Raw genomic sequence first — 72,089 nt, 5'->3', positions numbered from 1 at the left:
GTGAATCATTATCTGACAAGAAAGGTAACATTATTGTGTTGATAAATACACATTCATGACATTTATAAATTGATATTTATTTTAACTCTTCTTAAAATGAACACAAATATCAATAGAAAACCTTAAGTGCATGCTGGTAAAATGACTGAGAAAAATTCCTTAGAGTGTATTTATTTATCAACAGTATTTTCATACTTTTGCGAATTCTGCCACTATTGATCTCTTACTTTATTATGATACCCACACAGTTTGAAGCACCATAGTCTTTGATATATGTTGTTCTGTGTAATTGTTTTTTGCAAACAATATTCATCAGTTTGCATGCAAGAATAGGTGTTCTCATTAGAAGTGATGAGAAGTCAAAGTCACATTCACCAAGAAACCCTCACATATTATATAACACATTCAAGTTATGTATGATACCTAGTCTATGAACAAACATCTCTAAATGTTGATCAGATATCACAAAGTAAAGTTTTTTTACAGTATGTTTTATTTCTTTATCTAGTTTTTCAAATACTTACTGATGAATCTCACTAACAAAGCATTATTAAGTTACAAATGTATATTAATTAATATTGAAAAAGAGCAGAGCAAAGGTGTAAAAAGGATTTACATTTCACAAGTACATAAAATATTACAGTATGTCTGATATTAACACACAATTACTATTTTCAATTAATTATAAAATATATATTTTAATCTGAATTGCATTTTGGATTAGTAGAATCATACCCAGGGAATAAAGCATGTTAGGAAAATACTCTGTCAGTAATATGCTTTCAATACTAAATGCATATTTCCATTTAAAAATAAAAATAGTCTCTATGGAAAGAATTTCCTATTTTCTAAAAACTATCCTCTGAATAAATAGTTTGGCAAGAATATAAAACGTTAATTTTAATTCATTTGCCTGGGTGATAGGAGGGAAATATACAATGATTTGGTAATATAACCTAAATGTATTTTCCAGAGAATACTTTTTTATTAACAGATTTAGTGTGTGTCTGTGTGTTTGTGTGTGTGTCATGTGTGTGCCTGTGTGTATCTTTGAAATAATGCTGTTAAAGGCAGATTAAGAGGTTAGTTATTATGTTTATCTATTAGACATTACTGTCTCTGTCTCTGCTTTTTGAAGAGATTAGTGATTGATCATAGGAACAAGTTCATATTAAATACACCTACTTTCATTTATATTTCCATTTCTTCTTGTAACTTTTGCTAGAAAAATTGTCCATTCATATTAAGAATGATTGTTTATAGATAAATCATATAGTATTTTCTTTATTATTTCATGTTTCCTTAAGTATATAATTTGTTCATTTATTTTTCTGATGTTTCTCTGTGACTAATATAGTTGCACAGTTTGTATACTTTGGTGTTAATTGTGTATTTTGATTCCTTACATTTTATTCTTTTCAATTGGTAAGAATTTTGTTTTATGGTAACCATCAAGTACATACAAATGCTTATAGTTTTACCATGGTTTTTGAGCCTAAGAAAATCTTACATTGAATGTATAAGTAATTTTTTTGAATTTATCAATTTTTGTCACTTAATGTTTTATTTATTTCAGTGAATCTTCCTCTGTACATTCTTGAAAATTTTTAAACTGTTTATAGGATGGTATGCCTACAAGAGAAAATGACAGAGTGTACAAAGAAAACTTTTAAGACACTGATAAAATACTTTAAAAAGGACATCAATACAGAAAATGTTTCCATGATCAGCTTGGAAGAATAAATACTACAAAATGGTCCAAATACCAAAATTTATCTACAGATTTAAATAAATTCCAATCAAAATACTAGGACCTCTTCAGAAACACAGAAACTAACAAACAAAAACAAAACAATCTCAGCATAAATAGAGACAAATAAGATTAAGGACGCCCTAAACAATCCTGAGCAGAAAACTATTGTGGATGTAGAAAGGAGCTGTGGGCTGTGTTCTTGTTGCCTGGCTCCCGGCCGCCTGGCTAGCTTATTCCCCGAAATAAGAACACACAAATTGTATTCATTTAAACACTGGTTGGCCCATTAGCTCTAGTCTCTTACTGGCTAACTCTCATATCTTGCTTTAACCCATATCTAATAATTTGTGTAGCACCACGAGGTGTTGTCCTACCAGGAAGATTCTAATGTACGTCCATCTTGGGCTGGAGCTTCATCGCGTCTGACCCAGAGAGGGGAGGCATGGCAATTGCCTCACTTCCTCTCAGCATTCTGTTCTGTCTACTCCACCCACCTAAGGGCTGGCCTATCAAGTGTGCCAAGGCAGTTTCTTTATTAACCAATGAAAGTAACTCCTCCATCAGTGGAAGGCATCACCATACCTGATTTCAAATTATACTAAAGAAACAGACAATAAGACACATAGATCAGTTAAATATAAGATCCCATTATAATCTGAGCCATGTCCAGCTATCTGATCTTTGCCAAATGTTAAAATCAATTAGTGTGAGGAGCAGATATTGTTGATAGAATAATAACCATGTCAAGGAGAAAGATCATAGGATTAAAAATAACTAAAGGTTTAGGCTGAATGGGCATATTTGGTAGCAGAAAAGGAATGTATGGATAGGGTAAAACAAAGCATATGTAAACTGAAACAAATGAAATCAATGTGAGAGATTTTCTTAATAACTTAATTGAGGCAGAAAGACAAGTCCACCATAGTTAATATAATCCCATAGGCAAGAAACCCTGAAGTTTATATATCAAAAAATTAGTCCTCTTAACTAAACTCTTATTACTTCAAGTTTTCATAACATCTAAAATAACTCCATAGGACCAAAATCATTCAGGGAAGTTTCATTACACTTTATTTTTTATATATATTTTATTTTATTTATTTATTTAATTATTAAAGATTTCTGCCTCTTCCCCACCACCACCTCCCATTTCCCCCCCTCCCCCAATCAAGTCTTCCTCCCTCCTCAGCCCCAAGAGCAATCAGGTTTCCCTGCCCTGTGGGAGGTCCAAGGACCACCCACATCCATCCAGGTCTATTAAGGTGAGCATCCAAACGACCTAGGCTCCCACAAAGCCATTATGTGCAATAGGATCAAAAACCCATTGCCGTTGTTCTTCAGTTCTCAGTAGTCCTCATTGTCCGCTATGTTCAGCGAGTCCGGCTTTGTCCCATGCTTTTTCAGACCCCGGCCAGCTGGCCTTGGTGAGTTCCTGATAGAACATCCCCATTGCCTCAGTGTGTGGGTGCACCCCTCGCGGTCCTGAGTTCCTTGCTCGTGCTCTCTCTCCTTCTGCTCCTCCTTTGGATGGTGAGACTTCATTTAAATACCAGGTGTTTAGTCCACAGTTTGCAAAAACTAGCAAGTTATAGTTATCATCTATCAATATCTCTTATTGAAATTATTATTGATAGATCATAGACATCCTTGTCAAAGGTAACATGAAAAATTGAAATGGTTACTATGTAATATGTAAATATCTTTACTATATTAATCATATATAAGTATTAAAATATCATATTTTATATCATGAATATAAAATTAATCATTATACTTGACATAAAAATGAGATGTTAATCTAAGTTAATCAGTAGAGTAGAGTAGTCAGAATTTCTCTATTCCACCAGCTGCTTCCCCAATAATCACAAAGGGACATACTATTAATTATAAATGCTCAGCTGATAGTTTAGGCTTGTTACTAACCAAGTCTAATACTTAAATTAACTTATATTTCTTAGCTACACTCTACTACATGGCAGTACCTTTTCCAGCATGGCATTTTTATTGTGCCTCTCTTGGCATCTCCCTGTGACTCCACTCTCAAACCTGAGTTCTCTAACCCTAGCTCTCCCACCTAACCTCTTCCTGCCTAGTATTGGCCAGTTAACTCTTTATTAAACCAATTTGAAACAACATATCTTCAAAGTGTACTAAAAGATTATTCCACAAAAAGTAGAACATTTGCCTTATTAATATGACCATGCATACTATGAAATACTATGACAATGGTAAATCAAAGTGGTAGAATGAGAATAGTGATATGAGTACCATATATATTAAATGCTTGAAATATGATTATTACTATGACTAGCTTTTGTCATCTGATTTTCATGATATCCATGGAAGACAATTTTTATTGTATTTACTAGAAGTATTTCAAAACAAACAATGACTTAAGTGAATTTATTGAGAGTTATCTGAAAGAACATCCTCTTTTTAATCAAAACTAAAAATTTTCTCAGTGAATCTAAGCAATTATTTGGAAGTCATAATAGTATTTCTTCAAAAAATAGACAGAACACTGTCAAATTACTATAACAATAATGGTTTGATGATAAGATAATGTTTATTTCTTATACTTCAAATGTCTTAGGTAGCATAAAAATAATGGGGTATTTTATAAAATTTTTATAAATGTTAACATACTTTTACTTCATTAATCCCATGGGAATTCTCCTTAATTGTTCCTTCTCCAATCTGAGTGTTTCTTTTTCTTATTTTATATAGTTCCCACTTCTTCTTTCATATTGTACCTTTTTTTCACATTGCTTGATTTGATTTAAGAATTTATTTTTATACATTTACAAATTCTGATGCTTTGAGTATTTTATCAAGATATAGTTTATTGCTCTGAATAAATAAAATTTTAACCACTATGCACCAAAAGATTGGAATGATATTTTGATTCCATTTAAAAGTTCTAGATTGACCTCTGCCAGAGCAGGCCATTGCAAGCAACCTTTGCAGGAGCAGGTACAAGGGAGTGGCCAGTGAGGGAGCAGGCCCGAGCCAGAGACCTCTGTGGTACAAGACACAAGTCAGGAACCTTGGAAGAAAGAGGCCCAAGCTAGCAAGCTCTGCTAGTGGAGGTCCTTGCAAACTAACTCCACAAGAGCACTTAAAAGGGAGCAACTGCCAAGAGAGCAGGCATGAGCCAGAGACCTCTGAGGGAAGGGGTCAAAGAAAGGCACTACTGTGGGAGCAGGCTCAAGTCACGGAAATCTGCAGGAAAAGCCCTGAAGCCACAGACATCCAGAGCAAGCCTGGGCCAGCAACCTCCACCCAAGCAGGCCCAAGGCAGCAACCTCCACAAAGGTAGCTACAAGAGAGTGACTGCTGAGGGAGCAGGCATGAGTCAGAGACTTCTGAGGGACTGGGCTTATGTCAGGGAACATGGAGGGAACAGGCCCAATCCAGAGAACTCTGCTGAAGCAGGCCCTTACAAGTAGGAGCAGGTAGAAAGGAGCAAGCCCAAGTCAGAATCCTCTGCAGGACTGGAACTGTGCCAGGGGCCTCCACAAAAACAGGCCTGAGCAAGTGACTTCCTTCTGTGGAAACAGGCCCAAACAACTTTCAAGACTGCAGAGTGACCCCTGGGGAGTGGTGAGTGACATCCAGGAACACCAAGTGACATCTGGTGTAACTGGAAGCCTGGCCTTGAAAGCACCATGAGGAGCAACCGTCTGAGCCTTGGGTCCATTGGTACCTGGAAGATTGACTACTAGAGAAAAAGCCCCAACTATACCAATCAGAGGAAAATATGGGTAGACAAAGTAAGAATACATTCAAAACCACAAAGAGCAACATGGCATCAGCAAAAACTAGTAGCTCTACAACAGCAAAACTTTAATACCCCAATTCCAATAAAAATGAAACAGAAAAAAAAAACAAGCTAAAAATAATTTTATGAGAATGTTTGAGGCCCTTAAAGAAGAAATAAAAAATTACCCCCAAAATGGAATAAAAGACAATTAAAAAATTGGAAGAATCAACAAACCACTTAAAGAAAACAACAACAACAAAAGCAATCAAACAGATGAAAGAAACAATTTGAGACTTGAAAACTGAAATAGAGGCAATAAAGAAAACACAAACCAAAGGAATTCCGGAAATGGAAATTATGAGAAAATGATCAGGAACCACAAATGCAAGCATAAATAGCAGAATGCAATAGATGAAAGAGAGAATCTCAAGGGCTGAAGATACAATAGATAAAATAGACTCATCATTCAAATAAAACATTAAAACTAAAAAAAAGGTTAAAACATAATATCCAGGAAATATGGAGCATCATGAAATGATCAAACCTAAGAATAATAGGGATAGAAGGAGAAAACGAAATCAAAAGCACAGGAAATACATTCAACAAAATCATAGGAGTAAACTTTCCCAACTTAAAGAAAGATATGCCTATGAAGATACAAGCTTACAGAACACCAAATAGACTGGATCAAAATAAAAAGTCCCCTTGCCACATAATAATCAAAACACTAAATATACTGAATAAAGAAAGAACATTAAGAGCTGCAAAGGAAAAAGGCCATGTATCATACAAAGGCAGACCTATCACAATAATACCTGACTTCTCAATGGAATCAATGAAAGCCAGAAGGTCCTGGTCAAGTGTTATACAGATATTAAGAGACCCCGGATGCCAGCCTGGAATAGTATACTCTGTAGTAGGAGGCTGCTAGTTCATTTCCTGGCTGCCCAGACTCTCAAAATAATCATACAGAAACCATATTATTTGCAATACTGTTTAGCCAATAGCTTAAGCATATTTCTGGCTAACCTCTATATACTAAATTAACCCACCTCAATTAATCTGTGTATCTCCAGGAGGCTGTAGCCCACTGGCAAAGTTTCAACATGTCTGTCTCTGGTGGTGGCTCCATGGCTTCTCTATGATTCAGACTTCTTTCTTCCAGCATTCAGTTTAGTTTTCCCTATCTAGCTCTACTCTTCCTTATCACAGGCCTAAGACAGTTTCTTTATTAAACCATGGTATTCACTGCATACAGAGGGGAATTTCATATCATCTCCTCTTTTCCATTTAAATAAAAAGGAAGGTTTTAACTTTAACATAGTAAAATTACAAATAACAAAACAGGTATCAAGTAAGGCTTATAGTTACAATATTTACATCTATTTTATATTTTATCATAGCTAAGAAAAACTATAAATATATATTCTTCAATGCCACCAAATACTCCAGAAGGATATATTACATAAGATAACAGGAAGTGCATTGTAAACAACTTCCAAAACTCTAGACTTGACAGAGACATCTCATTCCATGGACAGTCATCCAAAATTTTTCTGTACTGTTGAGGCATCCATCTTCAGGCTACAGGTCCGTAGTGTACAGCAGACTTTTCCACAAAGCACGAAATTTCAAAGACAGTTCCGCTGATGTTGACAGTTTGTCATTTGCTTTCTTCTGTTTCATGCAGAATGTCTGGAAGACTCTTTCATGAAGTAAAAACCCTGAAGGATAACCTTACCTTTAGGCAAGTTCAGAAATTATTTCTCTGTGGGCCCAGCATGTTCAGTTCATACAGCATAGCATCAAACAGTTCAACCAAGAACAGTTTCTTACCCAAATGACTAACCAATGCCATAAGGAGCCTCTTCGAAGCCCATCTTCCTCTTGAAGTAACTTGGTGGTTCCAGGAGCAGATGTGGCTCACTGTCATGAAAACTCCTAAGTTCTTAAAACATTTTAAATGTCATATTCTGTAGTCTTTGAAAGGTTTAAAGAATGCCTTTCCATCTCAGTTCTTTTGTTGGGGTAGTGTCTCATACCTTCACTCCTGAAGGGTCTGTGTACTTGATCTTCCTTCCAGGATTAGGTTGTTATATTTCACCATTGACCTTATTGCAGGTCCTGGTAGCACCAATATATGCCTGAAAGGATCCCATGCACTACAGACAGAGCTTTCTTTTCTCCATTGAGAAGAAAGAATCCATTTTCCTCTTGGTAATTGCCCTCCAAACACTGTTATTCCTTTCTTAGCCGTTTGACCTGAGGGTATAAGACACCAAAGTGGCTAGGTTAATCTGAGTTTATAATTCAGTGGAATCTTTGCTGTGTTTCTTGACAGTATATCTTTCCCCATCAGTAACCAAAATGTCTAGGCCAGGAAAACTTGAGTTTCTTGGGAACAAGAAGCAAATCTTTCCTAATGGCTAGCTCAGGTGATACTGAGTGGGCCTATTCCCTTTTCCATACCTTGATTCCTGGACTGATTGATTCTGGTCATGGGAAAAACTATGCCATAAATGGGATGCTTTTTCAAAGCATACACTGCATTCTGGAGATCTTTGTCCTTGTCCCTCTCCACACCAGGCTATTGCCACCTAATTGAAGCTGTTACTGTGTCATCAATAGGTCACTCCATCTTTTTATCTGGTCACCTGCTTCAGAATGGTGGAGAACATGGTAAAGTTCACGGATTCCCCAATCGTGAGATCACACTCATCAGTCTCTGAGTGAAATCCTTGGTCAGAAGTAATATTAAATAAATATATAAATATTAAATAAATATATAAATAAAAAAGTAATATTAAAAAAAGTATATTAAAAACATGGACAAGTACCCAGAAAAAAGAAATTTCCTGGATCAGTAGTTGCATAGCATGAACCAAGTGATGAGTTAATATGCTTAATTAGGGACACAAAATCTGGTACAGTAGCTGCAATAATAGTCATTACTTGATTGAGTTTTTAATAGTCTGTTGTCATTCTACACAATCCTCCTGTGTTTGGCACTGGCCAAATAAGAGAATCATGGGGAGATGTGTTGGAAACTGCCATTCCTGTATCATTCAAGGCTTTTATTATAGGACTAATTCCGGCAATCACTTCAGAGATGTGATACTATTTTCATTCACTATTTTCCTTTTCAGAGGCAACTATAAAGGCTTCCATTTAACCTGTCTAGCCATAGTAGCCCTCACTGCATAGGTCAGGATATCTTTCCCAATTTTACATTCTGTGGTTAAGAAAACAACAACAGGATGAGTTCAGGGAACCAACTGGACATACTATAAGCTGAACTTGAGCCCAAACTCCTTTAATCAGCTTATCTCCATAAGCCCCTAGTTTTCTGGGAAAAGTGAAATCGATACCAATTCAGAACCATTAATCAAAAGGCTCTGGAAAATTTGGTTGTTTCTTTTCCCCCAGAGTATAGTCACCTTGGTAAAAGTCCATCAGTTCCTCAGTTGTAGGACAGGGAAACTGTAACAGTGAAACTTAGGTGATTTATTAATGCCCTTCTCCAGAAGAACTTGACCATTCCATCACTGAAGGGCTCATGGGTCTGCAAACAAGTTTACCTCTGAAAATTGATTCACAGGCCAAGATTCCCTTTTGTTGTTATCCAAAATATAGCCTCTCATTTATTTGGAAATTTTTCCACTTATGAAATAAAACAGAAATAGCATAGACTTATCTATTTTGTGCCTGGAAATACCATGTTTGATTAACCAATTTCAAAAATCCATGAAAGGCATACAACTATAAAATTGACTTTGCCTGTGCTGACCATTATGGGTCAGGCCATTATAGACATTATTTATTTATGCTGCCCATACATTTATGATGACCTTTCTTTAGCAATTCAGTGCTGTCACCTAGGCTCAGCTACTTCAGAGAATGATTAGATCCATTGCATTTAATCCATCCAACTGAACAGGAGCATTTCCAACCCTAATGTCTGTCACAAGGAGAAAGGTGACAAGAAAGTTTTCAAATGTGCTTGTGTCCCTCTTATCTTTCTACATTTTATAAAGTTAGTGACAGTCTTGTCTTCTGGGTCTTTCCATTGAGGAAGCTAAGGCTCTACACTGCATACCCACTTCAGCATTCCAATTTTCATGAGCCTTAAAATCTCTTCATCAACATTAAGCCCAGAAAAATCAGGGATGTCCAACTTATTTTCAGGAGTCCAACTTTTGACAAATGCTTCAGCCGACCATTCAAATAAACTCCTTGGCATTTATTTTGTAAACTGTGAGTTCCTGGTACATGCAGAGTTCAAAAGAGGATATCAGATCCCATAGATGTTTGGAAGTGAACCCATGTCTTCTGCAAATGTAATAAGTATTGTTAATAACTGAGCCATTTCTCCCTCCTCTAAAATAGTGGTTCTTAGCATTTTTAATGCTGCAGTCCATTAATATAGTTCCCCGTGTTTGGTGAACCCCAGCCATAAATTGTTTTGTTCTTACTACATAACTATAGGCTCACTACTGTTATGAATTATAATGTAAGTATTTGATAGGCAGGGTATCTGAAATGCAACCCCAAAAGTGGTTGAAACTCACAGACTGAGATCCACTACTTTACAGTAACATTTAATTAGATACACCATCACAGACACACACACACACACACACACACACACACACTATGGCGATTTAAATAAATTTATTCCCTTCTTGTGAGGTCCCAATGACAAAGAGAAGTATAATTCCACCAAAGTTATCCCCAGTGAACCAATGAGCTTATTCTGCTTAGCTACAAAATATAGGTAATGGATTGCTTATAGAAATGGGGATAATTTCAAAGCACCAAACTTTACATCTTTACCTTGAATGGGAATTGGCTTCCTGCTATTTTCATAAAGAGTATTAGACCTTTTTTATCTTGCATAGAAACGGTTTCCTTTTAGTTGCATAAATAGTGTTCTATTAGCCCTTCTGTATTCTTCCCCAACCTGTATACTTTAGTACCTTGGGAGACAATCCTTTCAAACCACAGAAAGTAGAATTCCATACAAATAACTTTGTGATACAGAAAAGAATAGTACTACATTCCATGTGAAAGTCAATGACACTCCCAGTCCCATCCTTTTCACAGGGAATTTCAAAATAAGGCCTGTTTATGATGGTTATTTGCCAGCAGGCTTTGCTGATTTGATGACAATGGCTGCTTTTTTTTTCTTGACAACAAGGTTAAACAACAGGTGTGAATTACTTTTGTTTATAGTAGCAGATGTATTCTACATAATCATGCACTGCAGAAATTATTGTTACAATAATAAAGTAATGTACATGTTAACAACTTCAGCATTGTGCTTCAATTTCAGCTCTACTTTATTTATAATTCTGTGTTCCAAATCATTTTTAGTTTTGGTTCTAGAAATCATTGTATACCATACAGATATCACAACTGCCAAATATTGCCAAATTTTGAATGTAAAAGTTTTGCCTGCATTTTAAATATGAGCTGTAAATGAAGATAATGATATATATTTATATTTGGACAGAGAGTAAAACTATTGATGCAAAATTCAATAATAATACATACCAGATAATTAATTTTTATTCAAGAGTAATAAATATGCTTCAATTTCAGGATAAATCTCTCACATAAAGTGCTTGTAATTACATATTATTTGAAAACAGTAAACTGCTTTCTTTTAAAAGGCAAATTGCCTAAATTGTTAAATTAAACTGGCGTTTTTAATTACATTATTTTTCTATTGATTTTTTGTTAATCTATTTCATATTTTATCATATTATTTATAGTTCACTAACCAACTTACACAGCTTTATTGCATTATTTGGTAAAAATTGTAACAGACTAGAGAACTAGAGCAATAAAGTTAATGTGATTTAGGCAATAAACAAGTCTGTGGAATTTAATTAAATTAAGGAAATTTATGCTATAAAGGCGTTAAAACAGGTCTCTACAGTATGGGTCCAAATTTATACATATTTTATACATATTTAGAAACAAAACTCTGAAAGTAAAAATAATCTAAATTATATATTCTATTTTATTAGCCCCTTCACAAAAAGAAGACAATATTGATAAATGTAGAGACTCCACATTTTCCGTGAGTAATATTCAGTCATAAATAGCTGCTAGAACAAATGTTAAGAAGCTTTAAATCAGGTTTCGAATTCTGAAACTATTTATTTAGTTTTTTTTATTAATTGTGTAAATGTGTATGTGTGTATGTCTGTGCCATGAAATGAATGTGGAGGGTCAGAAATCAATTTTGGGGACTGTTCACCCACTGTTTTCCATTGTTAAAGTAGCATATTTCCTGGTTCATACTTTGCATAATCCTTGCTATCAGACCTGCAAATATTGATTCAATCTTTCTGCCTCCTCCATTCTCATTAGAAATCTTTTAGAAAGGGTTTAATAATAGCATTAGTTTTTTTCGATGTGAGCTCTGCAAATCATCAACCTTGCAGGACAAGTACATTCACCTGCTTATCCTTCTGCACAAGATCTATAAATTTTGTTTTTAAATTAGAGAAAAAAAGCCTAATAGTATGACATACTGTACTAGAGTATATGCTTGTGGTAGATTTCTTCCCTGGAATGGTCCTGTATTCTACTCCCAACATTAATAAATTATGTGTGTTGGGGGGGTACTGAAATAATGCTCAACATACATAAATAGTGTTATATATTTATATGAAATAAGCAATGGAATGCAAAAATCTCAAAAACTCATTTGTTTATAGGGAAATCTTTTAAAATACATCCTCCTAGGTCTTTGGAATCTGAAGCATACTGATGTGGGAGTCCCCTTTATTAATGAATAAAGAAACTGTCTTGGCCTGTTCATAAGGCAAAACTTAGGTAGGCAGGGAAAACAGAAATAAATGCTGGGAGAAAGAAGGGCTGTGTCAGAGAGATGCCGTGGATCCACCGGAGACAGATGCTGGGAAATTTACCCTGTAAGTCACTGCCACATGGTGATACACAAATTGATAAAAATGTGTTAAATTAAGATGTAAGAGTTAGCCAATAAAAAGTTAGAGCTAATTGGCCAAGCAGTGATTTAATTAATAGAATTTCTGTGTGGTTATTTCGGTTCTGGGCAGCCGGGACAAGCAATCGGGTCCTCCTCCTACAGCATACAATTTTTATCTTTTGGGCCCATAATATATATCAAATATGTACATCAATTGGTCAATCATTATCTTTCCCAATAACCACTAATGTGCCAGTCCATGGATGCCACCTTTTACATTCTTCAATTCTATAAGATTAACATGTTCAAGGTTTAACATGTGAGTGAGATAGAACAGAAATTGTTTTCCTTCATTATCTTTTGTTTGGACTAGCTATTGTGATATTTTAGACCACTTTTAAAATTCATCATTATTTTCATTATTCTCACAAAATTAAGAAGTATGTAAATTTAGAAAAAATATTTTTCATTTGAGTACAAGATTGACAGTAGTTCACAGTTTCTGAATCTTCACACATTGGAAAAACTATAGAAATACCTTAACCTTGTTATGATAAGGTATTTGATATTAATGATAATTTCATTGATCTGTGGTTTTTATCAAAATTATCACTTTGATATTCTTATAATAATACAGAATGTCTGTTTAATGAATATTAAACAACATAATTAATTAGTCATATCTAATCTGCGAAATACCTTTTTTGAGTATCCACTACTAACAATGACAATTGGCAAATACCCAGCATCTGCAATGTGCTTGATACTAAACATACAAGCAATAAATGAAACATCACACTTTTTTTCTTCATTTGAAAAATGAACAAAACAGTACTTGAAACAATAATTACTTATTAATGCAGAAAATATACTAGGTTGGGGGGTTTCCTGTATCAGTATGCACTAGGCATAAATTCTAATCATACGGTTTTAATAGTGTGTGTTGTCATATAACAAAATGGAAATGTTAGACATTCAGGAATATGTGAAGATTTTATTTCAGTTTTCTGTATGTTATCTTCATTCTCAATCACATTGGGAAAAAGTTATAAAGTTTCTCATAAACATTCTTTAGATAGGAAAATTCAGAAGAAAATGATTAATTTTTGTCTCATTTATTTATTTGTCAAAAAGTATTTCATGAAGTTATTTAGAGGACTTAACTAACATGACATTGGTCATATGCATATTCTTATTTCAATCACTGGTAGGAAGACTACAATTATCATGAATGAATTAAACTAAATATCTACCATCTGGCAGTTGGAATCAGGTCAACTTCCCCTTAAACATGCAATCATATGCTATAGGATAGATAAATGAAGAAATCAGTATTCTCTAGAAGACTGAATCATTTTGAGAAGATGTACAGCTTTGTTTATTTTCATCATTTTAAGCAACTTGTAAGACCATCAAAAGAATGCTTTGAAAGATAACATTTAATTTATATATAGAAAAAATCAATTGCAAGGTGTAAAATTCTATATTCTACTTCTAATACTCAGAATTTCAAAATTGCTTCCTTTGAAATTTTTAGAGACTTCAAGCTCATTATTTTAGTTTTATAAGGATGCTATTATTGCTTATCATTTTCCATATGTAAATGATAAAATAAAGTGTCTAATATAAAATTTCATTCACATAGGAATTCTACATTACTTTATGAGATTATATTAAGTCATTTTAAAAATGAGATTTAATTTTTCTTGTGGTAATTAGTACACTTCATTCTATTAAAATAAAAAGAGTACAAATATATCACAATTATATATTAAATTTGACAGTTTTCTTTTTGTATATTAAAACATGAACGAATCAAAAATAATAAACCCAAGCTTTTTTATTTTTACCATTTCTTGTAGATAGTTGTGGGTATATTTGATGAGTTGGCATACATGAGGTAGATTTAAGAACTAGCAACTATGAGTTGATATAAGGCTTAGAGTAACATAAATGACAAAGTGTCAGTGATGACTGAAATGACAAATGACAACATGCATATTAATAAGTATTAGATGACATTCAATCACTGTCCAATATTCTCAGTCATGTTGAAGGACAATACAGTGTACAAATATAGTACCCAAATGAGAGGTGTGACAATCACAAAACAATGTATACACCTTAGAAAGTCAGCAGAAAACTGTCAAGGTTATGCCTACCTTCATGGGCAGGTGAATAATACCTGCATAATTTTTGTATGCATATTAAAGACCAACAACATTAACCCCAAGTTTATTGTATAGAGATCATATTTACTCATAACATCAGTTCTGGTTTCTGAACAGAATTTAGAAATGAATGAAATAAAATTCTCTACTGCATTCACATTGTCTTTCACTTTTCTTTTTTTCACTATTAATATCTTCTTCTTTTATGTCCATCTTACACAGTTACTTGACTGAATTGCTGCTCAGCTGATCAGTCAGTTCCAGAAATGCAGTAAATTCAAATGAAATTCATTTGAATGATACCAGAGTTAGGAATCTAGTTATATGAAATATTATGTATATCATACATAAAGAATTTCTTATCTTTCAAATGTATAGGGCCTTTAAAAGAGTCAAGTACTTTATATTTTACACACACATGAGAGGGAAAGGAAGGAGAGAGAATCATTAGGATGATTATTGTCAATGAATGATAAAATCAAATAACTGTTTTACATATTTGTCAACTCAGCAAAGGAAACCAAACGTAAACAATCAAGCCTAAAAATTTATTGTTGATCTGATCTCGGCACCAGGAGAGCCATCATTGGGGTGAGTTTGTAACCCGCGGCAGCAGCCCGGGACAGGGAACTCAGAAGTTCCTCATCCCCCCTATACTTCCTGGGCTCCCTTCAGGGACTCTACTCCCCGCATACTGCCTCTCTCTTCCTATCCCACCCAGCTTGCATCCAGAACCCTTTTCCTTCTGCCCCCTTCCCTCTTTGGGCACATAACACCACCCTGCTCAGCCTGTCTGGGCGCTGGGGGCAAATCCTCAGGGCAAGCAGGCAGGCGGGAGTTCCTTTGTTTCACTGGCCTGCCTGTACCAAGCAAGGTAGGTACTTTGTTTACGAACTACTAGCACGGAGATCTGATCTTGGCACCAGGAGAGCCATCATTGGGATGAGTTTATGACCCACGGCAGCAGCCCGGGACAGGGAACTCAGAAGTTCCTCATCTCCGCCTATACTTCCTGGGCTCCCTGCAGGGACTCTACTCCCCGCATACTGCCTCTCTCTTCCTATCCCACCCAGCTTGCATCCAGAACCCTTCTTCCTTCTTCCCTCTTTGGGCACATATCACCACCCTGATCAGCCTGTCTGGGAGCTGGGGGCGAATCCTCAGGGCAAGCAGGCAGGCAGGAGTCCCTTTGTTACTCTGGCCTGCCTGCACCAAGCAAGGTAGGTGCTTTGTTTATGAACTATCCAACCAACACGGAGAGCTAATCTAGGCACCAGGAGAGCCATCATTGGGCACGAAGATCTGATATTGGCATCAGGAGAGACATCACTGGAGCACCAGGAGAGCCATCACTAGGGAGTGCCATCACTGGGAAGGTACATCAGTAGGCAAGGAGACCTGATCCTGAAAAAGAAGATCTATAGGAGAGCATTTGGAGGAAGAGATGGGCAGGCGCCAATGCAAGAATTCACCCAACAATCTGAAAAACAATATGAAACCACCAGAACCCAGCGACCTCACATGAGGACATGAACACCTTAATCATGAAGAAGTAGATAAAATTGACTTTATGAAAGTGATTGATGCCCTTAAACAGCATGTAAAAAATGCCCTTATTGAAATGGATGAGAAGTATAACAGAAAGTTTGAAGAATTGAGTAAATCAGTGAATTATACCCTAGGAAACTAAGGAAAAACAATCAAACAGATAATGGAAACAGTTCAAGACTTGAAAACTGAAATGGAGGCAAAGAAGAAAACACAAACAGAAGTCCGGCTGGACATGGAAAATCTAGGTAAACGAATAGAGACTACAGAAACAAGCATAACCAACAGAATACAAGAGATAGAAGAAAGAATCTCAGATTCTGAAGATACCATAGAGAAAATAAACACGCTGATCAAAGAAAACAGCAAGGCTAACAAACTCTCATCACAAAACATTCAGGAAATATGGGACACAATAAAATGACCAAACCTAAGAATAATAGGAATAGAAGAAGGAGAAGAAGTGCAGCTCAAAGGTCCAGAAAATATATTTAATAAAATTATAGAAGAAAACTTTCCCAACCTAAAGAAAGATATACCTATGAAGGTTCAAGAAGCATACAGAACACCAAATAGGCTGGATCAAATAAAACATCCCCTTGCCATATAATAATCAAAACACAAAGCATACAGAGTAAAGAAAGAATATTAAGAGCTGCAAAGGAAAAAGGCCAAGTTACTTATAAAGGTAAACCTATCAGACATACACCTGCCTTCTCTATGGAAAACATGAAAGCCAGAAGGTCCTGGATAGATGTACTGCAGAAACTAAAAGACCATGGATGCAAGCCCAGACTACTATACCCAGCCAAGCTTTCATTCACTATAAATGGAGAAAACAAAATTTCCAGAATAAAAACAATTTTAAACAATACGTCACCACAAATCCAGCCTTACAGAAAGTAATAGAAGGAAAATCACTAACCAAGGAGTCCAACAATGACCACAATAACTCAGACATCTAGAGACCCTTCACCAGCGCAACTCAAAGAAGGGAAACACACAAAATCTACTACTAAAAAAGTGACCGGAGTTAACAACCACTGGTCATTAATATCACTTAATGTCAATGGACTCAACTCACCTATAAAAAGGCACAGACTAAGAGATTGGATACAAAAACAGGATCCAACATTCTGCTGTTTACAAGAAACACACCTCAACCACAAAGACAGGCACCTACTCAGAGTAAAGGGTTAGGGTAAGGCTTATCAAGTAAATGGACCTAAGAAACAAGCAGGTATGGCCATACTAATTTCTAACAAAGTTGACTTCAAACTTAAATCAATCAGAAGAGACAGAGAGGGACATTTTCTACTCATAACAGGAACAATTCATCAGGATGAAGTCTCAATCCTGAATATCTATGCCCCTAATATAAAAGCACCCACGTACGTAAAAGAAACATTGTTAAAACTCAAGGCAGCCATCAAACTGCACACATTAATAGTAGGAGACTTTAAAACTCCTCCCTCACCAATGGACAGGTCAATTAGACAAAAACCTAACAGAGAAATAAGAGAATTAATGGAGGTAATGAAACAAATGGACTTAATAGACATCTATAGAACATTCCACCCAAATAGGAAAGAATATACCTTCTTCTCTGCAGCACATGGAACTTTCTCGAAAATTGACCACATACTTGGTAACAAAGCAAACATCCACAGTTACAAAAAAATATTAGTAACCACCTGTATCTTATCAGATCACGATGGATTAAAGCTAGAATTCAGCAACAATGCTACCCCCAGAAAGCCTACAAACTCATGGAAACTGAACAGTCAACTACTGAACCATACCTGGATTAAGGAAGAAATAAAGAAAGAAATTAAAGTCTTCCTTGAATTCAATGAAAATAAAGAAACAACATACTCAAACCTATGGGACACTATAAAAGCAGCCCTGAGAGGAAAGTTCATAGCACTAAGTGCCCACTTAAAGAAAACAGAGAAAGCACACATTGGAGACTTAACAGCCCACCTGAAAGCTCTAGAAAAAAAAGAAGCAGACTCACCTAGGAGGAGTAGAAGACTGGAAATAATCAAACTGAGGGCTGAAATCAACAAAATAGAAACACAGAAAACAATTGAAAGAATCAATGAAACAAAAAGCTAATTCCTGGAGAAAATCAACAAGATTGATAAACCCCTATCCAAACTAATCAAACGGCATAGAGAGAATTTGCAAATTAATAAGATCAGAAATGAAAAGGTGGACATAACCACAGACACAGAGGAAATTCAGAGAATCATTAGATCTTACTACAAAAAACTGTATGCCACAAAACTGGAAAATGTAAAAGAAATGGACACTTTTTTAGATAAACACCATATACCAAAGTTAAACCAGGACCAGGTGAACAACTTAAATAGACCTGTTAGTCGCGAAGAATTAGAAGCTGTTATCAAAAACCTCCCTTCCAAAAAAAGTCCAGGACCAGATGGTTTCAATGCGGAATTCTACCAGAACTTCCAAGAAGATCTAATAGCTATACTCCTTAATGTATTTCACAATATAGAAACAGAAGAGTCATTGCCAAATTTCTTTTATGAAGCTACAGTAACTCTGATACCAAAACCACACAAAGACTCAACCAAGAAAGAGAATTACAGGCCAATCTCATTCATGAACATCGACGCAAAAATCCTCAACAAAATACTGGCAAAACGAATCCAAGAACACATTAGAAAAATTATCCATTATGATCAAGTAGGCTTCATCCCAGAGATGCAGGGCTGGTTTAACATATGCAAATCTATCAATGTAATCCATCATATAAATAAACTGAAAGAAAAAAACCATATGATCATTTCATTAGATGATGAAATAGCATTTGACAAAATTCAACATCCTTTTATTATAAAAGTCTTGGAGAGATTAGGGATACAAGGGTCATACCTAAATATAATTAAAGCTATTTACAGCAAGCTGACAGCTAACATCAAATTAAATGGAGAGAAACTTAAAGCCATCCCACTAAAATCAGGAACACGCCAAGGCTGTCCACTCTCTCCATCCCTCTTCCATATAGTTCTTGAGGTTTTAGCAATAGCAATAAGACAACATAAGGGGATAAAGGGGATTCGAATTGGAAAGGAAGATGTTAAACTTTCATTATTTGCAGATGATATGATAGTGTACATAAGCGAGCCCAAAAACTCCACCAAAGAACTCCTACAGCTGATAAACACCTTTAGTAATGTGGCAGGATACAAGATCAACTCCAAGAAATTAGTCGACCTTTTATACACAAAGGATATGGAAGCAGAGAGGGAAATAAGAGAATCATCACTTTTCACAATAGCCACAAACAGCATAAAATATCTTGGGGTAACTCTAACCAAGGAAGTGAAAGATCTATTTGACAAGAACTTTAAGGCATTGAAGAAAGAAATTGAAGAGGATACCAGAAAATGGAAGAATATCCCTTGCTCTTGGATTGGGAGTATCAACATAGTAAAAATGGCAATTCTACCAAAGGTAATTTATAGATTCAGTGCAATCCCCATCAAGGTCCCATCAAAATTCTTCACAGATCTTGAAAGAACAAATTTGAGGTTTGAACAAAAACAAAAAATACACAGGATAGCTAAAACAATTCTGTATAATTGAAGAAATTCTGAAGGTGTCGTCATTCCTGATTTTGCACTATGGACATATAGTAAAAACAAACAAACAAAAAAGCAAAACCCGAATGGTGTTGATAAAGTACAGATATGCTACTCATTAGAATTCATTGAAGATCCAGACATATATCCACATACCTATTGATAAATGGTTTTTGATAAAGCAAGAAACAATGGAAAAAAGAAAACATCATCAACAACTGTTGCTAGTATACCTGGATATCTGCATGTAGAAAAGTGCACATATATCCATATCTATTTCCATTCACAAATTTCAAGTCCCAGTAGATCAAAGACCTCAAAATAAAACCAGACACACTGAATCTGATTAAAGAAAGTGTTGGGGATAGCTTTGAATATGTTGGCAAAGGAGAAGACTTTCTGCACATGACATCAATAACACAGGAACTAAGATCAAGAACCTAAAATTGAATGGTTTATAATCTTCAATAAGCTCATAAATGTTAACAAACAATACTCTTTAAAAATAATTTTTTGGGTGTGGTGGTTTGAGACAAGGTTTCTCTGTGTTGTCTTTGAGCCTATCCTGTCCTGGAACTAGCTCTTGTAGACCAGGCTGGCCTCAAAACCAGAAAGGTTCGCCTGTCTCTGCCTCCTGAATGCTGGGATTAATCGTGTGTGCCATCATTGCCTGGCCGATTTTAAGGTTTTCTTTTTTTTTACTTAAACATCACATTTAGGTTTTACTCAAAATTATTTAGGCGTAGATAAATTCATAAGATTTGAGACAACCTATGTGTATATTCATATAACTAAAATTTTGGTATCTTTGGATAAAATTGGACATCAACCCAAAACAAGCATTGAAAAATTTTTGTAACTTTGAACAAAAATTGTTACATATATTTCTTTCATTGTTTTGGCCACTTCTATATACTAGATAGCTAGATTTGAATGTTTTGTATGTTATTTTTCCATACTTTCTTTTCTGATCCTTAAATTATTTGACATAGTAGCAAATTATAAGGAGTAAGATTTGTTTAATGGTAATTGCACTATGGAAAATTATCTCATCAAAATTGAGAAATATTATTTTCCACTCCTTGAGGGTATTTGGATTTTGGCACAGGGAGAGACCAAGTTAGTTACAAGATGGTGGACCCAAGCTGGGTGGTGGTGGCACCTGCCTTTAGTCCCAGAACTAGGGAGGCAGAGGCAGGCAGATCTCTGAGTTCAAAGCCAGCCTGGTCTACAAGATCTAATTCCAGGATAAACACCAAAGTTACAGAGCAACCTTGTATCAAAAAAAGGTGGACCCTTGAATCTAAACTACAACACACAAAAGATTTGATCTAGACATTGTTTGTATCAACACTAAGGCACTGTCAAGAAGAAAATAAGCAACTTAGTAGAAAAAGCTTGTAAAAGGATAGATGGATTGACTATGTACAGACACATCTGAAATTCTCCATGACATCTAGAATATAAGGAAAACTTCAAATTTGTATACTATATTTTATTTGTAAAATTTCTAAAACCTATGTTTTTCCTCATAATTATAAGTGAGATTTCAAAACTTTATTACAACTATTCTTAAGTGAAAACAGTTTTCTATTGCTTGTATGTACTTTCCATGTCCATAGTTATCAAAAAAAATATTTGTTTTCTTGAAACAAAGTCATATATGTGCCTATTATATTATGGAAGAAGCTGGAACTATTGATGTAGATGGTCAAATTGCATAAATTATAGTATAGAAATGTTTAAACTTTGCTTTCATGGGGAAAATGTAAAAAAAACACATTGTGAAATTTAATTATGATTTTATAATATTGGCTATTGACATAAACTTATGAAAAGCTCCAGAATTTGTATTATTTGCTATAGTACTGAGTATTAAGAATATTTTTTAATTCACACATAATTACTGAGGTAACTTATGTATCCTTTAATGTATTATGTTCAAGTTAGTTCCCTAGAATAGAAAATATTAAAATAACATGCTATCAATAGGATAATGAATGAGTGGCCTGATATATAGCTTATTTTATCTCTGGTTGGGTATCTGCAATTTTTTCAAATCCTGTATTGATTTTTATTCATGTTTCCTCAGTTTCCATTTGTAAATTTTCCGTTTTTCAGTTTATCCTAATTTCTCTGTGCATAAGATGTCGATAGTTAGACTCTATTATTTGATTTATAATTTCTTGTCACATTTATATTTGATCTACCACATGACACATGAACCAAATACATAAAAATTATGGTGGTTAATTTTATTTGTAGTCATGACAATATAGAACAACCTGAAAAGAAAGTCTCAATGGGATTGTGTAGATCAAGTTTGCCTGTGGGCATATCAGCATTGCATTGCCTTTATTGTGTTAATTGATACATAAAAATTTAGGCCACTGTACACAACAGCATTTCATGGGTTTGAGACTTTTACCTTATGGAAGAAAAAAAAAGATGAATTGAGTGGAAGGCATGCATATATTCACTTCTCTCTTGGCTGTGGGTTTGATGGAACAATTTCTTTTAAGTTCCTCTTTTCTTAACTTCCCTAATACGGTGTACTGTGCCCTGAAACTGTGAGGTGAAATAAACTCTTTCTCACTTATATTTATTTCCATTAGGGTATTTTATCACAGAAATGAAAGCAGGAAATGAAAGATTCAGAAAACATCATTTGCTACTGATTCTCAACAATTACATGTTAACACAAAGAATCACTGAAAAACACAGTATTAGGCATCTTTAAAATGTAACTTCAAGAATGACACATAGTTTTTTTTAAGTGAGAAACTTTGAAATGCTGTATAGTAGGAACAGTATAGACACAATTATGGTGTTCTATACATATAAAAAACTACAGAATTCATGTGAACGGAAGGAATTTCCTGTTAAATAAGGAAAACTGATTCATAAGATATAGGATATTAACATTGAACTATTTTGAAATCCACAAGTATCTAATTCTGTACTTATGGACAATAAGTTGTCCTTTTGTATCTTCCCTTAGAGTTCTATGGGAATAAAATTTCTTACTGAATGTGTGCCTGTCTATAGTAAAGACCATGCTTCTAGCATTCCTAGTATTTTATTTGGGCCTGGTGAAAACTTATGAATAATATACTAAAAGATAACTGCTTTGTGGTACTTTTCCATGCTGTTGTCTAGGACACTGATGAAAAATATGAAGAACCATAGTAGCTATCTTTGAGGATTTTGAAGTTGATACCTCTTAATTAAGTGGACCAATAAATTCAAAGAATCAGAGGTATCATAAAGTATCCTAGAATCTGTGCTCCTAGACTTTTAATAAGCAAATACATTTTACATAATTATTTTTATTACAATGGGCTTCATTGGGAAATTTCATACCTGTTTATAATTGTACTTTGCTCTTATCCCCCCTTAAAACATTGCTTTGACTTCTGTCCTGTTTTTTTTTTGTCCTCTTCATCCATTGAAATAGTTCCCTTCTATTGCCATGTAATGTAATATTTTAAAGGAAGAAGAATATAATTCCAATTTGTTTTATATAATTTTATTCAAATTCACTCATGATTCCTATCTAGTTCTGATATCAGAACTTGATACAGTCTTATATTTATGGAGTTGTAAATAGATGCTGTTGTGGTATAAAAGTTATTGATAATATTTGGTTTCTTTTTCCCATATTCAAAACAGCAGTGAATTCTACTCAGTTTTTCCTATAGAGAATTGTAAAGCTTTACTCACAATATATCTGGTCTGTATTACTCAGAAATCTTATAAGTAATATCACAGACATCACAGCATTTTTAACTAAACCTTGGCTTTTTCTTCTCTTTGGAGAAAATTCATCAAGTTTTACAAAGGTCTCATTTTCTGTTATAGTGTAACAATACTTCAGTCCTATGTTTTCACACTGGATCTACTAAATTTATTTCTAGGAGTTTTGCAACCTTGTCTCCCTTACTGCTTCTTCAGAAAAGACTACCATGACTCTAAAATTTTCTACTTTTATGATTATCTTATAGTATCACAAACTCAGTAACACATCATTTTCTTTATTTCAGAAATAATTTACTATTTTCATATTAACTTTAAACATTTTAAGTTGTGCAAAGTACAGTTGTGGATATACAAATTATAATTTCTCATGACTAAATGTAATACTGAAAAGATGTAATACTTAAATAACTTCCCAAATAAGTGATCTGAACAATACTACTTTTGTACTTTTCTATTGCTGGAATGAGACAAGGATTAGGGTTATTTATGAGAGAGTATGTTGGCCCTGACAGGTTCTGAGAATTAGCATTCATGACCATCATAGGAGAAGCATGACAACATGTAGATAGATATGTCACTAGATTACTAGCTGAGAGATTAAATCCCTCTCCACAAGAACAAGAAGAAGAGGGTTAGCTGGAAGGGGTACAGGTTTTTGAATACTCAAAGTCTACCATCAGTGACATGCCTCCTTCAATGTGGCAACATTTTCTAATCCTTCATACATAGTTCTAAAAACTAGAGATCAAGCATTCAAATATATAAGCCTATGGGCCATTCTCTTTTAAACCACTACACCTATGTAAAATGACTTTTTACATACTTATGTGGAAGGGCTTTATAGCTAAGACATCTCGATTATTTAGAATTTTATTATTTCTTTCAGAGTGCTGTAGTTAATCTAAGTTATTTCTATGCACAAATTACAAAAAAATCCAATAGTAAGAAAAACAAAACTTTTCATTTTATTGTTTAGATATTATGTTATTTTTTTCAGTTGCTGATGGAGGAGGGTCATCTGTCTATGTGTTACTCTCATTGGTTAATAAAGAAACTGCCTTGGCTTTTTGATAGGGCAGGATTTAGATAGGTGGAGTATACAGAACAGAATGCTGGGAGAAAGAAAGCATAGCTGAGCAGACACCATGGAGCCAGCTGCCAGGTCAAACATGCTGAATCTTTCCCGGTAAGCCACCATCTCATGGTGCTACACAGATTACTAAATATGGGTTAAAGCAAGATGTGAGAATTAGCTAATAAAAGGCTGAAACTAATGGGCCAGGCAGTGTTTAAAAGAATACAGTTTCCATGTAATTATTTCGGGTAAAGCTAGCCAGTGGCCGGGAGCCAGGCGACAGGAAGCAGCCCACTGCTCCTTATACAAATTGCCTTTATTTTTTGACAGCTTTGTGAAACAGTACTACATCTACATCACTCCTACTCCTCATTTCCTCAACTTTATCCTCTCCTATATTTCTCCTCTTTATCTGAAATCCACAGTATCTTCTTTAATTATTAGTGTTACATATATCCACACATCCTGAATACACAACCTTGTGATCTCATTCAGCATTGATCATATGTAAGTATGCTCTTGGCTGAACATTTGATATTGGGTAACCTATCATTGACTTGGCTATAGATAAAATTAAGTCTCCCTTTCTCACGAGCCATTGACAACCACAGCACTTCATCTTGGGTTTGGACAGTGTTGGGAGTCTAATTCTAAATGGGTACAATGATCTGGGATGTATGTGTGAAGCTAGTACAGCATGGAAACTATGACCATCTGTTTCAAACAAGTAGCCTTAGCCTGGGTAATTTTTATTTAAATAGTTTCAGTGGTTTGCATGAACAGTTTTACAATCAAATTTGTTTCTTTTTGTATCTAATAATTTTTACTGATGGAGGTGGGTCTTGTATTTATCTGTTGCTTTCATTGGTTAATTAATAAAGAAAACTGCTTGGCCCTGATAGGACAGAAAATTAGGTAGGTGGAGTAGACAGAACAGAATTCTGGGAGAGAGAAAGCTGAGTCAGGTAGTCACCATGATTCTCCCACTCCAGACAGATGCAGGTTAAGATCTTTCCTGGTAAGCCAGCTCGTGGTGCTACACAGAATATTAGAAATGGGTTAGATCAATATGTAATAATTAGCCAATAAGAGGCTAGAACTAATGGACCAGGCAGTGTTTAAAAGAATACAGTTTCTGTGTAATTATTTCGGGGAATAAGCTAGCCAATGCAGGAGCTGGGGTGGCTGGAATGTAGCCCCGCCGTTCCTCATACTACATTTTACAATAATTGCCAGTTTATTTTTTTCGTTTACTTCATTCTCCTTCGATTCCTCAACTTTCCCACAAGTAACCATTACCTACTTGACTCATAGCTCTAATGTTAAAAGCATAAGCAGTGTTGCAAGTGAGAAAGAAAGGTTTTCTACCTAGGCACACCTACAGGTAGAACAGTGGGCCCAGATGGTGTCATTTGTGGTTACATCATCATACAAAATAGAAGAGAATTTTGCCTCTAGTGGTTAATGAAATCTAAGTTCTCACATTCTTCATTGTGTACTACTTTATCTCTTATGGGGAATATGCCAGGTTTTATCCTATCATCCTATAGACTATATATCTTAAATGCTTACTCTTAATAGTTAGCTCTGTTTTTCTCGTGTTCTCATGCCCCCTTTCTTTCAACTTCCCACAATATTGGCACAATTTTTAGAAATACAGGCCTGTGAAATGCTGATTCTGCTCCATTCCCTGTCTCTAAACTGGTCACACTAACTCCTGATACCATCTATTTATTAGCATTTCTCGTAGACTCTTGTGGTTAAAATCATTCTGCCCAGAACAGTTATGCAAATATATATCATGAACTACTACGACTCTTTCTGGCTAGTCACCGGGTATGTTGGAAAGCCAACATCCTGTTTTTGAGAATCTTGAATTGATGGTCACACTTTAGCTGAATAAGGTCCATTGTATATTTTTTTATGTGATAGCCATTTTATCTGTAGCTCTAAGAAAGTGAAAATAGAGGCAGCCAGCAATATGATACGTATAAAGAAAGCAAGGAAAGCAGGGAGCACATATGTTCCTGGGGCCATGCCCAGAATTATGCAGTGAACTATCCATCAGTCTTGCCAAAATTAGGTCAAATTCTCCAGGACCTTGACACAAGGAGAATTTGTCTGTGCTATTCTCAGGTTTTATTTAGAAAAGAAGTTATATGGACTCAGGACAACAGGGATGCCATAAAGAAAACACCAGTTGACATGATTTGTGTTTTATTAAGGATATACATAATAATGAATGCTATTTTTAAAAATATTTATTGCAATTTTTCAAAAGCAAAATGATTAGTTAAATTGATTTATTGCATTAAATAGATATTTACATGGAGAAAAACACTGATTAAATCCCATTTCTACCTATCTTAAATATTTCTCAGTCTGAAGAAATAAGTAACTTATTTATATTTTATTTTTCAAATAGTGAGAGAGAGCATGACTCATTTGTCATTATGTATTTGGCGAATTATAATCAAACCTAAGACCATTTTCATTCACGTAGGCAAAAATCATAGAAATTCATTATATATGGTAAAAATACTCCATTTTGTGTGTGTGTTATGTGTGTGTGTGTCTTATTCTATAGGACATCTCTTCACTCTACAGACTAATTTTCCATATATATATATATATATATATGGAAAATATATATATATGTATATATATACACAAACACATATATATGACATATTTATTTTTACTCATTCATCTTTTGATGTATACCAAGATGAACTCCATATTGTAGCTATTGTGAACAGTGCTGCAGACTATGTTGGTATGTAGGTTTATCTGGTATGCTGATTTGATTTATATTGGATAATGATCTAGAAGTAAAGTAGCTGAATCACATGGTACATCAAAGAAGAGTTTTCATTGGACTTTTGTTAGTATTCTAAATAATGGGAGTATCAATTTATGCTCCTATGGACAGTGCAAGAGTTCTTTCTTTTTCACTTCCCTACTGGCATTTGTTGCTTTAAATATATGCATTCTAACTTGTAAATAACACATTATAGTGCATTTTTGATTTATAATTTCCACTTCTTCTCCTCCTCCCAGGATGGATGGAAGGGGGAGGGCCTTGGAGTTCCCACAGGGTCCTCTCTTAGGACTGGAGGAGAAGGGGAGAGGGGGAGTCGGGGAGTGGGAGGGAAATGGGAGGAGGAGAGGAAGTGGAAATTTTAAATGGTATTATTTATAAAGCAATAAAATAATAATTAAAAAAGAATAAAATTATCCTTAAAAACAAAATCATAGCCTCTTTTACACCATTTTAATACATATGTATTTTCACCATTTTAATACATATGTATTTTTCACCATTTTAATACATATGTATTCTTAAATATAATCTGATCAGTCAGCATAATTTTACCTGTGTGTATGCTTTTGCAGCGGACAACAAATTTCCCTAATTAAGATCACTTTATCTCCTCCCAGCTTTAGTTAGTTTCCTATAATTTGTTTGATAGGGTGGAAAACTTGTGGATTTTTCTCTTTCCAGTTTGCAACTTAATTGGTGTTATCCTTGTTTTATGATGACACAATTTTGTCTCTTAATCCTGTGCTAGATGAATATTTGCCAAATATTTTCTTTTTATATATAGGCCACCACTTCACTCTATAGACTCATATTTCATTAAAAAAAAAGTATTTCTTTCAAAGCAATTTCTATCAGTTTTTTCCCTTGTCCTTTTTGGACCATATTTAGAAAATCATGACCTATAGCAATCTCTTAATTTATCCATTCTATTTGTTGTTATTTTAATTTTGTAAAACTGTTGGCAACAAAATTATAAATTTATGCTTCAGTCTATAAAGAATAAAATTAGAAGCAAGCACAGCCATAATAATCTCCAGTGTTTTATCTGGTAATTAAAGAAAAAGGCATTAATAAATTGAATTCTGATCTTTCTTTAGGGATTTTTGACAGAGTTACAGAGAGGTATCACATCTCAATATTATATATTGATTTTTATGTTATTATTTTTTCTTATGTTTTCATTACCTTTGTTGAAATAATTTGCATTTAACACACACCTATATATATGCGTGAGTGCTGAACACCATGTTCAATATTTTCTTAGCTAGTCATGATTTTTTCTGCTTTTTATTGATTTATAAGTGCAGTGTATCTGTGCTAGTGAGAAGAATGAAGTTGATATTTTAATAGTGATTGCACTGAATCTGCATATTAATTTAGATATTATGAAATTAAAGTTCTCTTTTGTTTTGATATTGACCATTTAATTAATTTGATTAGTTATGAGTTTCTGTGTGGGCATACATACATAAATGCAGGCACCGAAAGATGTGGCAGGTGCCTGGTCACTGAGAAACTAGAGTTACAGGTGGTTGTGAGTTGCCTGATGTGTGTTCTTGAAAAAAACTCTGTTCCTCTGCACATACATAGAATATCAAATATTCAAGACCCCCCCAAAAAAATCTCAATGACATATTTTAGTTAAAAAACTCAAAAAGAAAGAACATAGACATTTAAAAGGAGAAAAACTAATCAGAATTACAGTTGCTGTTTTGGTGGAAACTTTGAAAAACAGAAGAATCTAAAATGATGCATTTCATTTCTTAAAGACCATGATGGCTAACTTCAACTAATACACTCATCAGAAGCTTCCAGACATTTTTGAAGAAAAATAACTTTCAGTTATGTAAACATTCTAAAGCAATAATATTCAACAATCCAAACCCAAAAATAATATAGAATGTAATATTTAGGTCTGGAGAGAGGAATGAACATAGCCAAGAGACTGTAGAAAAAAAAGCCATAATTGTTACAACACAAAGTACTGCTGAGAATATAAACAGCATCATCAAAAATCAGCAACACAGTGATTGCAATCAACACCCCATTTCAATAATTATTTAAATATTAATGCCCTCAATTCTCAAATAGAGAGACACATGCTGACTGAATGAATGAAAGAAGAAAATCTATTGATCTGTTGTCCATAAGAAACAACTCTTAGATTTAAAAGAATCACTGTCTTAGAGTGAAAGGATAGAAAAATATTCCAATCAAAGAGAATCAGTAAGCAAATAGGTACCACTATTCCAATATTTGACAGCATAAATTTAAACTAAAACTAGTCTGAAATGATGGAAAGGACACTTAATTCTATTCATGAGAACACATTTCTACTATCTCAAACATATATACATCCAAAAGTTGTGCTGGATTTTATTAAAAAATATACCATAAATAAATAAAACATGGATTAATATCAGTCCATGAATATAAGGTGATTGTGATATCCTAATTTCTCCAATAGACAAATAATTTAGACAAAAATAAGAAGAAAAACAATATAAGAATTTAGTGACATCACACATCAAATGGTTTGAAATGCTATCTACATAATATTCAACCCACACATCAAAGAATATACATTTTTTTAATAGAACTTGGAAGCCTCTATAAGTTAGACCATGTTCTGAATTACAAATAAAATCTTCACAAATTTAGAAATATTCTGTGCATTTTTTCTGATAATAATTCAACACTATAATTAATAATAAACAAAGTCTAGTAAATTCACAAATTTACAAAGGTCAAACAACTCATTAATAAATGATGAAGAGGTCAAAGAAGATATCAGTCAATAAATAAAAAATTCCTGGAAATAAAGGGAAGTAGAAACACAAACCTCTGGGACCCATTGAAAAACAGAACCTCTGAGGTGCATTGAAGTCAATCTACTAAAATTTTGCAACTCTAAGTGCTTACATTAAAAAATCAGAAAAAGCACAATCAATGACCTAATTTTGCAACTCCAAAATTTGGAAAAACAAGAACGGCAAAATTAAAACCCTATTAATGACAAGAAATAATAAGAATCAGAGCAGAAATCAGTGAGCTAAAGGCAGAGGAAACAACACAAAGAATCAACTAATCTAAGAGCTGTTTCTTTGAGAAGATAAGACTGACAGATTCTTGGTCCAAATAATCAAAAAAAGAAAGAGAATAATCAATTATGTGAATCATAAATGAACAAGGAAATATTAAAATAGTCAACAAATAAATTAGAATATTATAAGTGAATACTTTAAAAGCCTGTACTCCATTTATTTGAAATACCTACAAAGGAATGCAATTATAGAGAAGCCAAAGCAATAAAGGTAAAACAAGAAGAGATCAACGACCCAAAGTCCTCCCAAATAAAACTAAAAAAATCCAAATATAGATGGATTCACAGAAGAGTTATACAAAAATGTTGCATAGAGAAAAATCTACTGTCAATCCTTAAACTTAAAATATAAAAGAAGGAACACTCCCTGTTTCCTTTTATTAGTCTAGCAGCATTCTAGAACAAAAAAACTTGTAAAGTTACAACAAAAATAGAAACCTAGAGGCCAATTCCCTATGAACCTTGATGTCAAAATCCTATAAAATACTTCCAAATGGAACATAGACATACATCAAGATTGCACACTGTGACATAGTTGGCTTTGCCTTGAAATGCAAGGATGGTTCAATACATGGAAGGCAGTAAATGTACTAAACCATTTAAATGGTGATAAAGACAAAAAAAAATCACATGATCATCTTGAACTCTTATTCCATGACTTCCTTGCCATATCATTTGACTATAACTGTGACCTACAACTTGAAAATATAAAGAAATATAAAATAAATTTAGTAGAAATATATAACTAAAAGTAATAACTATTGTAAAAAAGTAAGAAAGATAGAGGAATACAGCATTGGGAAATTTGGTGAACCTAGATGAAATAACAGTGTAAAATTTTTATGGCCTTGTCTTCCTAGATCATAGCTATAAAAGTCATTATATACTTCAAGAAGTTTTCTAATTTTTCTATGAAAATAATGATTAATTTCTTATAATAAAAGGATAAAAGTATATTTTCACAATATAATTATATTCTGCTACATTTTAAAGTTCTTCATTATCAATATTTACAACACAAAGCTCTAATGACTATGTCATCATCATGATATTGGTTGCATAAGAATTCACTTGGCTCTGTGATAAATGTTTCACAACTGGTTCCCTATTTGTATATGCCAGAGCAAACTCAAGGTCTTGCCTCCTGACAAGCAAATGATATAACTCTGTCCTATATCCAGTCTCAGACAACTAAATCATTCAGAGATTAAAGTTCTGATGCATGTTACTTATCTTAGTTTTCTATTTCGGTAAAGAAATACCATTACAAACACAACTTATAAAAGACTGCAATTTTGAGGGGTTTGCGAACAGTATCAGAAGCAAGGAACATAGCAACAGACTGGCAAGCATAGCAATGGAGTAGTAGCTGAAAGTTTACATCTTATCCACAGGTATTTGCTCCTGGGTGGTCTTTGGAAATCTCAAAGACAAGTCCCTGTGAAATAACAAGGCCATACCTTCTAATTATTTCTAAACTGTCCGCAAATGGGACTTTCAAATTTTATGAATCTATGAAAATATTTCTCATTCAAACTAACACATTCCACCTCCCGATAGGTTTGTAGCCATAATAATTCAAACTTAATGCAATCCTGCTTCAAAAATCCCCATACTCTTTAACAGCTTCATTATTATTTAAATATCCCAAATCCAAAATCTCTTCTGAGATTCAAGTTAAACTGTTAATTTTAACCCCCTGAACAATCAACAAACAAACAGCAAAAATGAAACAAGCAGACAAACAAACCCCAAACAAATCAAACTATAGTTCCAACATATAATGGCACAGGAGCAACTTTATAATTCCAAAGAGGAGGCAAGGTGATTTAATTAGAAATACTGGATAAAACCAAGACTGAGACTAACTAGGGAAAACGTCAATGTCAGTAACTCAATGTGTGATGACAAAGAGTTTAAAGACCCTGTGGATCTCCCACTACTTCCTGCTTTGCCCTATCCAACATCCTACTCCCTTGGGCTGGTTCTACATCCTGCCTGCTGCTGTCCCTCGCAAATATTTCACAGGTCTAGCACCTCCAACATCTCTCAAAGCTCCAGAGGATACTTTTCAGCTTACCACAAGTTTCTTCCTGGGACTCTTTACAGGTCCATTCTCATTCAAAGCACCTCCATCATCACCAGTTTCACCCATAAGAACCACATAGAATTTTTTACACAGTTAATTCCTCTAAAATCAGTATTGTTAGCTTCTCTACACAAATACAATGCATTTTTCTTAAGCTATCTTAATTTATTGCAATGCATTTTAGTTCTACCTAAGGAAAAACATAAAGATACAGTTTTATTTACCAAAGTGTTTATGAGGGAAAAAAGAAATAAAGAACAGTTTCTTTAAATAATTAAGTCTATTTTATATTATTTGAATTAATTAAGAATAAAATGATATGTATTTATTAAAATAATATTCTATCCATAATAAAGGTAAATTGATTATCTTTTAATACAATAAAATAATTGTGCTTTAACTATTGTGAGATTAAGAATACTGAATATCATTGAAAATACAATATATTCAGAGTGGTTAATTGCATCTTAGTATTTAAAAGACTAAGAGGCTTTGAGCATGAGTTAATGTAGCACCAATGTTATTTGGGCTGTCAGGTGATTTATTGCAGAGGAAATTTTGTGCCAGTTTCTGTAATATTAACACATAAAAGAAAGATTAAAACATTCCTCAGAACACATGCAATTGGATAATTAAAAGGAAATAAATGCTGAAAGTAAACTATATTGCAAAACAGGTTGTTTCAAAGTGATTTCCTCTAAAAATTGTCACACAGGAAGGAAATTTCACAGTTTTTAAGTCTAAAATTGTATAATAAAAGCATAATCATCTATAATTTCATAATTACTTTTTATGACATATAACTATTTCAAGTCTCCATTTTATTTTAAAGTTCATACTACAAATGTGTAGTATTTATAGAAAAATATGACAATTCATTTTAAACTAAAAATATGAGGACACACATAAAAAGTCAATGAAAAACAAGAGATTTTGGAGAAGCATGGTCAAACTGACACTTTTAAATGTGTCTCATAATGTTCATTTTATATATAGTGTATATAATATGAATGTATCAATAATTTAAAATCTTCAATAGATTTGAGTATTTTTGTCTAGATGTCATGTGATTAATGAATCATAAAAATGTGCTGCAAATACACAATCTATTACTTAGGTATAAAGAAAAAGTGAAGTACAAAATTTGTAGGCCAATGCTTTGTTAGTGCCGGAATCTCAGACCCAGAAATATAAATGTCACATTTTTCTTTTATTTGTGGATGCTTTGAATTTTGGATGAGTGTACTTGAACTGTCATTCCCATAGATTTCAGAGAGCAAGCAAGGGGGCATGGAAGGCATTTTAAGAGAAAGAGTGGAAAACACAGGTGCTATAAAGGGGGGGCAGAGTAATAGACCAATAAAGTTTAAATAGGGAGAGAACTGAGAAGGCAAGGTAAAAGGGGAAGTAACTAAAACCAAAACCCATTGTTGACAAAGTCATATGTAAACTACTACTATATAAGTGTGTCTGTGTGTATGAAATTGTGACAGATAGAGAGAAATGCAAAGAGAGAGTGAGAGAAATGAGTGTTATGGAAGAAATCAGTCATGCGTGGTCCTCAATTCATTATCAAGTGTGACAAAATTCAACTGCAGACTAGGTCGTATGCTGTGAGGATAGCATGCTGCTATTATAATGCTAGGTGAAGATAGTAATAAACCATCCTATATGTTCTTACAATCACATTCATCAATTAATTCAGTTCTCAATCTTCATCAGAGAATCTTTATAAAGTAGATGGCAATTAACACATAGAGGGTGAAGACATTGATATAAATGAAATAACAGACTGTGAAGTGCTTATCTCTAGATCAGACATTGATATTATATTTAGTAATACCTTATATTTCATTTGTATTTTAATAAATAACATTTGTCTTAAATTTAGAGAGTATAGCAATCACACTGATCCACCTTACTGACACACATCAGGCAGTGAAGACACATACCTTTGATCCCAGTACCCATAATAGTTTGCCATAGAAACTCGGCTCTAGTGGTACACACCTTTAATCCCAGCACTAGAGAGGAATATATGATGGAAGGAGACAGTTCTCACACACAATCTCATTCTGAGGTTCCTGGAGGCCATTTCAAATTGAGGTAGAGGTAGAAGTCAGTGGTTGACTATTTTGCTTTTCTGACCTTCAGGTTGAATGCTAATTTCTGTCTCTGTGATTTTATTAATTGTGCTACAACATCTCTGAGCCCAAAGTTCAGCAATCATGTCCATGACATCTGTAATGAAATAGTATTTGCTAGACATGGAACATTGCACACATGAACTCACATCAGCTGGTACTGCATCAGAAAACCAGCAAAAGATCAATTATAATAAAGTTTCAGCATGGATTCATGAGAGGTTTATAAAGTATCACCCTTACATTGGGGACTTTCAGTAATTTTAGGCTCCTAGGGGAGCGAGAGTCAGTTTTCTTTGGGGCGGAGGTTCTTGTGAGGGTATACTTGCACTGTAGACTATGCCATACAAAATAATATACACATAGCAGTAAGAGTATTCAGTGTATTAAAAGCAAAGTCCACATGAAGTTGAGATGGGAAAATATTGGGGGGTTATGGAAGGAACTGAAGGTGAATTTGATCAAACACGTGAATGTAATTATGAAATGATCAAACAAAAGTAATTATGAATGATATTCTGGACACAAGAACAACATCTATATACATTTTTAGAGTTTCCATTGACTATTCCTCTTAGTGGAATGGTTTAAAATAAAGTATATTTATTATTTTTAATCTCCTTGGGGAATATAGTTTCCTAATTATCAGAATATTGCTTTTATTTATGGAAAATTTGAATATTTAGTACACAATTTATGGAACAATGCTCAATATTGATGTTTTGCTATAGTTACTCATAATGTGGTTACTCCCTACCATAAAATTATTTCCATTACACTTCATAATTATAATTTTGCTACTCTTATGAATGGTAATATAATTAACTGTGTTTGCTTATGGTTCTAAGAAATACCTGTGAAAGAATTAATCAACCCCTAAGAACTGTGGCCCACAGGTTGAGAACTGCTGCCCTAGAAGGAACTTAGTATGAGAGATATTTGTGGTCATTTTCCTCAGTAGGGAAATATAGAAAGAAAAGAGTGAAAGAAAGAATTGGCAGAGGGAGAAGATAAAATATTTGGATTTGGGGGATCCTGGCTAAAGTAGTAAAGTAGTGTTGCAATAGATGTAGATAAACATCAGACGGAATAATTTCATCATTCCTGATGAATCTCTGAAATCACTAAACAAAGCCTGTACCACTTATGTTGTTAATGTAATAAGAAATGTTACCATTGATCTGGAAATATAGCTCATTGGTAGAGTACTTGTTTAGCATTCATCATACCAAACAATTCCTAGCACTGATACATATACATATACCCACAAACACTTTTAGAATAGAGCAGTTACTACTTTGAACTGAGAAATAAATAGTATATTTGAAGTGATGGCAAAGCAATACTGATTAAATTAAATTAAATTCAGATATAAAGTACTTGTTTTAATTTCCTCTTCTCTGTGATTGGTATTATTATTTTGTATGAACTTCAAACACTATTTTCTATATACACATAAATATTGAATTTTTCTAACTAATTCTATGATATAAATAATAATCTCCTAAAAATTTGAATCAATAAGAAAAATATACAACATTAATATTTAAGAGTATTTACACTTGATAGTCCATTAATTGTTTTTACTGCTTTGAACTGATAGAAAAATTGTCTAGCTTAATTATTACAATAAACAAAAAGAATTGGGTAGTACTATCAGTGAGCAATAGAGTCATTTAAAATGTCTATCTCTGTAATATTGGTTGTTTCTTTCTATTTTTAATCCAGGACAGAGAAATAGAATATTAATAATCAATTGCCATATAGGAAATACATACTTTAAACCATATGCAAAAGTTAACAAGCAATAAAAGTCAAGAAGTCAATATTTAAGCAAGTGCTAAGATGCATGTTATTTAGAAAGCTAGAAATTTATTTTTCCTTCTGAAAAGTTTTTATTAACAGCAAAAACCATGTGCATACTCAGGGTATAATACAGTTACTGACATTCTAAAATGAGTAAAATGTGCATTTTTAAAATTGAATCTAAACATCACCTCAGAGTTGTCGAGGTAATCCAAGCATACTACTTTGTATGAATGGTTTGAAAGAGCCCAATCTCAACTTTTGTATTGTTATTTCCTTTCCTTTTATAACTAAATTAAGGAGTTTTTCAATGCTAGAGGCTAATATTTTTCTCAGGATACAATTTATGTTCTAAAATAATTTAATATATTTTCATATAAAACAGCATTTACTGTGATCATTCACAAGAATAGGTAAGGAATACAAAAATAATAAATATATAAAGATACAGCCAGCAGTGCTGTGAAATGCTGCCCTCTGTATATGATATGGTAGTTGCATGCATGAACTTTCATCAGTTCTTCTTATCTATAAAAACAGTCACAAGATCAATCCAATTAATAAGTATAGGAATCAGTGAGAAACGGCTCTAAATATCACATCCCTAGGCAAGGTGCTACTTATACATGCCACTGAAGAAGGATCACTTTTCTTTTGGATTTGGTCATCAATAGGTTACCAACATCCCAGTGGATTATCCCATATTTAGGCACATAGGACTAACACTAATTGATCTGTGGGTTATTTTTTAACTGAAGTTGTGAGTTTGGTAAAGATGCGTTTGATGGTATTTAAGGAGAGTTGGGTGGAGAGCAATGGAATATGATCAAGATACAGGCTATATATACACGAATGTTTACAAGGACTATATGTACATTGTGTAAATATAAATTAAATATACTAAAGAACATATATAACATATATTACATAAACTAACAGACTGGGGCTCTAGGTACCTTCAGTATCATATAGAAAAAATAATTTGTTTATAAATCATAAAAATGTTATTTTTAGAGTTTTGGTGCATTTCATTTATCAACTCTTGTTCTGTTCTTAATATATAGAAATAAAACAAAAAGACAGCAACACTGTTCAATAAACTCCATCAAAAGCATCAGTAGTATTTTAACAATTAATCCTGCTAAAACACATATTGTGTTTTATTAATTTTTATGAAGCAACAATTAGTGAAAATTGTTTTAATTATCAAAAGCATTATTAAAATCTTTATAATAGACAAATACAACATGAAATGTAAATTTCCTCTTTAGTACAAGAACAAACAATACTCTCTATGTCATGGCATATTCACTTTATGTAATTTTGCAGCAAATTCACTGTAATACAAAACTTCTAAAAGCAAAAGCACATATAATTATTACAATGAAGCAAATATGATTCTTAGACTCTATATCTGTATATATTATGTATAAACCATTTAAATTTTTGAGTACTTTTAACAAGGTACCAGAATGTGACAGCAGTATGCAAAAAATCCAGATGTGAACTTTTAAAATCAGAAAAGGCAATGTTAACTTATGATGATTATAATAAAGTTCCTTCAAATATATGCAGAAATATACTTGACATATATATATACATATATGTATATATACATACACACACACACACATATATATTACACATGAATAAGTAGAAGATTTAGCAGTACTCAACACAGAATATTGTAAACATTAAAAAGAAATGTATATAGTGCTAGATAAATAACAGATATACAATCTTCTCAAAATTGAACTCTAAAAATTTCCATCTAAGATCATTTAAATAACTATATGTATATTTAATATGACAGTTCTTAAATTTCTCTTCTCTAAAAATACTTGTAACCATTTACTGTGCACACATTCTCTTCTCTCAGCCTTTGTAAATTATGGACGTTCTGAACCAGAAATATCCCTAGTCAGTCCTACACTACACATTACTGCAGTTTAAAAACTGAATTAAAATAAGTTGGGAAGAGCTATTAGGGCAAGGGTCAAGACAGATAATACTGAATCTCCTAAACTTTTTGGAAAAATTTCAATCAACTCTTTCATATCAAAACTTGTGTTGATATAATTGGCAGAAAACATTGTCTCATAAAAAAAATTAAAGTTCTACTTTGTAATGTTATTGTTCTTAGTCTGGGTCATCATACTTTCTGAGTAGCAGCCAAAATCTCATCCACATCATTCTGTAAATGAAATTTTATTTGAATGCACCCACATATCCTCTTGACTGTACATTTTCTTTGTCAGTTTGATAATACAAAGCAGAGTTGATTATTAAAAATTACTGACTTTATGCCTAGCAAGGTAAATATTTAGGGATTTATCTTTTACAGAAAATACTGGCTCACTCCTTGAGAAGCTTATTACTGTTTCACTATAAGATTAAACATTAACTTAAATTAATTAATAGGCCTTATTTTATTCTGTTTTCAATAACGTTTATGTATTTACTTATACAATCTATTTTAGCTTTAAAAAGAATTTGTCACATTATAATTTATGTCCTTAGATATGCTCCTTGAAATTACATTAGCTTTACAGATAAATTTTGAAAAAATAACTTTTATAACATGAAGCAAATACAAACAAATTGATCATAGTGCTTTCCGTTCAATAAATGAAAGCATGTAACCTACAAAGCCACTTGATACAAAAGGTGGGCTTGTATCAGAATTGAAAATTAGCTTGTCTTTCACTACAGTTGTGTATTTTTGTTTGTATTTGTCCACCGTAGTTCAAGGTACTCTAATACTTAGATACTCTAGTACAGTATATACAGTAATAAAAAGAATTCTGACAGATGTAGCATGTATAATAAAAACCCAGAGACAGATATTAGGGATCAACCTGAAGATCAGAAAACAAAATAGCCAAACCACTAGAGAACTCTTACCTAGATTGTGTAGATGCTAGGGTGGGTCAACTCAAGGCTCAGCTGAGAGCCTGGTGTTAGCCAGGCAGGTCAGATCAAGCCACTAGTGCCACCCACGATGAATGTAAAGGCAGAGGGCAGAGGCAGCTCGCTATGAGCATGCCCTTTGGATAGATTGATCCTTACCTATGGCAAGTGGTGGGAGCCCTCTCTCTGGTTTTCAGGGGCCACTACTCTTGATGTAGTGGCCAACAAGAGGCAAGGTCAGCTTTCAGCAAAGTGCAAGACTGAGTCAGTATAGCTCTCTGATTTTGCTTCACATGATTCCTTATGCCTCCTGAGGTCACTGACACTGGCCATAGACATTAATACAGACCCCAGCTTCAGCTGGACCATGGAACCAGACATGGCCCTTGGCAGCAGCTTAGGCCTGGATGACATTCTGGCTCTGGGTGGTAGGAATGACCACTTAGGTGTGAATGACATCATCAAGCCCTTAGGTTGTAGCATAAATGCTTGGCCCATATGTGAACACTGGTGGAAATGCAAGACCCAAACTTCAAGTCAGACTCTGAGTCATAGTATGACCATGGACCCTAACATGGTCCTCAGAAACAGCTCATTCTAGATGTCACCACTTCCTCAGCAGTGGTATAATCCTGAGACACTAATTTGGCCCTTGATCTTGGGTGTCTGCAATGGCAACAGGAACATCAGACATCAGCATGGACCCTGGCTGCAGTGGGGCTATGAGCCCAGACTTGTCTCTCAGTTCAGGTCCAGATGTTGTCATGTCCTTGCATAGTACTCCAGGCCACTCAGATATGGAATGCATCCTGGTTGTTGGACACCAACCTGGGCTCAGGTGGCTGATTTGATCCTGGGCTTCTTCATGGTGTTCTTTGGCAACCAGAATCACCTATGTTCAATTGGAACCTGGCAGATATAGGGCTATGGACCCAGACATGCCCTCGGTGGCAGCCTGTGCCCATATGACACCCTGGCCCCAGGTTGTAGCACAGGCCACACACATCCGTATGGCCACTGCTTAGGCATGCCTCCCCTGACTCCATCCAAGCCGAAGTCTCCAATTCAATCACAGGCCTCTGTATGGGCCCTAGTGAACAACTGTGCCAGAGTTCAATAGAGACCCCAGCTTCAGTAGCTCAGTCTGGTTGACCTCCTTGTTCTGAGTAGTAGCTCTGAGCACTCAGATTGGGATGATTCTGATGGGAGCATGTCTTTGGGACACCAACAATGCTCAGAATGTTGCCCAGACCCTAGACTTCATGTAGCTTTTGGTGGTACCATGGGGACAGGGCATCAACATAACCCCCAGCTGTGGTAGGACCACAGTCATGAACATAGTCCTCATAAGCAACATAGGCCTGGCTGTCACCATGGCCCTAGGTGACAACAAAAGCTGCCCAGATAAGTACAATCCCTGTGGCAGCATTGCTCTTGGATCAGAACTGGACCCCAGGAAAAATCCCAGATCACTGGAGTCAGCAGGGCACTTGACAGCAACAGGAGCTTTTGACGTCAACACAGTCTAGCTACTATAGTACCAGAGACCCACTCCTGAACCTAGGAAGCTGGCTGATTCAGACATTACCATGATCTCAGGTGGCAAGCAGACCTCTCTCTTTTGTCTACTACTCAAGACCATCACTATGGACACAGCTGGCACGCTGACCTCCAACATCTCCCCAAACCTTTCCATCTATATTTCTTCCTTTATGTGTCTTTCTATAGTATAGTAACCACTCTGTTTCTCTAATTTTCATATTTCTCCATCCCATACATCGTTGAAATAAGGGGGCTCACATGCCTTGTGCTGTTAGACACTGGGCAGGCCTAGGCTTTCTTGTGGCCAGTCTAGGCCAAGGACCCAATCTGGCTTTCTTCTCAGCTGTTGGGAAGGTCCACGCAAGACAGGCCCCATCTCAGCAAACCTACATCAAGGGGGTGTGGCTGTCCTCCCACAAGCCTGATCCCAAGGATCTGGGCTACCTCTGTTCTCAAAATATAAGCTATTTGTTTTAATTTTTAATATTTATACATTTGAGGACTGACCAAGGGCCTCTTCTTCAGCTTCTAGGCTGAACAAGGTATGTCCTTTAGGAAATGGGCTCCAAAAGTCATTTTATGTACTAGGAATATATCTTGGACCCACTGCCAGTGGCCTCATAAACTGCCAAATCCCTACACTGTCACGTGCATTTAGGGACTCTAGTTCAGTCCTATGCAGGTTCTATCAATGTCCATCAGGAGTCAGTGAACTCTCACTAGATTGAGACAGTATTTTTTCTTGTTTCCCCATCATGTTCTTGACCCCTTTGCTTATATTATCGCTTCTCCCTCTCTTGGACAGGACTTCTGGATCTTGGCCTAGTGACTAGTTGTAAATCACTCCATCTGCTTCCAACAGTTACTTGATGAATATGTGGAAATTATGGTAGTCTTCAGCCTGATTACAGGAAAAGACCAGTTCAGTCCCCCTCTCCACTATTGCTTAGAATTATAACTAAAGTCATCCTTGTGTATTCCTAGAAATTTCCCATGTTTCTCTCTATCAAGTTATAACTATCTTTGCTTTCCCTTTCTCTCCTTCCTCCAACTTGTACTTACTGAACTCCTTCATGTTCTCCTCCCCTTTTCCCTTCCCTCCTCCACACTCACCTTCTACCCCCATCTTCCCTCCCACACTTCCAATTTCCTCAAGAGATCTTGTCTATTTCCCTTTTGTGGGAGGATCCATCTATGTTTCTTTTATGGTCCTCTTTGTTACCAAGCTTTTCTAGAGTTGTGGATTTCAATATGTTTCTTCTTTGCTTTATGTCTAATATCTTCCTTTGAGTCAGTACATATCATATTTTTCTTTCTGGGTCTGGGTTACCTCACTCAATGTTTTTTTTTTTCTATTTCTGTCCAGTTGTCTGCAAATTTCAAAATGTCATTGTTTTTGCCTTTTTTTTTACCTCTGAGTAGTACTCCATTTTTGTAAGTGTATCACTTTTTTATTATTCCTTCCTTTGTTGAGAGGCATTTAAGTTGTTTTCAGGTTCTGTCTATTATGGATAATGCTAAGGTAAAAATAGTTGAGCAAATGTTCTTGGCGTATGAGTGTGTATCCTTTGGGTAAATGTCCAATAGTAGTATTGTTGAGTATTGAGGTAGATTGATTCCCAATTTTCTGAAAACCACAACACTGATTATCACACTCCCACCAATAATGGAAGAGCTAACTAACTCCACATCCTGTAGAGTATAGGCTATAATCAATGTTTTTGATCTTAGCAATTTTGACTTGTGTATGATGGTATCTCAGAGTTGGTTTGATTTGAATTTCCCCGATTGTTAAGGATTGAATTTCTTCTGTTGACAATTCTCTATACAGATCTGTACCTCAATTTTTAATTGAATTATTTGGTATTTTGTGTGCATTTTCTTGAGTTATTTGTATATTTTAACAACCATCCCTGTATCAGTTGTGGGGTTTGTGAAAATCTTTAATTTCTGTAGGCTGTTATGTAATCTTATTGATAGTGACCTTTGCCTTACAGAAGCTACTCAGTTTCAGGAATCCCCCTTTGTTGATTATTGTTCTCAGTGTGTGTGTGTGACTGGTATTGTATTTAAGAAGTGCTCTCCTATGCCAACATGTTCAAGGCTGCTTCCCACTTTCTCTTCTATGAGGTTCAGTTTGGTTGTATTTATGTTGTGGTGTTTGATCCAATTGGACTTGAGTTTTCTGCATGGTGACAGATATGGATCTATTTACATTCTTCTACATGTTGACATCCTGTTATGCCAGCACCATTTTCTAAAGATGCTTTCTTTTTTCCACTGTATATTTTTAGCTTCTTTTTCAAAATATCATGTATTTATAGATGTGTGTTTTATTTTCAGGGACTTAGATTAAATACCATTGGTCCATACTGTCTTGTTTTATGCCAGTACCAAGCTGTGTTCATTGCTGCAGCTCTATAATATAGCTTGAAGTCATGGATACTGGTGCCTCCCAAAGTGTCATTTTTTCAGATATTTTTTAGATATCCTGGGTATTTTATTTTTATATATGAGGTTGAATACTTTTCTTTCGTGGTCTGTGAGAATAGTGCTGATATTTTGATGGTAACTGCATTGATTCTGTAATTGCTTTTGGTAAGATTGTGATTTTCACTATGTTAATCCTACCTAACTAAGAGCATGGGAGATCTTTCTATTTTCTGATATCTTTTTTAGTTTCATTCTTCAAGGACTTAAAGTTCTTGTTATACAAGTCTTCCACTTGTTAGAGTTAACCCAAGATACTTTGTGTTGTTTGTGGCTTTTTGGTTTAGGAGGATCTTCTGTTCATGTGTTGCTTTCATTGGTTAATGAATACAGAAACTGCTTTGGGACTGATAGGGCAGAAATTAGGTAGGCGGAGAAGACAGAATTGAATGCTGGGAAGAAGGGTAGAGTGAGAGACACCATGGATCTTCTGCCTGACATGGACGCTGGTTAGAATCTTGCCAGTAAGTCACAGTCACGTGGCAATACACAGATTAATGGAGATGGGTTAAACTAATATGTAAGAGTTAGCCAATAAAAAGTTAGAGCTAATGGCTAAGAAGAGTTTTTAATTAATACAGTTTCTGTGTGGTTATTTTGGGTGTAAGCTAGCTGGGCAGGTGGGATGAACAAGCAGGCTCTCTCTCCTTAAAACAATTTGGTGCCAATGTGATGGACTAAATACACTTAAAAACCTGAGAGAGCTTAATTTCAAGGACAAAAATACAGAGTTTAACACAGCTTTTTGGTGTTTGCTGGTGGCGTACCGCAGAGAGGTTTTCCTGACTCAGCAGCTGGTGAAGGAAAAAAGTGGAAGTTTTGAAATACCGGCTTTTTGGGCTGTGCCACCAACATGACCTCAGACTCTTTTGGGAAACTAAGTATTTGGATGGGATTTGTGAGCAGATTGCTCCAGCTTGCTTGATAGCAACTTGAACCAGTTGTGTGCTTGGAAGATGAGCAGTCTACTTTGTGCTGAGAGGAGTGAGTGGCTTTGCCATGCTAGACTGGGCGTGGCAAGCCCACAGTACCTGTATTTGACTTAGAAATGTTTCAGCTTAGATTCTTAAGTGCTTAGCATTTTAAAAGTACAAAGTAAAAGTATTCCTGTACAGTTGAGAATTACAGACAATGTAATAAGGACAGATTCAGATATAAAAGATCTAAAAATGGGTCACAGTGTTGGATAAATGTATGAAGGCTTGAGAGAGAAAAGGTAAAAAGAGTATAGAGTCATAAAATAAAGTTAATGCTTTAAAAAATGGTAAAGTCTTTAAAGAGACAGAGTACAAATAATCATAGATTAAAGGAAGTAAAGGAAAATAAGACACATAAAAATGGAAAATTTACAGAGTCTGGATTCTTTATATTATTGTGTTTTCTTTGAATTTTTACTGGGAAGAAGTTAAGTACAGAGAGACATTTTATTGCATGGGCTACTAAGCTAAACCAGCATGTAAGTTATAAAGGTATCTTGACTTCAGAATTTGGGTCTAAGGATATGCTACTTTGGAAAAGACATTTTTCTTTTGTTTTCACGGAAGATGAGAACCTGTGGATTGTTTCTACACCAATATGGTTTCATGAACCAAGGCCTTCTGGAAGGTTGCCGTGAACACCAAGAAAAATTATTTCATTCAACTGCTGATTGAGATGAACCTAGCACATAGGATACAGTACTCCCATACCACAGGAAGCAGTTTGGAGAGAGAAAATACTGTGCCCATATTCCCAAATATTTTTTATAAATGTTCTTTTACATTTAAAGGAGGATATGACATAGAGATGAATAATTTGCAATGGTATGGATCTTGCTCTATTGATACAAATTTAAGGTCAATTTTGTTATCTGTACATGTATTTCTGATCTTGATTAAGGTATTGTGATTGTGTAGCTCATTTAAAAATGTATAATTAAAAATATAGGTTAATAGATAATCATATTTAACAGTTAAGTTTGTAGTCATGTTAGATTTTCTAGATGTGCATAGATATAATTCAGATAGGCATTCTTCATATCTTTAAAAGGATATAGAATATGGCATTTAAAATGTTTTAATAACTTAGGCCTTTTCATGACAGTGAGACATATCTGCTCCTGGCAGCACCAATTGCTTCTAGAGGAAGATGAGCATCTAAGAGGTTCCTTATGGAGTTTTCTAGCCATTTGGGCAAGAAACTGCTCTTGCTTGGACAGCTTCACTGGACATGAAGAACCTGCAGAGAGATGACTGCTGAACTTGTCAAAAGGTGAAATTATCCTTCTGGGTTCCTGATTCATGAAAGAGACTGTGAAACATTCTGCAGGATACAGAAGAAAGTAACTGAACTTAATTTGGAATCTACTTCATGAAAAAGTCTGCTGGATACTATGGGCCTGTATGCTGAAAATAGATGCCCCTATGGTATAGAAGAACTCTAGGTAACTGTTTTGGAAGTTGCTTACAATGTACTTCCTATTTACTTAGGTAATATTATATCCTTCTTGGTTCTTTGATGGAGTTGAAGAATAGACAGTTAAGTTTTTCATAGTTATGATAAAAGATCAATTAGATATAAAACTTTAGACTCACAAAGATAAGATAGATGGTAAAGTATTTTTCTTAATTTGTTAAATGTAAATAGGTTAAATATTGTAACTGTAATTCTTTCTGGATAACTCTTTTATGCATGTAATTTTACTATGTTAAAGTTTAAACCTTCCTTTTCATTTAGATAGAAAATGGGAAATGATGTGGGATTCAACTTATTAGCATGGATTAAGGAATAAAGCTGTTATGGCCAATGGCTTAGAAGAGGAAAGCCAGATGGAAAATTTGGACAGAGATATCGAGAGTAGACAGAGTCAGGGGATATCATATAACTGCAAAGGAGAAAGACACCAGTCAGAATTTTACCTGGTAAGCCACAGCCTTGTGGTGATACCCAGGTTAATGGAAATGGGTTGATTCAAGATGTAAGTTAGTTCATAAGAAGCCTGAATCATTGGCCAAACAGTATTGTAATTAATATTGTTTCTGTGTGATTATTCAGATCTGAGTGCCAAGGAAATAAACGAGCAGTCTTCATTAATAGACAAAGAATAGGAGGGTTTGACATAAAAGTATGTTTGAGTTTCAAATTAACAAGAGGTTGAGTTGTGATGGTGAATCTAAATTGTCAACTTGAAGAGATTTCAAATCACCATGTAAAGCAACTTCAAGGCATGTTTGTGAAAGATTATCTATAATGAGGAAATGGCGTGAGAAAAATGTACTATAAATTTAAGCAGGTCCATTTTGTATGTAGAGTTGTAGAAAAATATAGAAAATATCTTGAGCATAAATATTCATTACTCATTATTTTCTGACAGTAGACAAAATATGTCCAGGTACTTCATGTTCTTGCTGATCTAACATTCCCACAATGGTGTACTATACTCTGAAATTGTATGAAAAATTAACTGTTCCTAAAGTCACATTTTTCAAGAGTTTTTTCATTAAACCAATGAAAGTTACTAACATAGCAGCCAAGGATGACCTCAAACTTCCTTATCATCCTGCCACTATCTTCCAAGTGCTGAAATAAGAGGTATGTACCACTCTGGCTAGTTTATGTGGTACTAGAGAGGAAGCACACAGTTTTGTGCAAGATAAGGAATCACTTTATATAAGTTGAGCTAAATCTTTAGCCCCTCTATATCTCTTTAATCACAAAACAATTATGAAACATCACTAGTAAATGGGCATTTCCTTAGTTATGATATCAAGACTTTATGGTTATCTTTCATACCTGATTTTGTATTCTCAAATTTAAATTACCTATACATTAGGTATTATCATAAAATGCTAAATAAGCAGTGACAAAAATATATTATATCAAAACATTTAAATTAGCAGTTACTCTATCCAGTAATGAAATATGATGTCGTCCAAATCCATTATAAGAAAGATATGAAGCCGGGCGATGGTGGCGAACGCCTTTAATCCCAGCACTCGGGAGGCAGAGGCAGGCGGATCTCTGTGAGTTCGAGACCAGCCTGGTCTACAGAGCTAGTTCCAGGACAGGCTCCAAAGCCACAGAGAAACCCTGTCTCGAAAAAAAACCAAAAAAAAAAAAAGAAAGAAAGATATGAAAAAATATTTTGATTATCCAGAATTTATATACTACCCAAAACTCTAGCGACTTTTTATGTCATCAATCACATTTAATGCCTTAATGCCTTGGTTATTCTGATCTGATAACTCTCAGCTGAAAGAGAAACTATTCTTGAAAATGTTACAATTGATTTGTTTATTTTTTCAATAATTACTCACTGTGTCTAATTTATGAATTTATTGTTTAGTAAATTTATAGAAAAATATATATTTAGCTTTGTATTACTTTAAGTTTTATACACCTTTTAGGAATATTAGAACATATTGCCAAACATAAGAATGAATATAATCCTTTACAAAATATAGAAATAAGGAAACCAAAAAATGGAGACACACGTAGAATAACTGCTATATATCTAATGTTTAAAAGCATTTCCTTCCAGCTTCTACATACATATTTACTTTATTGAAAACATCATGTTTTTCTACACTTTCACTCTTTATCTACCATTAAATTTGATATTTTGTTACTATTTCTTATTTGCCGTAATTTTTCTTGAAGTCATATTACCCAAAGAAGTCAAAAGTCCTTAATTAGTGTCCTTTAATATTCTCCAGTATTATATTCTTTTAAACAAGATTCTTGAAGACAGCTTCTGTGTTCAGATGAACTGAATAATTTCTTTTCCAGCCTCAAAGAATAATTCCCAAGAAATACAATTTTATATGGAAAAACAGATTTTCATTTATTGCCTAAAAATTCTCGTCTCCCTTCTGCCATGCTTTCTGAATTAAAATCATCTGTTGTTTTAACTAAAGATGCTTTTTATGTCACATATTTTTTTATCTAGAGTTTTTCTTTGCCTTTAAATTTTTAGTTTTATCATAATATACCTCAATGGAAAATCCTTTGTTTTCTTCTCTTTGGAGTTTAGTTTGAATTTAACTGATTTGTATTTTAAATTTTTATAATCAAATTTAAGATAGCACATCAACTTTTTAATTTAAATATTCCTTCCACTCTAATCCCCTTTTCTCTTTATTTCTGACTACATGCATAGTTGTTACATGCCTTCACTATTACGGCAAAACTTAAAAAATATCTTAGTTTGTACTTCTAACTTGAACATAAATTTTGAGTCATCTGTAAATGAGATATTAAGATACCCTCATGTCTTCTGAGAATCTGTATCACCTTTATCTAAATGGTCAAATTATTTTTCAAGATTATTTCATAAATTTCTATATTGTTATCTCCTCAAATATATCATTTACGGCCATTTTATTTAATAAAGTTATGATAGTCTATTTTGTGCTAGTTGTTTTCTAGTATTTTAAAATTCAGTGACCAATCTTTTACTAGTCACACTCTCAAAAATACCTTATAGAGAAGCTTTACCACCAAAGAAAGTTCTACATTGCCACTCCTAAAATTATTTGCCATTGTTGAAGAACCCTCTGCTTAATGTATTTGCCCATCAATTGATTGGCAGGATTATTATTTTTAGCGTTTAATATTTTCAGTTCTTCCTAAGCCCTTTTCTGATATATAGGTAGAAACAAAGATTTTCTTTCATTCTGAATTGTTTCCAGCCAGCTGATAATTTCATTTCCCATGTAGAATTTTTTATACTCAATTTCATCAATTTAGGAAAACATTTCCTGTACTCTTGTGGTTCTATTTTAAAAGCTTCTATTTTTACCCATGTCTTAAACTAAGCTTCTTATTTTTTACTCTGTCATTATTAGGTTATAAATTAAAGTCTCTCTTAAGATCTGTGAAATAAATATTTTCTAACTTAAAATTTTATAGATTTTGTCCTATAATAGTTTGGAATAAGGTGCATGACTATTATGAATTTTACGCCTGGAATTTTTACTCTCTTTTAAATTTCCTTTCCTTTCTTTCTTAATATTTATTAACAAATAAGTCTGTCAAGAAATTTATAGTAATATAAAATTTCATTATCAACAACTAAGCAGAATTGGTAAATGAATTAGTCACACTAAATTATATATGATAAACTGTAAGTTTAAAAATATGGAAGAATATGGGTTCTAAAAAGAATTATAGGGAATATCTATTTTAAAATACTGGTAATATAAATAATAATACATGAAATAATTGTTTAAGTATTCATTCTGTGATTGCTAGTAAAATAACAAGTTTTATTAGTCACTGTCTATTGCTGTGATAAAACAGAATGACCAAAAGCAGTTTGGGAAAGGAAAGGATTATTTAAGCTTACACTTCATGGTTCATCATGAGGAAAGACAGGGCAGGGAGTCAAGGAGGATAGAGATAGGAACTGAAGGAGAGACCAAGGAGGAAAGGGATTAGTAACTTGCTCACCAGTTTGATATACCTGCTTCCTTAATTGTCCCAGTACTAACAACCCAGGGATGATCAAAGCCACAGTGAACTGGGCACTCCCATGTCTCTTATAGGCTTGCTTGTAGTTCATCTGGGACCATCTCAGTTGAGTTGTTTTTTCCCAGCTTGTGTCAGATTGACAAAATCCTAAGTAGTCCACAAAGGAAAATACCAAATTTAAGGATATTGAAGGTTTTCTTACATATGACATTTGAACTACAGCATGAATATCTTATAGGTGTGCATTTTTATACAGAAAATGAAACTTGCATTATAATCATGCTGAAAGCAGTTTCATATTGTTACCACCAACTTTTCCAATTTATTTTTCCTCCTAGACAAGTAAATTCATTGCATTTGTGATAAGAGATTTGAGGTTTGACATTTAAAATAAACAATGGAAGGGATTGGATTTCTATTAAAAACATATAACCTTTAGAGAAATAGAAATTTAAGTAACAAGGAACTATTAAACTCAAAGAGATGGTGTAACAATCAGTTTCTATTGATGTGAAACAGAGAAATTTTCCTTCAAAATGAACTTTACTAGGACGATAAGTATAGGGGTCATGAATGGGGCTTGAGGTGATTGAGAATTAGGAAGGTTATCTTTAAGTGGGGAGAGGAAGAGAAATATGCAGCACATAACTTAAGTGGCAAAAATGTTAATGAGGGGGAGATAGAGGTATTTAGAAATTGAAAAATTGTGCCATGATGTCTCAGAGTGAAATAAGGAGCTATAGGGCTATATTCTAACATAATATTCTAACATAAAACTCTGAATACTAACAAGTATATGATAGATCTTTACTTATTTCATTTATAATAAAAATATATTACTTACATTATATTATGACTTGTAACTATTATCTTTCTGTCAGTTATTTCTGCAGGGTGTGTATTATTATTCTTTCAGAATAACATCTAATGCCAGATATTTTTCATGTTGGAGGTACTACAAATCATCTGAGAGCTGGTTCTATGTTAATGTGTGTGCTTTAATATGGTTTTATTTTATAAAATCAGTTGACTAAGGGACTATCTAAAAAAAGCAACTCAGCCACACCTAAAATTTAGGTTGTGTTTTTATTATGATGTACATATTCGTTAGAAAACAAAATTAAAAATGATATTACACTATACTATTTCTAATTAAAAAGTTACACATATTTTAAAAGATATACTCATTTTTTTTTCTAAAAGACTCCTAAAAGTTGATTTAGTAGCTAGTGAGTATTATCCTTAGTCAATTACCTTTTAGTTGCTTTTTCTGTATTATGAAAGCTGAGCATAAAAATTTTACTCTCAACCACCAAGAAGTAGAAAAAAATAGTAGGTACCAATGGGAATCTTTGTGTGAGAAGCTGATTTTTGAACCATGTCAAAACTTTATACCCATCAATTCACACCTCTACTTGCAAAGAAGAATTTTAGACATCTAAACTTTCAAGCAAAATGATGAAGATGAAGGTAAAGTTAATTGCTTCATTTATGACAACACTATTTTTATTTCTACTTCTTATAATATTTCATGATTTTTGGTCCAAATAGTCCCCCTTCTAACTCCAAGCCCGACCCATTCAGAAATCATTCTTGACTACTTCTGTGCCTTCCTCCGCTAAAAGTTGTCAACTACCTGTGTCTTGACCTAAACATTACGTTTTTGACCATATTTGGGCACAAGCCCAGATTTTGTTGGGCATGTCGTTATCCTGTCTATACAATGCATAAAATCTCCTGCTTCCTTTTGCAGGTGCTACTCCCTTGGCCCTAATTTCATGGTCCAGGGGACCCACCTAGGAGTTATTCTCAATATACCTGTTGTTGTGTTTTAATTTGAATTGATTTGACTTACTGCATTAGTGAAAAAACTTTTATATGTTAAAAAAACTATTAATATTTCTGCTCATCTTGGAGACTAAGGAATGCATGGGATTTTTCTCTGAAATTCCCTTACATAATTAAGAGCATTCTTCGTTTCTCACTAAGTTAATAATTTCTAAAATATAATAGTATGAATTAGGTCAGCAGTGAACAACAACAAAAATGTATACTACAAAAATTATTTCTACTTACTTTATAAAGCATTTCTTCCTAATTGAACTTTAAGACTATTCTTAATTCTCTTTTAATTTTTGTTCAAATAGATTCTTCTCTCATACAATTCATCTGGACCACAGTTTCACTTTCATCTACTCCTTCTAGTTTTTTGTCCCCTCATCCCTCCTTACCCCCACCCAGATGCAATCCCCATCCATTTTGTCTTCAGAAAGAAACAGGGCTCCAAAAGAAAACAACCAAACAGGACAAAAGAAGATACAGTAAGAGAAGCCAAAATCCCTCATATCAAGGTTAGACAAGGCAAACCTACAGGAAGGAAAATGTACTAAAATATACATGGGATATAATTCATAATGTTTTGTGACTGTGGAAAGTTACCCATTCTCTTGGTAAAGGAAGTCATGAAGACCCTACATAATGTATTCTAATAAGTGTCTAGGTCACAAAATTAAGCCTCATTACAGTTGAAAAACTCTTCATATCATCCATATAAAGCCTTGGTCAAGCAAGGCCCATGCCATATATTCATATAGATTTGACAACTGATGGTAGAAATATTAGAGAAACTAGAAGTTCCTCTCAAGACCAAATGAATTCTGAGATTGAGATCCTCAAATGGCCTTGACAGGGCAAAAACTCCTTTTGATAACATACATTGTCTTAAACACCCTTGTAGAATATGCAATAAAAATTATTTGGTAAATTTTATTTCCAAGTGATCACAGTTCTAACACATTAGATTTACATCTACCTGAGATAAATTGAAACAGTTAATTCTCACTAATGATTTTCTTCTTGATAAGAAAATGCTGTCCACATTTCAGACTTCAGACATGTTCTAAATTTAATACTGCAATACATATCTGCAGCTAAGGATGTCTTTCCTATTATTGTTTTAATATAAAAAATCAAATGAGAGTTAAATTTTGTCTCTTTGTTCCTCTCTAAAAATCACCTGGGAAGGACTAGATGGTATGAGTTTAGCAATATCAGCAACTTTTAAACTGTACGGGAACAGACCCTAGGTTTATCACTGTTAGGCCTAGCATTGGAGGAAAAATGAAAAACAAGGAGGAGTCCAGTAGTTCTTATGAACCCATCATGAGATTCCAATGCACTATTTTATTTTGGTATATACATTGTTCTATATTTTGCTGATTATTTGCCTAAGGTGATAATGCTGATCTTAACTCTCCTCTCACACCTTTCCTTCCACTATATTCAAGGACTTCCTTTCCTCCCTAGTTCAGATAGATAAGGTCTTTTAGATAGAATTTTTAGAAGGGGTAGGTCACAAATTCCCATGCTTGGTAATCCAAATTGAGCTAGAAAATTCCAGATTAACCATTGTCTAAACCCCTTAATGATAGTTTGTATTGTCATTTGAGAGATAGGAGCATGATTAGGAGAGTAAAAACAATTTTGCAGACAGTTTAGGCTCAGAAGACTTCTGAGAAAAGTAACCATTCTTTTTTATTTTAGTATAAATGTCAAAAAATACCTTTGGGCTACTTTGAAGCCTCATACTACCAAAGGAGAGAAATGCAAAGGAGAAACATGCAAAGAATGTTTTTGGAGATCTGATCTCTAATTTGGTTTCTAAGTGTCAGAGTTGTCCCTTAAGGGAAATGAACAATTAATGTAACAGTGGAGGCTTTTAAAGAGAAAATTTCTCCTGTGTGAGGACCATTTATCATGAGCTATCATGGACCATGTCACGATTACAGGTTATTTCAATTGATAATTCAGATGTCAACCCACCAGTGAAATTATTCTCAGATGGAAAAACACTGCCCAGGAAGGCCGGCAGGGCCACTGCCTCTGAAAAGTTTTTCTTTCATATGCAATTTTGCTTGTATAATAACAGCTATTTTATCTCCCCATTACCATGCCTTTTCATGTAATCTGTAGATGTAATCTCATGATTACATCTCAATCTTATGGGCACACATATTTGTGGATGGTCAGAAAGATGACGTCTCTGCACTATGTTCTCCATATTACAGAGAGAATCTTAGAAGCATCTTCTTTACCGTTAGCATTACTGTGAGAGCAAGTTGGCCAAACATGTCCTGGGCAGATGTATATTTCATGTTTTGATATGTTTGCTCCTCTGAGGACACCCTCTTTGTAAATGAAAAGTTTTGGGCTATCAACACACACATACACACTTCATCTATTGTAGTGATGAGAGGATCAGGCCTGCTTTTCATCCCACCCGGCTCCTGCATGCCTGGCTAGCTTATGCCCCAAAATAATTTGTAGTGATGAGGCAAGCAGACCTGCTTTTCATCCTGCCCAGCTCCCGCATGGCTAGCTTTACACCCAAAATAACAACACACAAATTGTATTCATTTAAACACTGCTTGACCCATTAGCTCTAGCCTCTTACTGGCTAACTATCATATCTTGATTAACCCATTTTGAATAATCTGTGTAGCACTACGAGGTGGTGGCTTACCACGAAAGATTCAGCATGTCCGACCTGGCTTCTGGCTCCATGGCGTCTGTCTCACTTCCCTTCTTCCCAGCATTCTGTTCTGTCTACTCCACCCACCTATGTTCTGACCTATCAGACCAAGCAGTTTCTTTATTAATTAACCAATGAAAGCAACACATAAAAAGAAGACCCACCTACATCAATGTATAGCTTTATACATTAGGAATATCTATGATTACTTTTGTGACAAACTGGATACAGCTTAAATATATTGTCATTATTACTCATAATTGCCTCTTATACTTGTTTTAAAATTACAATGGTAGATATACCATCACATGTTCATAATTAATATTAATTCTTATGTAATCATATGTATATTTTTATTTTATATATTGTATTATACCTATTTAAAATAATGTTTCCATAATAAATCTCTAGACATTATCAGATTGTTAAAGTGGATATTTTCTCATCAAAGTAATATGGAGTTTTGATTTCATCAATACCATGGATTTATTTGGCCATAGAACAATAAGGAAAAATATATTTTTTCTTTATCTATTCTTCAGTTAAGCAGAGCTATTTAAGAACTTCCTAAGTGACGCAACTCAGACTCAGAAGGAAAACACAGTATGTAGTTACTCATAAGTCAATATTAGATGTAAAGCAAAGGATAACCAGACTGCAATCCATAGCTCCAGAGAAACTAGGCAACAAGGAGGACACTTAAACAGACACATAGATCACCCTGGGAAGGGGAAATTAGATAAGTTTTCCTGGGTAAACTAGGGTTGAAGAGGGGTGATAAAGGGGACAGGACAAGGGATGATAATATGACAAACCAGGATGGTCAAGTTCGGGGAGGGATGGAGTTAAAGAGTAATGAAAAAGATTTCTTGATAGAGAGAGCCATTATGGGGTTAGGAAAAACCTGGTCTTATGGAAATTCTCAAGAATCCACAAAGATGACTTCGCTATAATGACTCCTTGTAGCAATGAAGAAGGTGGCTGAACTGGCCTTCCCTGTTGTCTGGGTTTTCTCTCCTGCCGATTCCCACAATCATAAAGTTCCAGAAAAACCACACAAAGGTCTACATTAATCATAAACTGACCCATTTGCTCAGACTTCTTATTAACTCTTATAACTTATATTAGCCCATTATTCTTGTTTATAGTAGCCATGTGGCTCCTTACCTTATTCAGCAGGGCAGTCACATTTTGCTTCTTCTGTGTCCAAGTCAAGGACTGCAGAGGATTGGAGTTCTTCCTTCCCAGAATTCTCCTATTCTCATTGACCCACCTCTACTTCCTGTCTGATTGTCCCACCTATACTTCCTACCTGGCTACTGGCCAATCAGCATTTATTTAAAATATAATTGACAGAATATAGACCATGGTCCCACACCACTTTCCTGCTGATCAGATTGTTGAATATACTAACTGTTATCATAGAGCCTTCATCTAGTAATTGATGGAACTAGAGGCAGAGATCCACAGCCAAACACCAGGCCAATATCTGGGAAATCCATTTGAAGAGAGGAAGTAGGAAATATATCAGCACGGGAGGTCAAGATCATGATGGAAGAATATACAGAGACAGCTGAACCAACTCATGGGAAGTCATGAACTCTAGACTGACAGCTATGAAGACATGGGACAATAACTAGGCCCTCTGCATGTGGGAGACAACTGTATAGTTTGGTCTATCAGAGGAACCCCTGGCAGTGGGACAAGGATCTGTCCTAGGTACATGAACTAGATTGTTGGAGCCTATTCCCTATGACAGGATGCCTTGTACAACATTAATACAAGGAGAGGGTCTTAGTCCTGCCTCAACTTAATACATCAGGCTTTGTGACTCCCTATGTTAGACCTCACCCTTTGGGAGGAATGGATGAGGCTGAAATTGGGGAGAGATGAGGGGAGGGTATGGGGGGACACTGTGGTTGGAATGAAAAATGAAGTTAAAAAAATAAAATGAAAATAAAAAGAAATCCTTAGGTCTAATTTTTAATGAACATATTCTATTTTAGATTTTAACTCACTATCCTGACATATGCAAAACGTTTTAAAAATTTATTATCAAATTAAAAAATTGGATTTTGTGGTCATAGTTAGCATTCATAGAATTAATCAGGTAATTTGTTGATTTATTATTATTTATTTATTTCTAAATTTAGAAAATTTATATTGTCTTTCTTTTCTGAAAATAAGTATAGTCAAACAATTTAATTGAAATTGTTCTGAAGAGTTAAAAACACATAAAAGACTGGAGAGATGTCTCAGAACTTAGGAGCAGTTACTGTTCTTCCAGAGTACCCTTGTTCAGTTCCCAAAACCCACATATGATCCAATGCCCACTTCTGGCCTCCATGGGTAGGTACCAGACACATATGTTGTACCCATATATACATACAGAAAAAAACATTCATTTATACAAAATAGAGTAAATAAAAATTACTTCCCTGTTTAATCTCTTCCTATATATCTGTGTTTAAATTATTACTGTTTATTAAGTTTTCTAAGATCCCTTTAAACATTTTCTAACATAAAATCATAGTTGTTAATATTACCTTTTGAAGTGAAAAGTAAAACATTGAAACATCAGCACTATGAGATATATCTAAAAACTGAAATATGAATGACTATTGTCCAAGTGATCAGAGCTGGCAAGTACTAATGAAGATGAGAAAAGAAAACTCTTGTACACAGTATTTGGAAAATAAGTTTAAGTATAACTGATATGAAAAACTTTGGTGGATTCCTTTAAAAACTAATATACACTGGGATGGTAGGAAGAAATTGGAGGACAGAAGGGAGAAGAAACTGTAAGTGGGATGCAAAATAAATAAATAAATAAATTTATTTTTTAGAAATTTTCAGACATAAATATCATTGGAGCCAATAATATTTCCAGAGATAGAGCCAAAGCAATAATAGCACACAAAATACACAATATATTTACATGTGTTAGCTTTGTTAGCATGTTCCTGATATCTGAATGTTTTATTTGCTTCCTGAATTTTCTAAGTTTTATTTACTTCTTAATGAGTGTCTCTCAAGGATTCTCAAGGATTTGATTCTGAGGGAAGAGCATTTTCCACTATATCCCACCATTTTCTCTAGAACTTACATTGTTTCTGCTCTCTCTTTTGTAATTTCCTAAACTGAGGACATACGGGTATTTGATTATTTTCCTCCATCTAAGCTAATTAATACATTAATTTATTATTTTAATGCTTCCTATCCATTTTATTTATTTTTTTATTGAAAAATTTTCCGCCTCCTCCCTGCCTCCCATTTCACTCCCCCTCCCCCCACTCCTCTCCCCCTCCCTCTTTAGTCCAAAGAGCTGTCAAGGTTCCCTGCCCTGTGGGAAGTCCAAAGTTCTCCCCACTCCATCCAGGTCCAGGAAGATGAGCATCCAAACAGTCTAGGCTCCCATAAAGCCAGTTCATGCACTAGGATCAAAACCCAGTGCCATTGTCCTTGGCTTCTTATCAGCCCTCATTGTCTGCCATGTTCAGAGAGTCTGGGTTTATCCCATGCCTTTTCAGTCCCAGTCCAGCAGGCCTTGGTGAGCTCCCAATAGATCAGCCCCACTGGCACAGTGGGTGGGTGCACCCCTTTCGGTCCTGACTTTCTTGCTCATGTTCTCCCTCCTTCTGCTCCTCATTTGGACCTTGGGAGCTCAGTCTGGTGCTCCAATGTGGGTCTCTGTCTCTATGTCCATCCATCGCCCGATGAAGGTTCTATGGTGATATGCAAGATATTCATCAGTATGGCTGTAGGATAGGGTCAGTTATGGTTCCATCTTCTCAGTTGCTCAAGGAACTAGCTGGGGACGTCTCCCCTGGACACCTGCGAGCCCCACTAGAGTCAAGTCTCTTGACAAACCTAAGAAGGCTCCCTTAATTAGGATATATACTTCCCAGCTCCCATAACTACCCTTCCTTTTTCCCAACTATCCCATTCCCCCAAGCTCCCCACATCCTCCCCTTCTCACTTTTCTCACCCCATTTCCCCTTACCCCCATCCCAACCCACCCCACCCCCAAGTTCCCAGTTTTTGCCCAGCAATCTTGTCGACTTCCCATATTCAGGCGAATGACTATATGTTTTTCTTTGGGTTCATCTTCTTATTTAGCTTCTCGAGGATCAAAAATTATAGGCTCAATGTCCTTTATTTATGGTTAGAAACCAATTATGAGTGAGTACATCCCATGTTCATCTTTTTGGGTCTGGGTTACCTCACTCAGGATAGTGTTTTCTATTTCCATCCATTTGCATGCAAAATTCAAGATGTCATTATTTTTTACCGCTGAGTAGTACTCTAATATGTATATATTCCACACTTTCTTCATCCATTCTTCCATTGAAGGGCATCTAGGTTGTTTCCAGGTCCTGGCTATTATAAATAATGTTGATATGAACATACTTGAACAAATGCTTTTGTCATATGATAGGGTATCTCTTGGGTATATTCCCAAGAGTGGTATTACTGGATCTTGTGGTAGGTTGATCCCAAATTTCCTGAGAAATCGCCACACTGATTTCCAAAGTAGTTGCACAAGTTTGAATTCCACCAGCAATGAATGAGTATACCCCTTACTCCACAACCTCTCCAGCAAAGGATATCATTGGTGTTTTTGATTTTAGCCATTCTGACAGGTGTAAGATGGTATCTCAAAGTTGTTTTAATTTGCATTTCCCTGATTGCTAAGGAGGTGGAGCATGACCTTAAGTGTCTTTTGGCTATTTGAATTTCTTCTGTTGAGAATACTCTGTTAGGTTCAGTGCCCCATTTTTTTAATTGGGTTAATTAGCATTTTAAAGTTTAGATCTTGAAAGGACAATAATCAACTTTATATGGAAAAACAAAAAACCCACGATAGCCAAAACAATCTTATACAATAAAGGAACTTCTGGAGGCATTACCATCCCTGACTTCAAACTCTATTACAGAGCTACAGTATTGAAAACAGCTTGGTATTGGCATAAAAACAGAGAAGTCGACCAATGGATTCGAATAGAAGACCTGGATTTTAACCCTCAATCCTATGAACACCTGATTCTTGATAAAGGAGCTAAAATTTACAATGAAAGAAAGAAAGCATCTTCAACAAATGATGCTGGCATAACTTCATGTCAACCTGTAGAAAAATAAAAATAGATCCATATCTATCACCATGCACAAAACTCAAGTCCAAATGGATCAAAGACTTCAATATCAATCTGAACACACTGAACTCTGAAACTGATAGAAGAGAAAGTGGGAAGTACTCTACAACTTATGGGCACAGGAGATCATTTCCTATGTATAACCCCAGCAGCACAGACATTAAGGGCAACATTGAATAAATGGGACCTACTGAAACTGAGAAGCTTCTATAAAGCAAAGGACATTGTCACTAAGACAAAAAGGCAACCCACTGACTGGGAGAAGATCTTCATCAACCCTGCAAAAGACAAAGGTCTGATCTCCAAAATATATAAAGAACTCTAGAAACTAGACTTTAAAATGCTAATTAACCCAATTAAACAATGGGGCACTGAACTGAACAGAGAATTCTCAACAGAAGAAATTCAAATGTCCAAAAGACACTTAAGGTCATGCTCAACCTCCTTAGCGATCAGGGAAATGCAAATTAATACAACTCTGAGATACCATCTTACACGGGTTAGAATGGCTAAAATCAAAAACACCAATGATAGCCTTTGCTGGAGGGGTTGTGGAGTAAGAGGTACACTCATCCATTGCTGGTGGGACTGCAAACTTATGCAACCACTTTGGAAATAAGTGTGGCGATTTCTCAGGAAATTTGGGGTCAACCTACCACAAGACCCAGTAATACCACTCTTGGGAATATACCCAAGAGATGCCCTATCATATGACAAAAGCATTTGTTCAGCTATGTTCATAGTAGCATTATTTGTAATAGCCAGAACCTGGATACAACCTAGATGCCCTTCAATGGAAGAATGAATGAAGAAAGTGTGGAATATATACATATTAGAGTACTATTCAGCGGTAAAAAATAATGACATCTTGAATTTTGCATGCAAATGGATGGAAATAGAAAACACTATCCTGAGTGAGGTAACCCAGACCCAAAAAGATAAACATGGGATGTACTCACTCATAACTGGTTTCTAACCATAAATAAAGGACATTGAGCCTATAATTTGTGATCCTCGAGAAGCTAAATAAGAAGGTGAACCCAAAGAAAAACATATAGTTATCCTCCTCGATATGGGAAGTAGACAAGATTTCTGGGCAAAAACTGGGAACTTGGCGATAGGGGGGGATGGGGGTAAGGGGAAATGGGATGAGAATAGTGAGAAAGGGAGGACGGGGGGAGCTTGGGGGAATGGAATTGTTGGGATAAATGAAGAGTGGATATGGGAGCAGGGAAGTATATATCCTAATTAAGGGAGCCATCTTAGGGTTGGCAAGAGACTTGACTCTAGAGGGGCTCACAGGTGTCCAGGGAGATGTACCCATCTAGTACCTTGGGGAACTAAAAAGAGGGAACCTGAAATGACCCTATCCTATAGACATACTGATGAATATCTTGCATATCACCTTAGAATCTTCATCTGGCGATGGATGGAGATAGTGACAGAGACCCACATTGAAACACTGGACTGAGCTCCCAGGGTCCAAATGAGGAGCAGAAGGAGGGAGTACATGAGCAAGGAACTCAGGACCGTGAGGGGTGAACCCACGCACTGTGACAGTGGGGCTAATCTATTGGGAGCTCACCAAGGCCAGCTGGACTGGGACTGAATAAGCGTGGGATAAAACCGGACTCTCTGAACATGGCAGACAATGAGGGCTGCTGAGAAGCCAAGAACAATGGCACTGTGTTTTGATCCTACTGCAAGTACTGGCTTTGTGGGAGCCTAGACTGTTTGGATGCTCACCTTCCTGGACCTGAATGGAGGGGGGAGGGCCTTGAACCTCTTACAGGGCAGGGAATCGGGACTGCTCTTCAGACTGGAGAGGGAGGGAGAATGGAGTGGGGCGAGGGGGAGAGGAGTGGGAATAGGGGAAGAGTAGTGTGGTTAAGGGGAGGGGAGTGGGAGGAGGAGGAGGGAACTGGAAGGTGGGAAGGAGGCAGAAATTGTTTCAACAATAAAATAAAAATATAAATAAATAAATAAATAGTAAACCGAATAAATACTTCATTCTATAAGTCATCTATATCATACTATTTATTTGCAGCAATAGTAAAGTAAGTAATACAGTCACTAATATAAGTGTCTTGAAATGCTGTTCAGACTATTGTTGATATTTAGTGATATCAACTTTTGGTTTTCATTGAAATTGTTTATCTTGTTGTTGATGAGTTAGTCATAGCTGGTGGGAGCTTTTCCAGTTGCATATATGACTCATCAGACCAAAAAATATTGATAATGTGATAATCACTAAAATATTTAATGAAGGACACACATAAAGTGGTCATTGGAGCAACACCTAATACAAAAGAGAGTATAGAACCATTATATGTATATTTGTTATGAGGTAGTATCTGTAACAGTGACTAGAAAATAGGCATTCATTCTTTATTCTTTTCATGTTATGAAAAGTTTGCAAGGTACAAGTATATTTGAAGTATAAAGAGAGCCAAAGCTGACAGTGAAGACATAGGGCTACATTAATCTAGATTTTATAGAGCAGCCTAGATTATTATAGAAACTGAATTTAAAAAAAATAAAATAAACTTGACGCACATAAGAAGACTTTTGTTTTTAGTCTCAAACTGTGAACTATGTTGTTCAGATATTAGTGGCTCTCCTGTCTGAGCTGTATCTGTAAGTACAAGTAGTATACCTCAAAGTTGCATGTACACTACAGCGTTTTTGGAATATACAGTGATTGTAATATCTGAAACACAAGTGGACTTCGGAACTAGTAATTAGAATGGTATTTGAATTATCAGTATGAACATAGAGAAATTGGCTCTGTGATTATGGCACAAGGGGCTAGCTTGTTGGGGTTTATGTCCTGCCCAGTACCCCACAGCCAGCAAGCCCCAAAGAAAATCACACTGATCTACATAGGTTATAAAATGATTTGGCCCATTAGCTCAGGCTACTTATTAGCTGTTGTAGCTTATATTAACCCATTATTCTTATCTATGTTAGCTATGTGGCTCAGTACCTTTTCCAGTGGGGCAGATCACATCTTGCTTCTTTGGTCATCTGGGCAAGAGTGTGAAGGGAGCTTCCTGCTTCCTAGAATACTCCTGTTCTTTTTGCTCCACCTCTACTTCCTGTCTGGTTGATCCACCCATACTTCATGCCTGGCCAATCAGCATTTATTTAAAACATGATTAATAGAATACAGCCAATTCTTCTGCACCAAACTGGTTTTATAAGAAAATGGCTCTATGTTACCTAGTTTCTCTGAGATCATGGACTATAGGCTGGTTATCCTTTGCTTTACATCTAATAACCACTTATGAGTGAGTACATACCTTAGTTGTCTATCTGAGTCTGGATTACCTCACCCAGGATGTTTTATTTTTTCTAGTTGGTTCATTCACAAGAGAATTTCAACATGCCATTGTTTTTTAGTACTAAATATAGCTTTATTGTGTAAATGTACACCTAAGAGAGGCATATATGGATCTCCCTCTAAAGTGGAAACAGACAAGATGTCCTGAGAAAATTAGGAGCAAGGAGTCTGGGGGAAAGATGGTGAAAGGGGAGGAGAAAGGAGATTGGGAGGGAGGAGAAGAACATAAGGAAACAGAATGCACAAGAAGGTGAAAGGACAGTGAGGGAGAGAAAGGAAAGAGATATCTTGATTGACAGAGCCATTAAAGAGGTTGCAAGAAATATGGCACTAGGGAAATTCCTAGGAATCCACAGAATAACTCTAGTTAAGACTCTAAGAAACAGTGGAGAAGACACCCAAATTGGCTTTCCCTTGTAATAAGATTGATGATTACCTTAATTGTCATCATAGAAACTTCAACCAGCACTGATGGAGGCAGATATACAGATCTACAGCAAAACACTAGACTCAGATACCTGAGACCAGCCCAAGAGAGGGAGGAGTGATAATATGAGCAAAGGGGTTAAGATCATGATAGTGATACCTAGAGAAACAACTGACCTGAGCTAGTGAGACCAGTGACTCTGAGCTGATAGCTGTAGAAGGAGCAGCGGGCTGTGTTCCTGCCACCCAGCTCCTGGCCACCTGGATAGCTTATGCCCAGAAATAACAACACTCAAATTGTATTCATTCAAAAACTGCCTGGCCCATTAGTTCTAGCCTCTTATCAGCTAATTCTCACATCGTGATTAACCCATTTCTAATAATATGTGTAGCACCACGAGGTGGTGTCTTACTCAGAAGATTCAGCATGTCTGACCTGGTGGCTGGCTCCATCACATCTGGCTCATTTCCCTTCTTCCCAGCATTCTGTTCTGTCTACTCCACCCACCTAAGGGTTAGCCTATCAAATGGGCCAAGGACGTTTCTTTATTAACCAATGAAATCAACACAAACAGAAGACCCACATCAGATAGCAGGGGAACATGCATAGGACCAAACTAAGCCCACTGAATATGGGGAATGGTTGGGGCCACTGGCAGTGGGACCACAATTTATCCCTAGTTCTTGAACTGGCATCTATGAGTACCTTCTCTTTGGAGGAATGCTTTGCTCGGCCTAGATATAGGAGAGAAGGCCTTGGTCTTGCTTTGAAGTCAAGTGTCATAATTTGTTGACCCCCAATGGAAAGCCTTATTTTTCTGAGGAGTGGATGGGAGTGGGTTGTAGGGAAGCATGGAGTAGATGGATGGGAGGGAACGGGGATAGCTATGCAATATGAGAAAAGATTGTATTAAAAAATCCTAATAAATTGAAAAAAAGAATTATCTCTAATGTCTATGAGCAGATTCTGTATTGTTATAAAGCTGATATCTGAAATGTGAACACATGGAAATGGGATATATTTTGTGTTTTAATGACATGTAATTAATCAAGGAATGCTGAGACTCTTCCTGAAGCTGTACCAAGTGGCTGCTATTTAAAGTGAGTCAACACACACACATTGCCCTTTCTGGAATTCTGCTTCAGCAATAACTACTGGCTAATCATTCCATTAGTTCTTACTAATGTCCAAAGCAGGGCAGGCTACTTACTGATGCCGTAAAACAATCCCATACCAGTTCAGAATTAGGATAATAAAAAGGTTATTTATTTAAGGGGAAAACTTACAGATCACCATCCTAAACAACAGTCCTCTGCACACAAACAGGACCAGAGTCCAGCAGCTGGAACAGGTGCCAGAAGAAAGAGAACAGGCACATGGTTTCCACTGCTTTTTAAACTATAAGATACCACACCCAAGTGGGCAGGCTATTGGCTAAAGGTGCAGAATGTACCCCCACAGCAACTTACAAAGTACTTTACACTCCACAGGGGAAGGTGAGAGCCTCATTTTATTTCTATGTTTCTTTAGGACTATCAGGTGTGCTGACCTTACCACTAATAACATTGGCATATAAAAATGTGTGTATGTGTATGTGTGTGTATGATGTGTATTCTTTAGTTTTTTAATCTAACAAGGGGATGCAGACATTTTAATGAGTCTATGAAGATAATAATGATTATTTTGAGTCCCAGTTTTCTGAGAAACCTCCCTACTGGCTTCCAAAATGGCTATACAAGTTAGAACTCCCACCAGCAATGGAGAAGTAATCCCCTTACTCCACATTCTCTCCAGTATAAGCTATCGTTGTTTTTGAGTTTAGCCATTTTGATCAGTATAAGATGGTATCTCAGGGTTGTTTTGGTTTATATTTCCCTGAAGGCTAAGGAAGTTGAACAATTCCTTAAGTATTTGTTTTCAGTCATTAGCAAATCTTCTTTTGGGAATTCTCTGTTTAGCTCAGTAGCCCATTTTTAAATGGGATTATTTGGTAGTTTGATGTCTAGTTTCATGAGTTCTTTATATATTTTGGAGATCAGTCGTCTGTCTGGTGTGGGGTTAGTGAAGAACTTTTCCCATTCAGTAGACTACCATTTTGTCTTAGTGACTGTATACCTTGCCTTACAGATGCTTCTCAGTTTCAGGAGGTACTATTTATAATTTGTTGCTACTGATGTTATATTTAGTAAGTGTCTTCCTGTGTCTATTTGTTTAAGGCTTCTTCTCACTTTCTCTTCAATGAGTTTCAGTGTAGTTAGATTTATGGTAAGTTCTTATTTGGAGTTAAGTTTTGTGCATGGAGATAGACATGGATATATTTGAATTCTTTCACATTAAACATCCAGTTATGTCAGCACAATTTTTTGAAGATGCTTTCTTTCTTCCATTGTATAATTTTAGTGATCATAGCAGCATTATTTTTAATAGTCAGAACCTAGAAACTGCCTAGATGTCCCTAAACTGAAAAACAGAGAAAGAAAATGTGGTGCATTTACACAATGGAGTACTACTCAGCAGTAAAAAACAATGACATCTTGAAATTTGCACGCAAATGGATGGAACTAGAAAAAACATCCTGAGTGAGATAACTCAGTCCCAGATAGATAAACATGATGTGCACTCTCTCAAAAGGGGACATTAGACATAAACAAAATGGTACTGAGCCCATAGGCCACAATTCCAGAGAAGCTGGGTAACAAGGAGAATCCTAAGAGACACACATGTATCCTCCTGGGAAGGAAAAACAGACAAGACCTCCTGAAAAAATTAGGAGTCAGGAGAAGGGAAGATGGACTGCAAGGGGGAGGGGAGAAGGGGAGGGATGAGAAGAGCATGAGGGAACAGAATGCACAAGAAGGGGAAAGGACAGTGAAGGTGAGAAAGGAAAGAGATATCTTGATTGACAGAGCCATTAAAGGACTATTGAAAAACCTAGCATTAAGGAGAATCCCAGGAATATACAAGGATGACCCTAGTTAAGACTCTAAGCAATGGTCAAGCGGATGCCTAAATTGGCCTTCCTTTGTAATCATACTGAAGATTAACTTAATTGTCATTATAGAAACTTCAGCCAGCAACTGATAGAAGCAGAAACAGAGCCCTACAGCAAAAAACTAGGCCGAGCTACTTGAGACCAGCCCAGGAGATGGAGGAGCAATAATATGAGCAAAGGGGACAAGATCATGATGGAGATACCCACTGAAACAACTGACCTGAGCTAGTGAGAGATCACTGATTATGGACTGAGAGTGGGAAAACTTGCATAGGACCAAATTAGGACCCCTGAATGTGTGGAACAGTTGTGAGACTTAGACAGTCTGTGGGCCCACTGATAGTGGTATCAGGATTAATCCCTAGTGCTTGAACTAGCATCTAGGAACACATTCTTTTTGGAGGAACACCTTGCTCAGCCTAGATATAAGGCAGAGGGTATTGGTTTTGTCTTGAAGTAAAGTGTCAGACATTGTTGACTCCCCAAGGAAGAGTTACCCTTTCTGAGAAGTGGATGGGGTGGTGGAGTGGCAGAAGGTGGAGGAAACAGGAGTGGGGGAGGAAGTGGAAATGGGGATATCTATGTAAAATAGGAAAAGATTGTATTTAAAAATTCTTAGTAATGTTTATCTAACATTTGGTGTTGCTAAGCAGCTAGAATGTAAACTACCACTACAATAAAAAATCATCTAAAATTCAAATGAATCCTCTAGGTAAAATACACATAATTGTAGACATAGACTTATGTTTTTGTAAAACAAAGATGAAAACAACCGTATTACTTTACTCAATTTTTATATAATGTTTACAGTGGATTGGAAAATAATTGATAAGTGGTCATATTAATAACCCAAATTCTCACTTCATTCCTCACAGAAAACCAAATTTTCTAGGTTCTCTGTACAGAAAGTGAGGCATAAATGAATGCTCCTCAGACACAAATTTCTTTATGTACTGACACAGTTATGTATGCAGATTAAAAATATGTCCTAAACTGTAGTAACTGAACATTCAGTTATTTCAAATAACTTTCTTCAGCAATGCAACAATCTGGGTAAAGCATAAGCAAGAATTTGTTTCTAAGAGAGAGCTGATTGATGAAGACCAAAATATATATGCCTAGAGAGCTAGCACAGCTGAGTGCCACTAATTTCATAATTCTAATAACTATACAATTTGAAAAGAATTCTATGTAATTTTGGTCTGCATGGATATTTATACGTGCCCCAGATCAAAATTTAACATCAGATGATATCTACAACAGTGAGAAATAATGACTAAATATAGGAATTCTCTTTCTCAATTAAGGATGGTTATTTATATAAGGATTTAAGTGACTACTTCAGAATAAAATGGACCTGAGTTTCATCCTAACAAAACCTTTCTTATTTCACTAAGATCTTGTGTTGTGTATTATTTCACTTTATGACATATTAAGAAGAATAATTCTACAATGATAATTTTAATATGCTTCCTAACATATAAATTAATGTGGGCTTTCCCTCTGTATGCTGAGATTACCATTGGTTAATAAAGAAACTGCTTTGGGCCTACAGCAAAGCTATAGGGGAACAGAGCTAGGCAGAGAAAACTAAACAGAATGCTGGGTAAAAGGAGGTAGAGTCAAGGAGAAACCATGGAGCTACCACCAGAGACAAATGTGCTGAAACTTTAGCCACTAAGGCACAGCCACATGGCCATAGACAGTTCAAAAGGAATTGATTAAATTAATATGTAAGAGTTTGCCAATAACAAGTTAGAGCTAATGGGCCAAGCAGTAACTTAATTTATACAGTTTCTGTGTGATTATTTCAGGGCTAAGTGGCCAGAAACCAACAAGAAGCTCTCTCCTACAACAAACAATAAAGAAGTTTTTTTGAACATATTGCTACCTACTATTGTAAATTGATCATTTACATGTGTATATTATGCTCACTAAATATGGAATATGCATACATATTTGAATACAATTTCCTATTTTAATTTTGTTTTAGTTCAATCATTGTTTCTAAATGAAAAACTGTATCTTTATATTAATTTATTTATTTTGTATTTTGTATAAAATGCACATATGTTACAGATCTTGTTATTGAAATCAGAAGGCAATTTTTGGAATTTGGTACTCTCAGTCCATCAATGGGTTCTGTGGATTGAACTCAGATCATTAGGTTTATTAAATGTACTTTTAACCACTGAAAAGGCCCATCATTTAATAAGATTTTAAAAAATTTCTTTTGAAAATATTTCTTGTATACCAAATCACTATTTTCACTAATTGAAGTGGGGATTATCTAGATTTAGAGCTTGTGTGTGTGTGTGTGTGTTTCAAATTTAATGTGAATAGGCCAAAGTTTATCATCTAACATCACAAAATGTCCTCCTCCTCTCTGTTTCTGATGACAGAATATACACTTTTCAATCAGTTGTAAAACAATTTGGTCTTTTCTATTAACCAACATTTTTATTTTTCCAGTATCACAGAAATTCAAATCTCACCAATATTTCCCTACCAATGTAACATGAATTCAAGGACTTGTAGTTTCAAATGGGTTATTTTTCAAATATGTCTAATGTATCATGTTTGTTAGTATATTTTCAATTTTCCAATACACTGTTATGTTATAATATAATTTGTAAAATTTCCTTCCTGTTATAAAATATTTCTTTTTTTTAAATATTTATTTATTATGTATACAATATTCTGTCTGTGTGTATGCCTGCAGGCCAGAAGAGGGCGCCAGACCTCTTTACAGATGGTTGTGAGCCACCATGTGGTTGCTGGGAATTGAACTCAGGACCTTTGAAAGAGCAGGCAATGCTCTTAACCACTGAGCCATCTCTCCAGCCCCCTGTTATGAAATATTTCTAACTATTTCATTTCTACTTCCTCATAAATATCTGACCTGTAGTAAAGGAAGTAATACTGGATTATTCAAAATTTATTATATCAAGTACTAGTGCTATATGTGAAATATGCTTTATAGAAACACTTAAGTCACACTTTCTCCAAGCAATAAACATAACAGTTGGAAAAATAATGTTCTCAAGATGCACAAATCCTAATCTTTAGATTCTGTAAATATATTATTTTACATAGTAAACAATTTCTGAGACAGGAATTAGTATTCTAAATTCTGAAATAATCGTTAATTTTCTGTAGAAGTCCATATAAAGAGAAGGATTCTTATATTAATGATAAGTAAGCAAAAGAGTACTTATTAAACTACTATATCTAAGGATGGAGAAATAGGTCATATCCAAAGTATGCATTTAAACTACAGGAGCTAGAATGAATAAGAAAAATGATAGAATATGACTTTTTAATGACCTAATTTTAGTCTTCTAAGATTCCTCTTAGATTTCTGACCTTTAGATATATGAAATAATATATATATATATATATATATATTGATGAAAGTATTACATGTACTAATTTTTATTATTAACATATAATTAATACAATCTACATATAGAAAAAACTGACTTTTATGATTAGAAAGTTTAATATTATGAAAGATTTATAGAAGAAGCATTATATAAATTATAGATAAAATTTTAAGAAATATCATCTTATTAAAAAAACAATAAAAAATAAAATAAGGATTATATACAATTGTTCAGAGTACTTTTTCTCTAATTTCCATCTAATTGCTTTCACTTACTCATATCACCATCTTTCTGCATCACTAATGAAATTCTACAATTATGCATTGGTATCCTTCAAGACTTAGTAAAGACTTCTTCATATTTTGTGATTTGTGCCTCTAAAAATACATTTCTATTTATATCTTTATCACTACTTACAGCAATTTACATTTTCAAATATACTGTCTTTTCTGCAATTCAGACATACATATCAAACTGTTTACCTGATATGTTTACTAAACTGTGTCAGGTACATTCAAAGAAAATATACTACTCCCTATGATTTTGGTCATTTCCCAGCATAATCTGATTCAGTGCTTTAGTTAAAGTCATCTCAATGGAGAATATATTATACATTCAAACTCTTTTATCAGTATATCCTGTGCATATACAAAATGTTAAATCCTGGTCAAGGCATCAGAAACCCTGATTGTTCTTAGGGCTGACGAGGGAGGGGGACTTGATTAGGGGAGGGGGAGGGAAATGGGAGGCGGTGGTGGGGAGGATGCAGAAATCTTTAATAAATAAATAAATAAAATAAACAAAAAAACAACAAAAAAGAAATGACAAAATATAGGATATATATTATTTAGGATATATAATCATTACTATAAATTAATAATAATAGTTATAAGCATCTTATATTTTTAATTTATTAGATTAAAAAAATACCAATCTAAGCTTTCTTTCCCTCCCCTTCTCCCATTACCCCCATACACCCTTCCACCCCACTTCCTATAATCTTCAGAGATGGTAAGGGCATTGCTTTGAGGAAGGTCCAAGGCCCCCTACTATATATAGGCTGAGCAAGGTATCATCCAAAGAGAATAGATTCCCAAAAAGCTAGTACATTCAGTAGGAATAAATTCCAGTGCCACTACCCAAGCCATGCAAATGTCAACCACATTCAGAGAGATTAGTTTGGAACTATGCTGTTTCCTTCCCTGTCTGGCTGGAGTTGGGGACCTCCCATTAGATCAGGTAGACTGTTTCAGTGGGTGTCCTTATCATGGTCTTGATCTCTTTGCTCATATTCTCACTCCACTCTTAAACGAATCATTGAGAGTACTCTACTGTGAGTCTCTGCTTCTGTTTCCATCAGTCACTGGGTGAAGGCTCTATGGTGACATTTAAGATATTTATGAGGTCTGGTTACCTCTTCTGGCCTGCAGGTACATACATAGAATATTTTACTCATAATAAAGAAAGAAAGAAAGAAAGAAAGAAAGAAAGAAAGAAAGAAAGAAAGAAAGAAAGAAATAATAAAAAAAGAAAAAGAATAAAAAGATATTCATCAGTCTGACTACAGGGCAAAGCCAGTTCGGGCACCCTCTCCTCTATTGCTTAGGGTCTTAAGCTGGGGTCATCCATGTGGGTTTCTGGGAATTTCTCTAGTGTCAGGTTGCTTGTTAGTTCCATAATGCCTCCCTCAGTCAAGATACCTCTTTGCTCTCATCTCCAACCTTTATCCATCTCAACTATCCCATTCTCTCCCCCTCCCCTTCCACACTCCCTTTTCGCCTTCAACACCCGTGCTCCCATTTTTTCAGGCATTCTTGTATATTTCTCCTTTTCAAGTGGATCTATATGTTTTTCTTAGGGTTCACCTTTTTACTTAGCTTCTCTAGGAGTATGAACTATAGGCTCAATATATTTTGCTTTACAACTAGCATCCCATTATGAGTGAGTACATACCATATTCATCTTTCCATTAAATATTCATCTAACCACAAATAATTAGTAATACACATTAAAAATTGGTAGACATAAATAAAAGAGAAAGCTTTACATTTTATCTTTCAACAACTTAATATGTGCTCTACCCAACATAAATATGCAGTGCAACTGAAATTAGAAATTTTACAATATAGTATATATGAAAATAAGATGCATTTAGAGATTGTTAATGATTAAAATTTAGTGACATATAGTTATAAGCTTAAGAAAATCAAAATCTTTCAGGTTATCCAAAATAAGAGAGTGTAATTTGCCAGAATTAT

The sequence above is a fragment of the Chionomys nivalis genome, chromosome X, assembly GCF_950005125.1.
Source record: "Chionomys nivalis chromosome X, mChiNiv1.1, whole genome shotgun sequence".
Lineage (NCBI taxonomy): Eukaryota > Metazoa > Chordata > Mammalia > Rodentia > Cricetidae > Chionomys > Chionomys nivalis.
Note: the sequence above shows the minus strand (reverse complement) of the source record.